This window comes from Acinonyx jubatus, chromosome D1, assembly GCF_027475565.1.
Source record: "Acinonyx jubatus isolate Ajub_Pintada_27869175 chromosome D1, VMU_Ajub_asm_v1.0, whole genome shotgun sequence".
Taxonomy (NCBI): Eukaryota; Metazoa; Chordata; class Mammalia; order Carnivora; family Felidae; genus Acinonyx; species Acinonyx jubatus.
The window spans coordinates 20,377,904-20,449,992 of NC_069390.1; the positions used below are offsets into that span (position 1 = coordinate 20,377,904).

The 72,089-nt window shown below is 37.8% G+C and overlaps 1 long non-coding RNA gene across 1 annotated transcript; it reads right to left on the bottom strand.

Annotated features, from left to right (window-relative positions):
• Window positions 1-5,558: 5,558 nt before the first annotated feature.
• On the bottom strand, window positions 5,559-56,782 carry LOC113603494 (uncharacterized). The gene is made up of 4 exons (XR_008290380.1): window positions 56,718-56,782; window positions 55,561-55,668; window positions 6,853-7,006; window positions 5,559-5,748 (listed from the first exon to the last, which is right to left on the bottom strand). It is a non-coding gene; the product is annotated as an uncharacterized LOC113603494 (long non-coding RNA).
• Window positions 56,783-72,089: the final 15,307 nt, after the last annotated feature.

The following is a 72,089-nucleotide window of genomic DNA, read 5'->3' on the forward strand; positions in this document are numbered from 1 at the left end:
TCCTAGATTCTCCCTCTGAGATTACACCTTCTTTGATTCTGATCTAGTGGCTGTGCACTTCTCTTTGTCTCCACTTTGATTTCTTGGTTTGCGCCACTATTCTAGCCTCTCTAGGCACATAGGTGGACCTTCCTTCTTCCCCCCTTCTACTCATTCCTCATACAGCAGCCAAAATGCTCCTGACACTTCCTAGAAAAGATTCAAGCACTCCTTTGGCCACAGCCTATCAACATGTCCTCTTTATAGGTAGATTAAAACTCAGCTCTTGAATACATGGCCTATCGTCACTTGCTTTTGGTCCTTTAAAAATTTCCCTGCTGCTACTTCCCTGTCTTACATGTCACACTCCAGTCACCATCAAATACAGCAATGTTTTCCAGCATTAAGGCTCTTCTCCATGTCAGTTTACACCACTTAGTTTTTCCTGGCTAAATATCTGCCTGTTCTTTAAATCACAGCCAAAATGTTGCTTTCTAGACACAGCCCAGCCTGAGTGCATAAGTGAATACTTCTCCGAGTTGCAGACTGTGGAGCGCTAACTTGGCATGGGGCTGCAGAGGAGATTCCTCATAGATCTGCAGGAGCAAAATCAGGGGCTGAAACTCACACTTGAAGACTCTCTTGAGTGCCTGCGTGAGCTCACCCAGCTTCCTCTACTGCAACACCAGAGGTTTGGCCCTGATGAGTTCTTGGACTCATTTACCCTACCAGTATAGTTCCAATATGACTCCTCTTGCAGTTAGTAATAATTGAAAGCGCTTAATACACCATAAATCAAATCTGGATGCTCAAGAAAAGTAGAAACTTTGGATACAAAGTATGGGTTATTTTTATAGGGTCCTTATTTTTTTCAAAATTGGGGCAGAGTGTTGTTTAATGGCTCAGCTCCTACATTTAACCATAGGAATAAATATAAATTCTGCCTTAGCACCTGCTAAAATCCAGGCCATGATGTTACCTAATATTTGATTCACCATCATTAGTCGTCCTCATCGAAGAAGCTGCTTTGAGTTATACAACCTGCAGAGACTTATGCAGGCAGTGCTATAGACACAAACATATTTTTATAGTGTGTTTCCCTTCTGTATTATTTCAACTCCTACACTACTTACATATTTATAGAAGCCTCTGGTGATTCTTAATGATGTTGTTCAGTTTAGTTTCTTAATAATTTCCTTGGTTTTATGCTAACATTCCTGCTGTTGATTGTTCTTTTATTTTAATTATGCCGCATTCTAAGCAGTGCTTCTGGGAGTGGGTTGGGGTTTACGCTGCAGTACATTACAGGTGAAAATAACTTTTAAAATCCCATTAGGATGAAATCCCCTCACACTTTGGCAGGGGTAGGTGGGTCGGGCCCTATCAACGCTAAAAAGTTATACTGCTTGACTGTAAGGGGTGACAGGCAGCTCTAGTAAGTTAGCAACTACAAATGATGGTAGTTAACACATATTGGACACGTATTACCTGCGGAGCCTGGGTTAGGTGCTCTATGTTCATTCTATCCTTTAATCCTCACCACAACCCTGTAAGGCATATGTTAATACGCCCATTTGCCTACCATGGAACAGAAGCCTAGAGAATCTCAGCACTTTGTCCAAAGACACACAGAGCCAAGCAGTGGTAAGAAAGGAAGCCTTATCTGACTCCACAGCCCCTGCTTTCAACCACTCTGCTGCCCTACTGTTCAAGTAAAAGTAAACCTTAGCCCATCATAAAAGTTGGAAGGAAAAAACACACCTCTTAATCCAAACTTTTCCTTGCTTACAAGCACCAAGGATTTTAAAAACTGGGACACCTGGCTGACTCAGTCGGTTAAGCATCTGACTTGGTTCAGATGCATGAGATCATGGTTCGTGGGTTCGAACCCCGCATCGGGCTCTGTGCTGACAGCTCAGGGCCTGGAGCCTGCTTCGGATTCTGTATGTCTGTCTGTCTCTCTCTCTCTCTCTGTACCTCCCTGCTTGTCCTCTGTCTCTCTCTCTCTCTCTCAAAAATAAACATTAAAAAAAACATTGTCTTACTGTGAGGGGTTAATCATTTAAGAAGAGGTAGTTGCAGTGTTCAAGGCTGAAGAGAAATCAAGTCCTTTTTATTCAAACTTGGATCAAATATCATGTTCAAAAGACTGTAACGTTGGAATCACAGAGTACTGATTTTGCATGCTGTATTGCTGTATACTCTCAATAACGTTGGGCAGTGACTTAAACTGTCAAGTTCTACCTCTGCAGGTAGAATTAATGATAATAATAATTGCATAGATAACTTTGTAGAAGTGCTAACAGCACTGACCCCATCTTTGGCCCTCCATCTTGTTTATGCCTGTGCCGTGACCTCCCTGAGGCTTTGATTTCTAGGCCCCTTGGAGGTTAATGTACGTCCCGACCAGAATGTAGAAAGGCTTGCTTTGATCTCTAAAGTGGCCTACAGAATGCGCCACTATAGATGACAAGTAGTGCTACCTGATGTACAGGTGGGGTCACTTTAGAGAACTAGTAGCAATGACTGGCACACAGGTGGCACCACTTTAGGTAACTACCCTTTGACGTCACCGCACTGCCTCTCACTCTATAAAAGCTGTGGGTTAAAGTCCCAGGTTGAGTCGGGGTACAGTTGCGTAGTACCTAGATTGTTCATCTGCCTGATCCCCCCCGTCAGTAAGTTACCCTGAATACATCTCTGTAAACAGTATGGAGGGGCTTGATTTGTCTTTGTCTCAATATGCCTTGTCAGTTTGGGGGATCCTTTACCCTCTCTCCTCCACCTTCTGACATAGCTGATGGGTAGATATCTAGAACCAAATGAGGTAATCTATAGAGGATGCCACACATAGTGTCTGTCACGTATTTGCCTAATCAATATGATTCTCCCTTGTCCTCTATTTCATCTATAGAGCAATAAATAATTCCATATTTTTGTCTTATAGATGTCACTTAGGAGGAATAAATGCCCAGGGGGTGGTCTGCCAATCACTTTACTGGCCCTTCAGGGCCCTTACAGCTCTGCTGTCCCCGTTGCCACTTCTTTACCACATCAGGCACATCTCACTGTTGGGCCCCTTGCACTGGCTCTTTCTTCTGCCTGGAATGCTCTTCCCTAGACATCCACCTGAGTTACTGCCTCATTGTCTCCAAGTCATAGCTTAAAGATCACCTTGTCAGTGGAGGCTTTTCTGACCATTTTATTTAAAATTGCACATATATACCTCTCCACCTTATTGCCTTCTGGGCTTGATTCCCTTGAACATATAATTTATGTTTTGTATTTATTATATGTGTCCTCCACCCCCTGTAATGCAAACTACATAAGGATAGAAATGTTTGCCCTTTTCCCCCCTACTGGCTTATTTTTATTATCTAGGACAATATGTGGTTTATAGTAGACGCCTTTTAAATATGTGTTGAATAAATTAATGAATAAATGGATGGTTTTCAAAATGAATGCTTTCAATAGAAAATTCAAAGAAGGTAAATATCACTGTGGAATGTGTTGAACTGAACATTCCATGGGATTGGATGGAAGATTGAAATATTACTATGAGTAGTGGTATCCTATTAGGATAGCTTAGTTTTCTGGACGGCAGTGGGAAAGCAGTGTAGCATGATTTTAAAAAAGCAAAACAAAACAAAAAAACACCAATTATACCCATGATAGATAAATCGAAATGAATTTCAAAAGAAAAGGACTTGGACATCCAGTGATGTATCTACTCGTTGAAATCCCATAGCATTTTCTGTGACTACACTTAAAAAAGTGTAATGACTTATGCCTTGTTTTTTCCCCATTTCTATTTGTGTCGCATACAAACATATGGTATTGATTTAAGAACTTGAGCTCAGAATTCAAATAAAACTCAATTAGACTGAATCCAAATCTTGGCACCTCCACTTTCTTAAGTCCTGAAGCTTGGAAAAGTTAGCAAACTTCATAGGTTCCTCTTTTGTAAATAGGGATAATGTCAGTACCTACCTCATAGAGTCATCGTGATAGATTAAAGTGGTAAACCTGTGTGAAGGGTTTAGAACAGGTACCTGCCCCACAATATGTGCTCAGCTGGTGAGCTATTACAAATTTTATTGTTCTTACTCCCTGGTAGACTATAAGCTGCAGGAAAAAAAATATATATATATATACACACACACACACACACACACACACATATGCATGCGTCTATATGTGTACATATAGTATTAAATACATATATTTGATTTCTCTGTTCACAGATATTTTCCCATTGTGAAACTTGTTTGAGAGGGATTGAAAAGGGGTAGAATCTTCCTAGAGGATTCATCCATTAGTCTTAACACATAACATGAAGTGAAATGGATTTCTTAGATTACAATAATAAGGACTACTTTTCATTTGACAGCCTTGCAGGGCGTGAATGAAAACTGCTCTTTTAAAGTGGTTATGTTCTATGGATGAAACTGGTCTTATTGAATGCACTGATGAATGTTTTATGGTTTTATTACAGATTTAATCATAAATCATTTTTATGAATTAATGAAAAATAGTATTTGTAAAGGTTAATAAATTTCTTGAAAAAAATGTATATATATATATATAATTATTGAATAAATGAATATAGCAGACACTACAATGGGAGGTAAGCCAGAAAAAACAAGGAGATGTTGTCAGTACTCAAGGCAATTAACAATATCACAAGGTAGAGAGGAAGTGATATGAAGAGGTAGGGAACATCTCAGTTTAAGGAAAGCCATTAAAAGTGGCATTCTAAGGGGCACCTGGGTGGCTCAATTGGTTGAGCATCCGCCTCTTGATTTCGGCTCAGGTCATGATCTCACGGTTAGGGAGTTTGAGCTACAAGTTGGGCTATGTGCTGACAGCATGGAGCCTGCTTGAGACTCTCTTTCTCTCTCTCTCTGCCCCTCACTTGCATTCTCTCTCTCTCTCTCTCTCTCTCTCTCTCTCTCTCTCACACACACACACACACACACACACACACACAAATAAATAAATAAGCATTAAGAAAAGTGGTGTCATAAAACAAAGAGTGATGAGATGAAATGGCTTTAGATCTCCAAAAAATCATCTAAGGATCCCTCCCGATCTACTTACCTATAAATTAGCATTTATAGGTATGGTGATTTTAAAATATGTACACAAATTCTTTGATATCTCCATTTGAAGAAGCAGAACATATTCTTTCTTGGATCTAGTGAGTTGCTTTTGATAAATAGAATAAAGTGGAAGTGATGATTTCCAGCTATTGAGACAAGGTCATAAAAGGCATTGGGACAAAAAAAAAAAAAACAAAAACTACTGTTCTCAATCTAATCTTTAAAAACAAAATGATCCCACTTTTCACATATTCATGTTTTTTTCACCTCCTAAACCCTAAATTCCTTGAAATGATAGCCCTTGCCCAGATCTTCTGTGTATGCCTTAGAATCTAGCGCATAGGTTAACCTGGCTGACTAAGCCCTAAGTCAGAGTATATTTGATTGGCTATCATCTCCATATTTTTATGAGGCTCTTCTTGATTAGAAAAATAACTTCATTATTTGAAATAATTATTTTTTTTAATCATTGTGCAGAATTTTACCGGGCTAAAAATAGAGATCCGAAGAAGAATGGCAGAGAACTCCTATGGGATTCTGAAGGCTCCATCTCTAGATGTGACCATGTTCTGATCAGTTCGACATTGAAAGAATCATCCAGCTGGTTCATGGTAAGTCCATGAGCTTGGTGGTACTGATCATATGATCTGAATCTCAGTTTCTTTTCCTGTTATGTGTGAATGATAAAAATAGGGTTATCTCGAGGAAACAGTAAGATAATCTCTGTAGAGTCCTTACTTAATAAGTGTCAACAACTATTTTTATTTTTACCTTTCCCTTTTGTCCCATTTCCTCCACTAAAGGACATGTATTGACTTAGATGTTGCTTTAGACTTTTTTTAGTATTTCTTAACCATGGAAGACCTTTTGATACGTGGAGAGGGCCTTAAATATATGCTATGTAAGGAAGAAAAGAACAGGGATAAAGGTATTCATATCAGCCCTACATAAAATCTGAAACAATGCAACCAGGAAGATGATATTTAATGTATTTCAAAGCCATAGCCAGTGACTGGAACAGACCAAGATGATACCAAGAGAAGACATGATAACACATGGAGAGAAATTTCAGAGGAAAAAAAAAAATCTTGCCCAAGCTTCTTATTCATGCAAAGTTGTAATCCCCTGGTCACCAGCATCTCAGAGGGATACAAGTAAGCGTGCAGCATACTATAGAGATATTTGCATTTTTGTATGAACAATGTTTTGATGATGTCACTGGGAAATGTTAACTAATTGCATTTTTAATTAGTTTTAGGGTATAGAAGAATTAAAAGCGGTTATATTTAGAACTTATTTAATTAAAATGGAGAAACTGTATTTCACGTGCATAATATAGATAATCTCACTGGGTTCTACTCCTGGCTATACTACTGATTTAATTAATTGGAAGAACTGCAGCATATTAATGAGAAGAAAATAGAAACCATCGCCTTCTTCCTTTATTGTGATTGCAAGCCATTCCAGGTTCTGGATAAGTGGATAGTTGATATTGAAGGCAGGAAATGTTTATTATTCAGTGCAGCAGGCTGTGGTGACATTTCTTATCATTTCAGCATAACTGTGCTGGAGGGTCTGTAAATAGTGTTTGCCAAAGGCAATTTTACACATTCATAATATTCTTTGATGTCTGGGCTGGGCCCAACTGACAGAGCCCCCGAGGCTATCTTTCTCCTCCTCCTCCTGCAGGCTGAGAAACCAGTGTGTGGGTTTACAGAGAAACAAAACAAACTCAAGAAATTTCATTTAGTAATTTCTGAAATAAATTCACCTTAAGGAAGCCAACGCCTAGCAGAGAGTGGCCGTTTAATAAGTAGTTATTGAGTGAGGGGTGGTCCACTTGCATCCAGGTTATGGAGAATCATTTCAAGAGGGAAAATTTACCTGCAGGAAACATTCTGGGTAAATTTGATTTTGTGCTGCTTCTGCGTAGGAAAGAGAAGATGAGAAAATGTGAAACCCTCATTCTCAGCAATATGAATAATAGTTAATAATGAATTAACATTTATTGCATTCTTACTCTGTTCACCAGTTGAGGAAACTTTTGTACATTTACTCATTTATCATAGCAGTAGACTTATATAAGATTGATGAGAAAACTGAGTCACAGATTAGCCAAGAGCACACAGCTAGTAAGTAATAGCACATTAAAAAAATAAAACACTAGGGGCACCTGGGTGACTGAGTTGGTCAAGCATCCAACTCTTGGTTTTGGCTTAGGTCATGATCTCTTGGTTCCTGAGTCAAGCCCCACATAGGGCTCTGCCCTGACAGGGTAGAGCCCACTTGGGATTCTCTCTCCCTCTCTCTCTGGCCCTCCCCTGCTCCTGCTCTTTCACTCTCTCTCTCAAAATAAATAAATAAACTTTAAAAAAAAATTAAATAGGGCTCCTAGGTGTGTCAGTTGGTTAAGCTTCTGACTTTGGCTCAGGTCATGATCTTGCAGTTTGTGAGTTCCAGCCCCACGTGGGGCTCTGTGCTGACATCTCAGAGCCTGCTTCAGATTCTGTGCCTCTTTCTCTCTCTCCCCACCCCCTGCTCACATTCTGTCTCTCTCTCTCTCAAAAATAAAGATTTAATAGGGGCGCCTGGGTGGCTCAGTCGGTTGAGCGGCCGACTTCACCTCAGGTCATGATCTCACAGTCCGTGAGTTCGAGCCCCGCGTTGGGCTCTGTACTGACCGCTCAGAGCCTGGAGCCTGTTTCAGATTCTGTGTCTCCCTCTCTCTCTGCCCCTCCCCTGTTCATGCTCTGTCTCTCTCTGTCCCAAAAATAAATAAACGTTAAAAAAAAATAAAAAAAATAAAGATTTAATAAGTAAATAAATAAGACACTAGACATATTTCCTATCATTTACAATACCACTATTTGTTCAGGCTCTAAATAACCCTATCTACCACCTCTGACCCAGGAAGTACCCATAAAATTACCCTGTACATTTTCTTTCTAAAACATACAGTTTTCTGAAATTATTATACTTATATAATTATGTTTTTTGTTGTTTTTCCATTTATGTTTATTATTTGTCTCTATCAATTAGGATATAGGTGATTTGCATTCTCATCTTCTGCACTTATTTATTCCATATCCCTCTGCGAGTTTAATTTTTAAAAGTCTGACATCCATAATGAGATAATAGTTCTGCTTTTTTTTTTTTTTTTGAATGATGTCCAGTCTCTTCAACCTGGCACGCAAGGCAATCTGTCATGTGATACCTTTTTATCTTTTCAAACCTGCCTCCTTCTAGTGCAAAACATCCTTGCTGTCTCCCTGTTGATTAGTATATCCTCTGCCTCCTTCATCCATGGTGTGCACAGTCTTCTCTCTTTTGGCACCAACAGCCCTATTCCCACCTGCATGTTTGAACATAATTCTGCTTTCAAAGATGCAACCGTAGCCAAGCTCTCATTCCTGTTGATTTCATTAATATTCGTCACCATCTTCTCCCTGAGCCTGTGGTTCCAAATTTCTTTCCCTTCAGCCATCACTTTGTAGCTTCATGCCTTGTACTTTGGTAGTGCCACATGAGTAAATTTAAGTCTCAAACAAAATATCCTGTACCAGTTAGGTTTTTGCTCCACTGTATCTCTTGTAGTGTTGGACATAGACTATGTTACAAGTAAATAATAGACTGATAGCTACCTATACTGCTCATGCAGTCCATTGCTAGGTAATGAAAAATGACTATTCCAATTAATATAAAGGATGTTGTGCTGTCCTGTCTGGACTTCGCGTCAGGAATGATGATCTTTTTCTCCCAGCTGCTAAGAATGCAGTGGGAAGACAACTTTGACTACTGGCCCATTTCAGAGATTGCCTCTACTGAAGAGACCCCACCCTGCCTGATCCTCTGTGCCCCTTCCTGGGATGCCAATATCCATGACTGCTTTACATGGGAGTATAAAAGCCTGACACCATCGCTCCACTGAGAACAACTCTGAAGCATCATTCATGCTTCAGAGCTCCCCATAGAGTGACCTACAGCTACCACTGAGGCTGCATGGCAGCCCAAGTTCTTCTGTCAAATTCTGCTTCCTCCCCTTCTGCAGATTTTCCCAAGCCCACTCCTGAAAGAACTTCCTACATTTTAAACCTCTCAGAGTCCAGGGGGGCACATGGGTGGCTCAATTAGTTGAGCATCTGACTTTGGCTCAGGTTATGATCTCATAGTTTGAGTTCAAGCCCTACGCTCACAGAGCCCACTTCAGATCCTCTGTCCCCTGTCTCTGCCCCTCCCCTGTTTTCACTCTCAGAAAAAAAAAATTATATATATATATGCATACATATACATATATATATATATATATATATATATATATATATATATATATATATATATATAATGGCTCTTCAGAGTCTGTTTTGCAGAGAACCCAAGTAGTAATACTCACTAATCATACATTCCATGATGACACATTTTTTTTTTCTAATAAAGATTAGGGGATATAGATGAAAAGTAGTAAGAGAGAGAATCAAAAAAGACAGGGGGAATCAGTGAACTTCTCTTTGCATATCGTGGAGAGTTTCTGTTTCATTTTCCTTACTCATTGGATCGTTTGCCTTAGACAATTTTGCTCTGCTTTTTAAAAATTATTATCCCTATATGTGTATATGATGAACATTGTCTTTAGAAAATGATGCATAGGAATATATGAGAGGAAGAAAATTAAAAGGACAATTTAGGTTGAACTGCACAGTTGTGGTGAATGAAATGGGGACACAGTGCCAGGCCACTCAATCTCTAGCCTCAAGGAGAGCTGATTCTGTCTTTTATTTTGTCCAAGAAAAAGTAGGGAACATACTAGAATCGCCTGAGAATGCTCCCTTTATTTATGTATTTTCAAAAGCCCAAAGTTGAACACTCAGAATGCCCTAAAATAGGAAGAGTATGTCATTCCTTTATCTCAGACCCAAATACCAGCTGTTTAGAAGGCTCCAGCAGCATACATCGTCATGCATTTGCCCCCTCAGTGAAATCAGCTGTGTGCAGTCACTCTCACAGCCCCGACTAATTGGCTCCGTCCTGCCAATAAGGGCCTTTGCCAATGGTGCCACTCTTCAATTTTATAAACATTCAAAAATATTAAGTCAAGTTGGCCAGCTTCTTAGCAACCATCCCTGCAAAAATGAACACCTTTGATGGTGAGAACAAGCATTTCAACCCCTTGAAAATAAGAGTGAGGTGTTTTTTTTTTCCTACTCTCCCTCCCCAATGAATATTAAGCCTCTTTTTCTTGAAAAGAAAGAACAAATCAAGCACAGAATTTTCATTCCTCAACTTCATGTCAGTGACAATGGCGCATTGGTGTGTCTTTGGGGGCTGCCTTGATGCTTATTTTTTCCTTCTGAGCAAAACTGCATTAGACCAAAAAAAATGCCCCTGAGATTTAATTATCTTTCTATATTATTTTTCACTACAAAGACACTCTTTTATTGTGTTGCTATGTTGGAAAAAAAAAAGTCTTTAATAGATGCAATTTTTTTTCTAATGGTAAAGGCAGTATCACTTCAAAGATGGAGAGCTTGCCATTTTTGTGTTTGACAAAAGGAGCTTAGTGCTTTGAATAATTTCAAGGTGACATGAAAGTTGGTGGTCAAGATGGCTATAGAAAATAAAGGAGTCAGGAATTTGGGGTATTGTCCCTTCAGATGCCTCATGATTTTGCCTGTTTTTAGGTCTATAATGATTGCTGGTAACACAAACTGTATGTATTTAAGTTATTCAAAAGAGCTCTTTTCTATAAAAGTAATAAATTGTTTTCATGGACCTACAGGACAGGGATAACAATGGACATCAGAAAGAGATAGAAGCCAAGGACTGTAACATGACAGGGACCCGAGGAAATCCTCTTCTGGATCTTTGATCTCTGCTTCTCTTTGTACATCTGTTGTTGTTTTCATTTCTCTTTCTTACCAGGTTTCCCAGTGCACCTGGTGGGGTATAACTGCCATCAAACATGGCTAGGTTTATGATTTCACCACTCAGCCAGACTGATACTCTCCTATTCCTTCAGTTTTAAATTTTCAGGGAAGACTTTTGCTTGATCCAATCTAGAGTGTCTATTGTCTCCCTGCTGTCCAGAAATTATATCAGAGTCTGTCATGCTGGAAAATCATGGCTGGTCCCTTCTCAATCATGTGGATAAAGAGAAGGGGACATATTCAAACAAGTAACCAGGACAGTTACCTGAAAAGTAGCGGTTGTATTCGTATTACTGTTTGTAGCATGATGGTCAACTATGAATCTGAAAATAGGAAAGACATAGGAAGAAATGTTTGAGGCAAAGGATGATGGCTCAATTTTTTGGTTTGAGCAATATATGTTTGAATGTGGCATTAGCCTATCAGGGGAAGCATCTGGATACTTAATTGTTAATTAATTCACTTTGTGTTCCCCTGTTTATTCATTCGTGTATCTATTCACATGCTGGAAGTCCTTTTGTGTGTTTATTGAAGGGATACAGAATTAGAAGTGTATCGGAGCATTTACATAAGAAATACATCCAGAAAAAAACTCAAGGATAGTGGGTATGTTGGGCAGAGTATGCTGGCTACTAACGCAGACACATACGCACACACAGTCACAATGGCTCAACACAAAAACTCTTTATTAAAGATGGGGAGGCGTTTTCTTTATGCTGATACTTAGAGACTCAGGCTCCTTCTCATGAGTAGGCCATTCCTTAGACTGCCAGAATGTTCTGCTGGTCCTCTGCATCTGATCAGCTGATGAATGAAGACAGACAATGGGAGGATTTCATGAAAATCTTTAAGGACCAGACCTAGAAATGGCATGCTTTACCCCTTGCCGCATTCCTTAAATAGCTGGACCTAAGTCCTAAAGGGTCTTTGATATGGAATCACACAGGAAGAAAAAAGATGAGTTCTGCATTTAGTCCCTGAGCAAGGGAGTCTCCTGCTCTGGGCCAGGCCTTTTATTCTTCTTCTTCTTCTTTTTTAAATATTTGTTTATTTATTTTTGAGGCAGAGAGAATGAGCAAGGGGGGGGGGGGCGGCGTGGAGGGGTGGAGAGAGAGGGAAAGAGAATCCCAAGGAGGCTCTGCTCTGTCAGCACAGAGCCCAACATGGGTCTTGAACTCAAGAATTGTGAGATATGACCTGAGCCAAAACCAAGAGTCAGAGGCTTAACCAACTGAGCCACCCAAGTGCTCCTGGGCCAGGCCTTTTAGACAGATAGTCTCAGGATTTCCTCCAGTTGCACCACCCGCTCTGGGAAATGAGACTAAAGGGCCAAGATCCATGGGTGCCTGGGAAGTTGGCGTTCTCAGGAAACAAATCCTTGTAATTATTTCCAGGTGCAGCTTGGTTGCTCTTCTCTGAGTTCACCTTCCAAAGGTCCCATCTACACATCCTTAGGTGTCAGGCATAGCCAAGTACTGGCCATTTGTGAGGCATTTGGACAAAACTTGCATGAGCAGAAATGGGTGTGCATGATGCCTCTTGTAGTGCAGGATGAAGCTTGGGCCGGCTAGAAAGGGGGAGGCCATGGTAGAGGGATGAGGGCCTGGGCCTAGGTCTTCCCATGTGTTTCTAGCATGAAACTCTGAGGAATTCCAGAAGTCTAAATTCAAACCTACCTTTCCATGTTTTTATGAATGTACTTGATAATGCAGGAAGCTAGAATATATTTTACTTGGCAGGTGGTCAGCTTGGTTTATAACATTTAAACACTGAGATGTGTGGTATGTGGGCCTCCACTATGTTCTCGCCCCCAGCCTGGACAGTATTAAGGATGCTCCTTTGGTGAGCTGTGGCAGCCTCTGACACGGTGCACGACCAGGGTGATTTTATGCTCTGCTTTGTATGTTTCTCAAAGGAAGGAGAAACTTAAAATAGTTCACTTCTATTAGACAAAAATAAAAATTTAATTGCTGTGTTTCACCAAGTCTTATTCAATGGACCATTTCTGCCTGTATTACCCTAAGCACTAATAAACTCTAGAAAGTTACTAATAAACACTCTGGTTTCATTTTTTTTCCCCTCAACTCCTGGTATGTGCTGGACACTGCTATTAATGTGTTATCTCATTTTATTCTAACAGCTTTTTTAGTTATTATCCCTATTTGACAGATCAGGAAACATAAGCTGAGAAAGGACCTCACAGATTTAAAATTCAAATCAGGTTGGCTTTCATGAAAAGTTTGCCTTCTTGGGGTACTTGGGTGGCTCAGTTGGTTGAGCGCCCGACTTTGGCTCTGGTCATGATCTCACAGTCCGTGGGTTTGAGCCCCACGTTGGGCTGTATGCTGACAGCATGGAGTCTGTTTCAGATTCTGTGTCTCCCTCTCTCTCTGCCCCTCCCCTGCTCATTCTCTCTCTCTCTCTCTCTCTCTCTCTCAAAGATAAACATTAAAGAAAATGTTAAAAAAAAAAAAGTTTGCCTTCTTTCCAGCAATGGCACACAAATGTTTCAAATTAGAATGCATCGCAGGTATGAGAAAGGCCAGTCCCCTCCATGCCCATTTTTGATTCTTGGATCGTCTCTGTCACAGTCCAAAAATACTTGACCTGTCTGGATAGAGACACTTCCAGTGACATGTTTCTTTATATATTAATAATTAATTAAATAAACACTAGGACCATTAGCATAGTAAAGCAATTTTTATTTTTATTTTTTTTATTTTAATCTTTTTATTTATTTTTGAGAGAGAGAGAGACAGAGAGACAGAGCATGAGCAGGGGAGGGCCAAAGAGAGAGGGAGACACAGAATCTGAAGGAGGCTCCAGGCTCTAAGCTGTCAGCACAGAGCCAGATGCAGGGCTGGAACTTAGAAACCGTGAGATCATGACCTGAGCTTAAGTGGGCCACTTAACCAACTGAGCCATCCAGGTGTCCCTAAAGCAGTTTTTAACTTACAAGTTGGGATGCATTTATGTGTTTTTTTACAGTAAGAAAAAAAAATGCAGCTAAACCAATGGGACTTCTATGTAAATCACAGTTCATCTTATTTTTATTCCATGTAAAATTTTGAATATTCCAAGGCCAGTGGGTCATGCACATGAATGTCCATTTGGGAAAAATAACTGTGTTCAAAATTTAAAGATTTAAACTTGGTAAATTGTGTTTGTGTTTCTTTTGTTTTCCTGGGTGAGTAGAGAGATTGAGGAGACAGTTGGGTAGAACATGGAGATTTTTTTTTTCCACATGCAGCCTTAAACCAGTCCTCTCTGGAAACGGGTGTGTGTGTATATGTGTGTGTTTGTGTGTGTGTTGTTACTATAAGTAGCAGAATCTTTTAATTTATTATCCAGACTAGGACACTTTTGAGAATGAAATGGGGTGCTATTGATAATTATGCATAAACTGAAATAATCCCGGGAAAATGGAGTCCTGGTCCATCCTAGTCATAAATAAAAATGAATGGGCCAGGTTGCTTATTTACAGGACATTCTCAAGAAGCCCAAATAAAGGGAGACACACAGATGAATAGCTGGCAGAGACAGAAGGTGGAGTGAATGGGCACAAAGGAATGTTTGGAGATGATGGGATTGTTCTATATCTTGATTGTGATCATGTGTTCATAACTGTATGTACTTTTCAGAACTCACAGAACTATGCACCAAAAGGGGGATTTTACTCTCTGTATAATTATACCTCAGTTACAAAAAGATAGCAGAGTGGGGCAGCTGGGTGGCTTATTCGGATGAGCATCCGACTTCAGTTCAGGTCATGATCTCACAGTTTGTGAGTTCAAGCCCCACATTGGGCTGGCTTCTGTAGCCTGTCAGCACAGAGCCTGCTTTGGATCCTCTGTCCCCTCTCTCTGCCCCTTCCCTGCTTGCACTCTCTCATAAATAAACACTAAACAAAAAGTAGAGTTAAGAGATCCTATAAAAAGAATGGCAGAAACCTGAATTTAGAAAGATCCTTTCTTTTTTACTTTTGACTATAAAATGAAAAAGAAAAAGAGCATATGCCCTCTCAAGAAGAAACAAAATAAATGTAATAGTTATAAGCTCTGCTTTATGGCAAAGTTAAAGAATTAGCACCACTCAAATCATTCTACAAGAGTAAAATCTGAAAAAAACAAAAACAAAAAACAAAAGAGGTTTCTTCCTCTATGACCACACACCACCACGTGGTGGCCAGGGGACATCATGGACTAACAGTCACCCTTGCGCTGTTGTACTCTGTGATGGGACAGAAGTGAGGTGGTCCTAGAGAGATAGGACCAAGGCATATCTGAGAAATGTGGCAGGTGGATATGGTGACACTCAAGAATAAATAGTGGGAAGGAGTGCTCAGTGAACTATCTGGACAATTCTGATTTGTCCATGAGACATCCCCTGAGTAAAAGCGTGAATAGTTGGGAGGACTGTTTTTACAGATGACGAAGGAAGCAGGATAAGAGTAGTTCAACACAGGCTCTTTGCATTAACGTGAAGGTATTGATATCCACAGATGGGTGAAGTCAGCAATGCTTGACTTCTGTAACACAGTATGTCAGGGAAGAGCATTTTAATTGTAGGACATCTTTCTAATAGCAGATATCATTTTCATGTTGGCAATAACACCACTACTCAATTTAAATAACAATAAGCTCCCTGATCCTTAAAAGAATGCTGTGTGTAATTAGCATTAGTTCAATTGTGACCCACAATTGCTTTATGCTATATTTTGTCCTATTTTTCTACTTCAAAAGAACCATGTCATGAATTTTCCTGTGGTGCACTGAGATCTCTGAGACCCATTACAGCTCTAAAGTTCGAAGATGCTACAACTGAATTTGTATTTAAAAGTCCAAACCAACTTGGTGCCACCTACTGACATTAATGGAAGGCAACACACGTGGTATTAGAAGAGCTTTAAGTTCTAGCCCTACCTCTTACTATGGGAACTTAAGCCCCATTTCCACGTGTGGAAATCCCTGGTATTTGCTTACTCTCCACATCTATTTTTTTAAAAAGAGGAAATCCCTGGTATTTTCCTACATGCATAGGGGTGTTGTAGAGATAAAATGCAGAGATGAAATACTTATACTAGCCTTGGGTACATGGTGGATATTCAGTTGGTGTTGACTATATGGTGTAAGGCCAGAAATAAAGATTCAGTATTATATGTGGCCTTGATATCTGAAACCACGAGGGTATGTATGACTAATCAACTGCTGTTGATCACATCTTTCCAGCTTTAGGTGTTGGGTGTGTGGTAAAGAAGAGGCAGTCAAATCAAACTTGTTACGGTTAAGTAACTGTACAGACTACAACAGGATACTGATCAATACAACTCCCTCTGGACTTGTGCTTCAAAACTTTACACTTTGATGATTTAGATTTCTACCTAAGAGGTTAGCTAAACATTATGGTTTACACGGAACTGTTTACGCCATAAGAACAAACTTTAACAGATTCACTGTGGGATACATTAGTCATTCCCAAAGATTATTTTGGGGAGCCTAACATACAGCTGCAGCTTCTTCCTAAATTTTGAGGACTTTGGGAATATTTATGAGGATTTTAGTAAGTTTATAGAAACTACTTAGGGATTTTTGCACATCCACTACCCAGACGAAACTGAGTGGAGATTGAAACGATAATCGCTGGAGATCAATAAAGATGGGGGAGACTGCTGTGCCCCCAATGACTTACACAAAATCCAGATATCCCCAAGCCACATCAGCTATGAGTGCTAATAATGTTCTGTACTCACACACATAAATCATTGTACACTGTTGTGGCCCCCACCTGATTAACTCAGGTCCATCACAAAATCCCCAGTGAATTGATGGCTTAAGGATTCTCTGGGATTATGTGACATGATTTTATCCTTCTCTGCTATCATTTCGTAACTTTTCTTGGCCATTTAATATGTGATTGCTGCCACTGCTATTTCTGTCATTTTTTGCCTTGTTAATGCAAATTTCAAGGTTAGTAACTTCCAGTGTTTCAAACCCTTATTGTATGGATTTGAAACAGCCCTCCTTTCCCTTCTTTCTCTGGTGAAGTCCTACTAACTTGTGCAGGAAGACAATTTTGTTTTTTCCTCCCCCTCACTTTTTGCTTGTGTCCATCAGGCAAAAAGCACCTCAGCAGCTCTCTGAGGCCCTTCCGACCACAGGTCTGGGCACCATCATGCTCTGCCCTTCGTTGTTTCTCCTTTCTTGGCAAGAATTGATAGTCATTTTCTTGTCACACTGACAAAAGTGTCCTAAGAAAACCAAATCCTCGATGTCAATCTATGCATTTTACCAAATACACACAGACATGTCTAAAATTTCAATTAGTCTCAGGCCAGGATCTTTAATTTATAAGATTGGGGTGGGGAAGAGAGAGAGAGCTCTGCAGCCTATGTGTTCATTCCAATATTCATTTCATTCATTCATTCATTCATTCCATCAGTAAATACATATTGAGACCCTTCTTTGTAAGTTCTTTGTTAGGCACTAGAACATATTGGTAAACACAAATAGATCCCTATGTAATTTATGGTCCAGGGCAGTGGTTCTGGAATGAACCAGTGAATGGCTGCAACAGGGTCAAGTAAAGCATTGGCCAAAAATGTGTATTTCTGGACCAATCCCTGACATACTGAATAAAAATCTCTCTCGTATGGGCAGGACAGGATCTGGGAAGTAGGGTTTCCTTATTGAAAACAGAAGACTAATTAGAAAAATATCACAATTAGAATAGTTATGGAGCTCTTGGACAGAAAAGCTAAGAAGATTAGAATAAATAGCAGAAGTGAGGAGTTAGTTAAAGAGGAGATTTGAATCAGCCAAGCATGTTAACCACAGGAGGCTAATGAATAAATGGGGTCCTTCAGAAATTTCCCAGCAGAATCTGAGATATTCACTGATCTCAAGGTGGAGCAGGCCTTGCTGAGGCTTGGCAGTTTTAGTCCAATAATCTGGTGCCTGCATCCTAAGAAGTGGGCTTTGGGAAGAGGTCTTGAGATCAGGCTTGTTAAAGCACAGAGCATCGCCTGCCATAGTGACTCTATCAGATCTATGACCTTCCTGTTTAGGCCAAAGGAAGGAATAGAAGTTCTAGGGAATGTATTCTGAGAGCCATCACTGATGCTTCTCCCCTCACCAGCTTGCAGCCCTGGCTGCCTCTCAGGCAGGACACCTGACTGATTTTTCTATCACTTTTTAATAGTTAATCCCCACCTTGTCAGTTAAAATATTTCAGTAACTCCCTTAGGCCAGATAAATCCAACTAAGTTTAAATTAGATGCCTCAGCAACATCAGTCATTGAAAAAGCTTCCAGATAGAGTAAGCCACACCATCTCCCTCATTATAGACAGTGGGTCTTGAATGAAACCCCTTAATGGGCCTTCATCATGGCTCTGGGGCAGAATGGGATACATTTGTATTACACTTCAGTCAGGATTTTTTTGATAACCCTTGGGAAGGATACATTTTACATTAACATGAAGCCTCAACATTTCTCAACACAGCTGTAAAATTCTGCTTTTAGCAGAATGCTGTTAGCAATGCAGAAATCTGATCATGTCACGCCTCTGCTAAAACACTTTCAAGGACTCTCACCACCTACTGAATTGTGTCCTACCTCCTCTGGCTAGAATAGAAAACCTACTGTAATTTAGTAAGACACTACTTTGCCAGTGTCACCTCCCCTTCACACTCCAAGCACTTTTACACCTGCAGCCAAACAGCTCCGTGTACTACTTTCGAGGACCTGCTTTCCTGAATCCTCTTCCCTGCTGGGCTTCAGTCTGCCTTCTGTTCTTCCAATTCTGTTTACCCACCCTTCCGAATCTTTTTCAAGTACCAGCTTCTCCATTTTGCCTTTCCATACCTGAATGTCTCCAACCTACAAATTCTCATAATATCCTTTACTTCCATTATCTGATCGTAAGTACACAAATTGCAATTCAACAAAGCCTTCCTTCTTGATCCTGATCATATTCATCTTTGTATCGATCAGCTGTGTCTAGATCAATGCCTTTCATTTACTGTCTTCTCAATAATACACTCTCATTTCATTGGATATAATTTGCCTTGTTCTTGCCTTTTTTGTCTCTTTCATATAGTGACTATTAAGTCCACTTGAGGTCCAATGAGAAAAGTGATCTTCAAACAAACGCCAAACCCTACTGTAAACTTTAGGGGAATAAAGTTTGCTTTTGGCTAGGAGGATTAGAGAATATTTGTAAAGCACTTGGGAAGGGAAAATCTCTATGCTCCTGTTAATTGCTGTTATTATTAGTGATTTCCAAGTTGCAGGAAGTCTTAGAGGCTTAACTAACACTCACAAGGGAGTCTGCATGGTGCACTCACAAATTTAGCTCGTGGGAACTGGTGAGGAAGTTTTAAATGGCAGAGTCTCCTTGAGTTTTGAGCTTAACCCTAAGGATAATGAATTTCCATTGTGGAAACCTGGTCAATGGCAGTGGCATCTGCTTTGAGGAAGAGGAAAACTTGTTATTACTAGTTCCTATCTGGGCTCAATTTTTGCTTGCTTTCACAAAAATTAAAGCATTTAACTATGCTTTATGTTAGTGGATTTTTCTGTTTCCAAGTTTAACCACCTTTTGGTGCTTAATAGACACTTTATGTTTGCTAAAGCCAGCTTTCAAAATGCATGATGATAAATGCATGATGCGAAAATTTTACCTCTACCTTGAGACCTATTTGTAAGTGGCATCGGGGGGCCATTTTCTGAAATTGTGCAGTGAGTGTTGATTTGCAAACTGCATAGCCTCCCTTCCAAGAGAGTCAGTGCTAAAAAAGGGTTGAAGGCCCTTATTTATCTTCTACAAAGATAGTTAAACAGTAGGCATCAAGATGTAGAAAATGAGACTGGAGTGAACCATGAAAACGTACTTTCAATTCCTTTAGTCTAACTCAGGAGATTTCAACAGTTGAAAACATAGTAATAATTTTTCTCAAAATATAATTTCTGTCAGCATCTATTTTGCAGAAACTTAAGAGTGTACACAAGTAAAATCATAACACTTTGGGGACAACGGGAATCCAAACAGTGGAAAAAGTTATAAAGAAATTCATATGTACACTTGTATGAGTGCCTGCATCCAAAATATTTTTGTAATTATTTTTAATTTTGTTTAAGGGTGGAGAATTTTAAGTAGGCTCTATGTGCAGCGTAGAGACCAATGTGGGGTTCAGTCCCACAACCCTGGAATCACGACCTGAGTCAAAACCAAGTGTCGGACACTCAACTGAGCCACACAGGTGCCCCTAAAATACTTTGGTTTGTGATTAAACAGGGCCCAAAAATATATTTTTTATAATTAGGACTTTTTTTTATAGTAAATGTGTCTAGAATATTAGGTAATTATGAATCTCTTTAAGCAGAAATTTCCCCTTCCCAATTTCTAAAACTGTATCAATTTTTATAGAGTACATTGTACTTAAAGTACAAAAATACATTTCAGATGAGAGCAAATTTAATAAGCTGCATTTTACATTTAAAGAGCTCAACCTAAATTAGTTTGTATATTAACTTATGTATTTAATTATGTTAATTCATTAACTTATTTAACAAACACACTGTAAACAATGTGCTGGGTACTCAGATTGCCAAAAGAAAGAAAAAACGTACTATATCTTGACCTCAAAGGATTCATCCTATCTCTAATCTTAAATCCAACCCTTACTCTACACATACCCTATCACACACAAACTGTTAAGTCACATGTCACCACAATAATGTTCATGGTAGAAGGAAAAATGCGATATAAAATGACACAAAGGAATGAATGCCTTATGGGAGTTTGTATATTATCTACTAAAACAGTGGAGGAGTCCAAAGTGGAGTGAGCCAGCCACAGAGGTGCTGAAGACAATTCATTGAGATAATAACTAAAGCAGAATAAAGAATATCTATTTACATTTATTTTTATCTTGTATTTATTTTATGTATGTGATTTCTGATGTGCACATTTTATGTGATACAGAAATATATAATTTATAAGTAAATAGACATAGTCTGAGAGTGTTTGTTCTTTTTGTCTTTGACTTACAGTATGCACAATATAAAAATTCCAGGCTACTTGGAATTGTCAAGCCACTGGATGATTTTAAGATGGCAAGAATATAGACTGGCTTATACTTGGTGACCATGAGGAGAGTAAATGCAGGGAACTGAAAAACGGACAAAGATGTAGCTGAAAGATGATACATTTCTGAGCTGAAGTAGAAGATTGACATGAAATGCGTTGGGGAGAATGAATGAGTAGGAATTACCCTAATATGAGGCATGAGGGAAGAAGATGTCTGGAGAGACTCTGCCTCCCAGTTTCAAAGTTGGGTGCTAGCATAAATGATACATCATTAATGGAGATACTTAATACAAGAAAGGATTGGAGCTGACTTAAAATAAGAAGAAGCAGGAGTTCAGATTAGCATTTGAGTTGGAGATGTGTGGGGGACATCTTTCTAAGTAGAAATGTTCAGGTAGCAGCTGAATAATTAGGTATTTTACTGAAGAGGGACCAGATGGTGACCAGATTTATGAATGCTTTTAAACATAGATGCTAGTAGAGTTGTTTATCTTTTATAGGAGGAGGCCAATTTTAGATTTCTTGGAAGTACTTAAAACCTTTTGCATGGATAGAATAAATAGTTCCATAGTATCATTTCTTCGTGCCAGAAGTTAGTTTTTTTTTTTTTTTCTGAAACAAATTATTTGTTGTATAGGCCTATATGCTGTTTTAAAATCTTAAAGGTAGGAATCTTGGGGTATACACATTTGAAAGAATGAACAAGATGGCCTAGCCATTAGGATGGCTGCAGCAATCCAAACAGAGCCAAATATAATTGTAAGATTACAGCCAGGCCCAGGGATAGAATAGCATTATGAAGGGTCTGCATTGAACTCGGATCATGATAAAGATTTAAGGCCAAGAAAAATCTGAGAGATATATCTAAACAAGGAGAGAAAAGGGACAGGCTTTCAACTTACGTGTCCTGTCCTCTCTGTACTGCCCACAGTTTGCTATGGCATGGGTTTTGATTACTGTTGATGTAATGAAAGCTGAAAGAATTACACACAGGAGAAAATGACATAATACCAAACGAGAAGCCAGTTTGTTGTGAACATTATTAATTGATGATCATTGGATTTTGAATCACAGAGTCATGTCTGTTACATCCTTCCCCTCTTGTAACTAAATGTTACATTGAGGGAGTGCTATAGCAGATTCCAGTAGCTATTAAAAAGTTTTTCAAACAATTAATCTCCCAGGGCTGATGAGTATCAGTGTATTTGTATGGCACATCCTGGGCCTGTGTGTATGCATGTATGTGTCTGTACTGGTAAACATTTTGAGAATGCGTAAATATGTGTGTGTTTGTGTGTGTGTGTGTATACATATGTGTGTACACATATTTTAATGGGATCACACAAATTTAAACTAACAAGTAGAATTTAAACTAACAAGTAGTCGTAATGTATCGTTCGCCAATTTTTTCAATATATTTCTCATTTTTATTTTTATTTATTTTTTTAACGTTTATTTATTTTTGAGACAGAGAGACAGAGCATGAACAGGGGAGGGGCAGAGAGAGAGGGAGACACAGAATCTGAAACAGGCTCCAGGCTCTGAGCAGTCAGCACAGAGCCCGACGCGGGGCTCCAACTCACGGACCATGAGATCATGACCTGAGCCGAAGTCAGATGCTTAACCGACCAAGCCACCCAGGCGCCCCTATATTTCTCATTTTTAAAAGGTGCATAGTATTCTACACTAAGGGTATTATAATTTGCAAAACAGAGGCCCTTTATGTATGTCTCCAGTTCATTCACTATGATAAACAATGTTTTAGTGACCCAAGGGGTAGTGTTAAAATTATAACTTCCCAAGAGGTAAAGTCTATTATATGAAAATACTTATTTAAATTTATAACCATCAACATAAAACACTTCTAGTATGAGAGGAATACACATACTAAAATCATCTGGGGGAAGAGAATATTATAACTGCCATCTCATGTTCATTCTGAGCAGGCAGAATCACCTGAAAATTTTATATTTTATTTACAAAATGTGTATGTGCATAAGCATGTGTCTATGGGTGTATGTATGTCTATGTGCCAATAATTGGATTTGTAGAAGTCAAATACATGGATGCATGTCTGATATGACTACTAAGCCTTAATTACCCAGAACTATGAGTTGGGGTAAGATACAATCATGTTGTCTGAACAACACCTAAGCTCAAGAAACTTAAGTTTGGAAAACACTTGATATTTTTCAGATGTTTTCTTTGCTGCCATTAACAACTAAACAAACTATCTTAAGCTATAAATATAGACTATAGACTTTAGAAATGACTTTTAGTGAGAGCCAGATTCTGATATTTAAGTAATGTTATCAGGCTTTGATTTTCTTTTAGTTTTCATCTCAGGGAGACTTTCCTTGTGAGGGATGCAGGCTTGGTTGCAAGTATTCTTTGGAAAAGTGAGTGGTGGTGAACTGTATTATATTCAGAAATAAAGAAGAACATTCTTTTTGCCAACATTGTAGAAAAATCCCATAATTGAGCCCCATAGCTTGAGTGTGGGTCACTGATCTATCATTGCACCAACTTTGTGGCCACAGACGGGCCAGGTATCAGTCTCTGAGATATACAGAGAAGGATACAATTTGGCCAAACACATCTGTATTGTAAAGCACAGATTTATGACTGGTAGTCTACTAGATGTTCTAAAAGATCTCAAGATGTGTATTATATCTTCTCTGTCTTAGAAGAATTCAACACCTAGTAAAGAAAGTAACAACTCAGACATGTACTGGTAAATTTGATATTATCTATCCCTTCTATTTCAAGAAACTTCTAACTAGTACACATCATATAATCTGCAAATTAAACCATATAACTCTGTCAAAATACTTTATCAAATTATTATTATAAAAAATAAAATGGCATTCAACAGTAAAGTGTTTTTATAATAAGTTCATGCATTTTGTTTTCTAGATTAAAAAAATTATGTTTATTTTTTGAGAGAGAGAGCGGGACAGAGTGTGAGTAGGGGAGGGGCAGAGAAAGAGGGAGACACAGAATCTGAAGCAGCCTCCAGGCTCTGAGTTGTCAGCGCAGAGCCCGACACGGGGCTCGAACTCATGAACCATGAGCCAAAGTCGGCTGCTTAACCAACTGAGCCAACCAGGCACCCCTGTTTTCTAGATTAATCATTACTACATTTCTGTAAACTTCTCCAAAGGAAATTTATCCCAAATATCTAATATTGTTTATTTATCCAGAAGAAAATACAAACTTTAAAAAGTCTATTTTTTTTTTGGAGGATGTAAAAATAACACTGCAATGAGATACTTGAGTCAAAGCTGTGATCATGCACAGAGAACCATGTTATAGTTTATTCTTCATGGTGAGGCCATATGTTCTGACTTTACTAAGAGTTACAAGTTATAACTCATTCTTGAGGCCAAATGCACGCAGTTACTTGGAAAGCCAAATGGAACTTGGTTGCTTATCCTATCAACTTTTCCATCAGTTAAGGTCTTGGCTTAGGACGTTTTACTGATGATGCAAGAAGAATGTAGCATGGTTTGTCAGCAACTGGAATGAATGGAAATGATGTTTTGTCTATCATCAGAGTTTTTGTACTGAGAGGATTAAAGCTTCTAAATTGACCCATATGAAATTTCCCTTTTTTAAGCTCAAAACTGCCAAATATTGGGGCACCTGGGTGGCTCAGTCAGTTAAGCATCTGACTTCAGCTCAGGTCATGATCTCATAGTTTGTGGGTTCAAGCCCTGCGTCGGGATCTGTGCTGACAGCTCAGAGCCTGGAGCCTGCTTCAGATTTGCCTCTCTCTGACCCTCCCCCTCTCAAAAATAAACATTAAAAAAAATTTTGAATGCCAAATATCAACATATGATTCCATCTAATATGTACATGAATAGAGAGGACATGGTAAAAAATAGATTCAACTCATTTCCCCTTTGTTGTTTATATTTCTGTGTAGGTTAGCCAACCCTTCACTGATAGTTCAAGCACAGCTATAGTATCACAAATATTTAATTAGTGTGGCCTAAATTAATGAGATTGAGGTTCTGCTGTATTGCCTTGTTAAACTCACATACATTGACTTCTTACGGGAGGGGAGCCTCACACAAGTATTTCTCCACCTCCACCCAGTACTCCAAATTCAAATAATACTGGCTTTAGCATCTCATCATGGGAAATTGACATAATTAAGCACTCTTCAAAGAAAAATAGACTCTGCTGCCTCTAATGCTATTAAATATTTACTATGCACATCATTGCAGTAAATTTCCTGACAGAAAGTGATTCTACCAAAGTAGATCAAATGAGAACATCACATCGCCTTGTAGCAACTGTATCCAGCTTTATAAATTATTAAACAATATATATCTATATGCATAAAATATAAATGTGGTAGCCGCATAGCGTGAGGCTGAAGAGTCTATAAAAGTATGTCTGGAATATGTTTCCCGGTACACCCAATTCTTAGTTCAGTCATGAGGCTTACTATGCTTATGTCTGTAGGCAGGGATTCCCTCATACTGAATGTTGGCCCCACGCTGCAATTAGAATCAAAGAGAAAATAGTAACAATTGTAATAGTGCAGTTCCTTGTGAAAAAAAATAGGAACAAAGGAATGAAAAAAAGCTTACTGAATTAGAAAACCCACCCAAGTTATGTCGGGTCCAAAATTGGCCTTTTCTGATGTGAAAATCAAATAGGCACAGAAGAGAAAAATATCTGGCTGATGTGTGTTAATATGTTTTCACACTGTCCAGAAAGACTGGGGTCATCAGGAAGACAGACCTAATGAAAATGGCAAAGCTATCTTTTGTTACAGTGCCATTAAATTGTAACCTTTGAGTGTCTCTGGCTTCCAGATGGGAGAACAGAGGTGCTAGACATTTTTCACAGTGACTTGATTAAAACAATAATTTGAAAAACCTAAGACATTTGGTAAAGACTAAAAGGAGAATTTGTAGTTAGTTTGAACACCTATAAACTATATTCTAATTACTTAACTGGATAAATATTACCCCAGCCATTCTCAAAGAAAACATACTGGTTATAAAGTTAATTAGTCACTGGCATCACATTTCAAAAAGAATCTCTTCAAAGCACCAGATAAATACAAACAGACGTGGAAGGGAGAATTGAAATATGATTATTGACCAAACATGAACTGGATACAATCATAGTGCTTGCCTGCCTTACAATTTTTCATCAGCAAGAGGAATTTGAAGTAAGTAATAATACAATCACTTTCTAAATGAGCAACTGAGGTTTATACAGGGAGAATATTTCAGGCCTTGAATTCAAATTCAGATCTGATTCAAAGATTCATGCTCTCATTCATACATAACGTTGCTTCTCTAAAAATAAATTGAGACAGAATATAATTAAGTGACAAAATGGTGTATTGCAGAGTTCAGATAGAGAGATACAAAAATAAAATAATAAAAGCAGGAGTTTGTAGGATTTTTTTCCAAGAGATCTCTTACTAGGATATACCATACCTTTCTTTTCCATACTATCAGCTCTATTATGTGAAGCAGGCAGAATTAGAGGTAAAACCGAGTCAATAAAGTCAAGATACTCTGTTTCATTTGTTTATTGTTTCATTTTGTTTGTTTTTTTTTACTTCTTGAACTCTAATTTCAAAATAGACCAAGCATTTTCTACTGATTATGGTAGATCGGCTCTGTTGTATTTTTTTCAATATAATCATGATATGACTGGTTCTATAAATTTCACTCTTAATAAATAGAAAGCACTTAATAATAATGATTCTTAAACATTCTAAGAAATCTCCAGGGATCTGAAAGCTTTATGAAATTCTTTATGAGATAGCTATATTTTTCTTTAGCTTACTCTAACTTTTATGATAAATTTTTTTTTAATTTCAAAAAGAAAAATTCCAAAAAATTTCAAAAAAATATTTAAAAAATGGTTTACAGACAGAAGATAATTCCCTAAACCAGTTAAAAATCATTTGCTTAGATAATTGTTTACTCCTTTACTAGTTATCAAATAAATGAATGTAAGCATGTATACATATCAGATAGAACAAGAAAATCACCCATAAAATAATTGTTAGCATTTTGGTATGCTTATTTCTTATTCTTTCTATATTTACCTTTGTAAACTTAATTTTATATATATCCATATATAGATAGATAGATACACACACAAATTGTTTATCTAGCATTTTAATTAAATGTTTTAAGAATTTTTCTCACATCACTATAAATTCTTCATAAGCATAATAATTCAAGTTTCATTAATATTTAAATTCTCAAGCTGCAAATTATTACCCAACAGTCAGGTGGGTTTTGTTTGTTTGTTTCTTTGTTTACCTACTAAATAATACTTTGATCAATATCTTTTGACAAAATTATTTGTCCACACTTTTAATGATTCTATACCGTTGCTTCCCAGAAGGGAGCTAGTGAAATTAAAGGATGTGAAATTTATTTTATTTTATTTAACTTTTAAAGTTAAACTAACTTGGGGCGCCTGGGTGGCGCAATTGGTTAAGCGTCCGACTTCAGCCAGGTCACGATCTCGCGGTCCATGAGTTCGAGCCCCGCGTCGGGCTCTGGGCTGATGGCTCAGAGCCTGGAGCCTGTTTCCGATTCTGTGTCTCCCTCTTTCTCTGCCCCTCCCCCGTTCATGCTCTGTCTCTCTGTGTCCCAAAAGTAAAAATAAAAAAAATGTTGGAAAAAAAATAAAGTTAAACTAACTTAACAGCAGTTTAATTTTTTTAAATTTTATGTATTTATTTTCAAGAGTGAGAGAGAGCAAGGAGGGGCAGAGAGAGAGGGAGAGAGAGAGAATCCCAGGCAAGCCCCCCCCCCACCAACCTCCCTGTCAGCAAAGAGCCTGACCTGGGGCTTGATCTTACAAACTGTGAGATCATAACCTGAGTCAAAATCAAGAGTTGGTCATTTGACTGAGTCACCCATGTGCCCCAGATTGTGAAATTTAAAAAGAAATCAGACTTTCATTCTGAAATTTTTCAAAAAGATGTAAGGGTAAAGAGCATAACGTAATTAACCATCAACCATCCCCTCATCCGTACACCACAGTTAACAATATTTTTTCCCCTTAGGTTTGATCTATTTCTTTTCTCTCTCTCTCTCTCTCTTTTTTTTTTTATCTTTTAATCAGTTTTGCAGAAGCATTTTAAATCCCAAACTATCATTATATTTCACCACCAAGTTTTTCATTATGCATTTCTAAAACATAAAAAAGAAAAGAACACTTTACATAATGGCTGAATCATTATTGTACCTAAAAATTCATAGCTAGTTTTTGAAAATTAACCATGATTGCTTTATGTCATCAAGTACTTAATCCATATTCAAGTTAAAAAAGAAAAAAAAAAGAGGCCTGTTATCCAGTTGGTCAGTTGAAACCATGATCCATCAAGTCTCGTCGATTGCACTTGTCATCCTCTATTGTTTCTTACATCTCATAATTTACCAGTGTCTGCTTTTCCATTTTACTTTCTGTGCCAGTAATTGTTTTAAGGAAACAAGTTGGTTTCTGAGTAGAGCTTCCCACATTTAGGATTCATTTGATTGCTTATTCGTGGGTCCTTCAACTTACCTTTGTATCTTTTGTTCTTGTAAACTGGAGGTTGGACGCCCAAATCTTGGCAAGGTTAGTCTCTAAATGCTGTTTTGTCCTTCATATTACATCACATCAGAAACCATACAAGGCCCTGCTTTTAGTGATGGTAAGATGATCGATTTCCTAGTGTCATCCTGACTACTGTAAAGTTGCAAGTTTCCCTATACCATCAGTAAGTCATTCATGGATTCATATTTTATTTTCTGTAATAAGCTCTTTGTTTTTTTTAAATATGTGAAATTTATTGTCAAATTGGTTTCCATAGAACACCCAGTGCTCATCCCAAAAGATGCCCTCCTCAATACCCATCACCCATCCTCCCCTCCCTCCTACCCCCCGTCAGCCCTCAGTTTGTTCTCATTTTTTAAGAGTCTCTTATGCTTTGGCTCTCTCCCACTCTAACCTCTCTTTTATTTTTTTTCCCTTCCCTTCCCCCATGGGTTCCTGTTAAGTTTCTCAGGATCCACATAAGAGTGAAAACATATGGTATCTGTCTTTCGCTGTATGGCTTATTTCACTTAGCATCACACTCTCCAGTTCCGTCCACGTTGCTACAAAGGGCCATATTTCATTCTTTCTCATTACCACATAGTACTCCATTGTGTATATAAACCACAATTTCTTTATCCATTCATCAGTTGATGGACATTTAGGCTTTTTCCATAATTTGGCTATTGTTGAGAGTGCTTGTAATAAGCTCTTTGTTTACTTTTCCTCTAGAGGCATTAGCAACCGTAGATGAACTTTACTTAAATCAATTATTTGGTTAGGGATTGCAAAATGAAAATACAAGCTTTTAATTTATGTTGCTTAATTGTTTTCCTGAAAGATTTTTATCAAATTAAACACTCATATCAATGTATAATTATATCTTTACCAACATGCCTTTGCTGCAGTATTGTTTTAAGGAAAGTATTTATTTACTTGATAAATAAATATATATATACATATATAAATATATATGTATATATATATGTAGTTATATGGACTTTTTATCACAATTTAATAAATTTAAACTGTACTAATAGACACACCTTATGAGAGACTTTTATTTGTTCGTTATCTATCAAACATCTTTCTTGATTTGTGTTTGTTTTTGCATTCAATCTTCTAACTATAGTTAGACTATTTATACCAAACTGCATATTGATTACTGTGTTCCATTCTCTTAAAAGATTTTTATGTAATTTATAACCATAAAAATTGAGATGTTTTTATTATTCTTTGCCCTCTTAATAATAGCTAATATGCTGAGAATATACTTTGTGCCACAGAGTTCCAAGAACCTTATATTAATTACATCGTTTAATACTCAAGGCATCTTCACTCTCAGCCACATTTTGAACATGAAGACATCAAGGTACCATAAAACCAATGGTGTAATCTTCACCTCAAAGCCAGACTGTCTCTAGAACCTGTATATGTAATCAAGATACAGCACTGTTCCTTAGCTATGACACACCTTCGAGTTGTTTTCCTTAAGGGCTATTTAAATAATCAGAAACACTGGGGCACCTGGGTGGCTCAGTTGGTTAAGAGTCTGACTTGGGCTCAGACCATGATCTCACAGTTCGTGAGTTTGAGCTCCACATAGGGTCCGTGCTGACAGTGGGCTCTCTGCTGACAGCTCGGATCCTGGAGCCTGCTTCAGATTCTCTGTCTCTCTCCCTCTCTGCCCCTTTCCCACTTGCATTCTGTGTCTCTGTCTCTATCAAAATAAATAAACGTTTAAAATTTTTAAAAAATAATCAGAGACATAAAATACCAAGTGATGACTTATTGTCACCTTTACATATAAATGAAAACTTATCTGGGTATAAATTTCTTAAATCACAACATTTTCCCCCTCAAAACTCTGGAGAAAAGTACTTTTAAGTAATTTGCTTCTTGGAATAACATGTGTTAACATAAAATAATATATTTTATGATCAAACAAGGCAGGGAGTTAATAAATAAGTTATTTGATTTTGTTTCATTCAAGAATCAGTGAAATTTTCCTGAAAAGGGCCAGATTAAATATTCATTGCTATGTAGTCTCTGTTGAAACTACTTTATTATAGTGCAAAAGCATCCATAGGCAACCCATTACCTAATGAGTGTGACTGTGTTCCAATAAAGTTGTATTTACAAAACAGGCAGTGAGCCATATTTGGCTTATACGTCATAGTTTGCAGATTCCTGATTTTATTCTTAGCTCTTGGGTATTCAGAGTATTTAGTCTGTTACCATACGTTACTACTTTATTTATTTACTTTATTTTTAAATATTTCTTTATTTCTTTCTTTATTCATTTATTTATTTATTTATTGAGAGACAGAGAGAGAGTGGGCACACATGGGCTCACACACAGAAGGGGGAGAGAGACAAGGAGAGAGGGAATCCCAAACAGACTCCTTGCTGCTGTCAGCATGGAGCCTGATGCAGGGCTCATCACCAACCACGAGATCATGACCTGAGCCAAAATCAAGAGTTGGACGCTCAACTGACTGAGCCACCTAGACACCCCACATCATTATTTTTGAGATAGCTCTGAGAGGCCACTTTTACACATTGTATAACATTTAATTGAAAGGAGAAAGGAATACAGGTCAACAGAAGTCATTTTCCCAATTTTCATTATCAGTTCTCTACTCAATACCTAATCTTGAAGCCACTGTCACATATTTTGGGTGTTACTATTATTTTTTTGTATCTATCTATGTGGGGTTTATACCCCATATCTAGGTACAAACTTCTATCTAGTCACTTGTGCCTTATTGGCAAATAAGGCAAATCTAAGGGGCATAGAAAGAAAAAGACTGTGTAATCCTCACATTATAAAATGTCAGTTGAGAGTCAGTACTGAATTCATTCCTACTCAATTCTTGCGCTTTTCCGTTGCCAAAATAATATCATTCTCCATATTGTAGCTGCTTCTTCAGCATAATCCTAGTATAAAGAAAATCTTTGGAACACAGCTGAATTAAAAAGAGCTGTATCTGAGCCATCATCAACTTGCAACTGGCATGTAATATATGTGAGAAATAAATCTTTGTTTGTTATAAACCACTGGGATTATGTGGTTATTTGTTCCTATAGCAAAGCTTACGAATACCCAGTCTTTTAATAAATGTACCTAGTGAGAAAGGAGCCTATGGGAAATGAGAAAGGTAGTCTGGGGCAAATGGCAGAAGGGCATACATTTGGCTGTTGAGTTAATTTCCATGTAGTAGAACAATAAATATATATGGGTTTATGTGTGTTTGCTTGCATATATGCATTTGTGTGTACATGTGTGTATAGAGAGAGAAGGAAGGAAGGAATGGTGGGAGGGAGAGAAGAAAAAAAGAAAGAATTATTTTAGGGAAGCTCCCTTACCTCAGATTTAGGAACAGAATTATGGGAGGAGGTCAATGCACCAAACACTTTTTAGCTTCCTGTGGCCATGTGGGCTATTCTGGTTCAGAAAAAAAAATTACATGTGTAGTATAAAAATATTCTTCTCAATCCATCTTTAGTGGTTGTATTGTTATTAGAGATTTCCCCTCACGCCTTGCTTTATGGTCTTATTTTTCATTTGTAATCTGGTCGTTAGCTTTTGCCTTTTTATATCTTTGTAAGTATTTTTAAGGAAATTTATTGAAGAACATATTGAGAATTATTAGTGTTCTTCAATATTAAACTAGGTTTATTTTTCTAATAGTTTTGAGCTGGTGTTTTCTCTCTCTGTTTTTTTAACAATATAAATAGGACGTTGCATATTTTTCCTAATGTGATTTGCTTACTTAGAAATAGAATTAACCTCTTGGAAGTAAGGAGATAGTAGTTTGGTTAGATTTCTTTGTGGCCATGATCATCTCAATTGTTGGCATGTTTCGGAACTGTAACAGGAAAGACTAATTTTGGGGTTGGGGACAGATCAGAGCCTTGGTATTATAACTTTCCCTTTCTATCCTCAACACATGTTCCATTCATGGTAGAGAAGTGATGTTTCCTTAGCCTTCTCTTCTATCAGAAGACAGTATCATACTGTATGTCAGGGAAGATTTATAGCCTGTTGAATTCACTTTTTTTTTCTTCTCTAAGAGCTAATATAAGCAATAAAGAACACAAGCCCATGAAAAGACATAACTCTTTTTGTCAGTTGTGTCACTACGATTCAATACATCTACGTACTAGAAGACAGTAGTGGTACAGCTTTACACACTCTTACCCTTCCCCCAGCCCACCTTCCCAGAGAAATAACAGGAAAAATAGTACTTTGTCATATTAAAATTTTACCACAGCAGAAGACCTATTTGCTGAGAAGCTAAATCTCCCACAAAATCCAACGCTGTCATTAGTTGATTTATAGTCTTATTTCAGTATCAAGCTCTTTTTTTCCTGCAGGGTGGGGAGAAAAGTTGGACTAGTCTTTTAAATTATTATTCTTTATTTTTTATTTTTTAATGTGGTTTTTTTGGAGTGGTTTTTTTGAGCGTCCAACTCTTGATTTTGGCTCAGGTCATGATCTCGTGGTTGGTGATGAGCCCTGCATCAGGCTCCATGCTGACAGCAGCAAGGAGTCTGTTTGGGATTCCCTCTCTCCTTGTCTCTCTCCCCCTTCTGTGTGTGAGCCCATGTGTGCCCACTCTCTCTCTGTCTCTCAATAAATAAATAAATAAATGAATAAAGAAAGAAATAAAGAAATATTTAAAAATAAAGTAAATAAATAAAGTAGTAACGTACGGTAACAGACTAAATACTCTGAATACCCAAGAGCTAAGAATAAAATCAGGAATCTGCAAACTATGACGTATAAGCCAAATATGGCTCACTGCCTGTTTTGTAAATACAACTTTATTGGAACACAGCCACACTCATTAGGTAATGGGTTGCCTATGGATGCTTTTGCACTATAATAAAGTAGTTTCAACAGAGACTACATAGCAATGAATATTTAATCTGGCCCTTTTCAGGAAAATTTCACTGATTTCCCTGGGTTTAAGCTGTGAACCAAGAGCCAATTTGGTGCTTGATAAAGTTTTTTAAAAGTCAGGGTACACGCTTACAGTCAAAGAAACTAACTTGATCTCTATAAGTAGAAACTGGCCAACAATGAGTACCTGGTTGGATAACAAAAACCATAGAGAAAGACATGTGCAGTTTTACCAGAGTAGAATGGACAGTCAAGATACTGGCATGTAATTATGTCTCTTACCAGTTACTAAATACAACAGGCCTTTTCAAAATTTGAGACCATTGCACAAAAGAATAAGTACCCTGGATGGTTGTTAATCTGTCATTTTAGAGTTTCCATTCAGTGCCTCCAATGCTCAGTTAATGCTGAAATATCCTTGTTCTAACATAGTAAAGGTGAAAAATGTGCATTGCTAATGTCTGAAAATGTACCCAGGCCCTTATTCCACACAGTTGTTTTTGGATACCTAGAAAATGTTTCTAACATGCATGGACCTTCAGCCATTACATGTGTATGAGATATGATGAATAGCTTTAATTGGGATTAGTCTGGGACACAGACTGACAGAGTTACAGATTAGCTCAGGGAGTGAGTATTGCAAGGACATGTGCAGCAAATGTGGCATATGATCTTGGCAAGATATAATGTTATTTAGTATTTACATCTTCGTTTTGTCACTTTTAATTACATGGCTTTAGCCTGCTGCTTACCCTCTCTGAGAGTAACACGGGTACAATAACATGTCTTTAACATGGGTACAATAAGAAAAAGATGATGATAAATGAATTGCCAACTGTGAAGTAGTGGATATACAATTGTTAGTCTTTATGATGCACTAATTTAATCATCATGTTTTAAATCAGTATAAAGCATCAAGTTTTGTAATAAGAGCTGGAAATGCAAAGCTCACTAAGACTCAATGTCTGACCTCAAGGATAAATACATAATTATTAGTACAATACTCCAAATTCAAAGGTAGTCTTAGAAACTTCACTTCCTAGTTTCATAAACAGTAAGAAGGATGAAAGCATGTTTAATACTTTGAGAGACAGGCCTATTTCAGAGATCTTGCAGGTTTGGTTCCAGACCACTGCGATAAAGTGAATATTTCAATAAAGTGAGTCAAATGAATCCTTTGGTTTTCCAGTGCATATAAAAGTTATGTTTACACTATACTGTGGTTTATTAAGTGTGCAACCTGTGGTTTATTAAGTGTGCGATGGCATTAAGTCTAAAAAAAATGTGGATATCTTAATTAAAAGTGCTTCATTGCTATAAAATATGAACCATCATCTGAGCTGTCCATGAGTTATAATCACTGATCGCAGATCACCATGGCACATTAATAATAATGAAAAAGTTTGGGATATTGTGAGAATTACCAAAACGTGCCCCGGAGACACAAAGTGAGCAAATGTTGTTGGAAAGATGGTGCCGATAGACTTGCTTAATGAAAGGTTGCCACAAACCTTCAATCTGCAAAAATGCAGTATCTGCCGATGGCCATCAAGCAAGCACAATAAGGCGAGGTATGCCTGTATTTATATTTCTGATAGAGTAAGTGCTCAAAAGGAGTGGCTACTACTTCCTAAGGTATTAATTTCCCCATCCGTTTCATTTCTATGTGCAGACCCCGCCAGTGTAGACAGCATTCCCACCATTGCTGTAAAGTGGGCAGAGACCAAAAGACACTGTTCACCCTCCTCTTGTAAAACAACAAACACGAAGAACTCTTAGAGTTTCAGACCACATCTCTCCGCTTCTCAAAGCCTCCACTGACTGCCGATTGTACTTAGAACAAACCCACCATATTTGCTGTGACAATGCCTTAGGGCTCATCTCCAGTCCTTCACCATGTCCACCTTGTCTCAGTCACACTGCCCCTTTCTGTTTGTGACACAAGCCTTCCCCGAGTGGACCTCTCCTCCCTCTGTCAGCGATGAAATCCCGGAGATATCCATCTGCACAAGACTCTCTTTTCCACTTTCCTAGGTCTCTTCAGAGGCCCCATCCACACAGAGGCCTTCCCTATCACAATACTTTCTCCCTTTTTATAGTTACACTCACTGGGGTACATGGGTGGCTCAGTCAGTTAAGCATCTGACTTCAGCTCAGGTCATGATCTCACAGTCCATGAGTTTGAGCCCCACGTTGGGCTTTGTGCTGACAGTTCAGAGCCTGGACCCTGTTTTGGATTCTGTGTCTCCCTCTCCCTCAGCCCCTCCCCCACTTGTACTCTGTCTCTGTCTCTCTCTCTCAAAAATAAATAAACATTAAAAAAAATTATCGTTACATTCACTTATCAATTCTTGATATCTTATTTTTGCATTTTCCTTCTTCCATGCAGTTCCCTCTACCTATAACTTGCTATTGCCACTTAGGCTGCATCTGGCATCTGAGGCTGGTGGAAGTGAGTTAATTACCCATCACCTCTGCACAAGTACCACTGGAAAGTTATCTCTGGAAAAATAATCTAACCTCATTATATGGTTAGCTGTGATTTTGTAAAGGGTAGAAAAAGGAAAGTGGATTTGAATGGCCTCTGTTGTTTTCTAGATTGTTTAAGGACTAAGTATATGTGCCATGGAGCTGAAGCAGACTTGATTTCAATGTTATCTTCCCCTTTGTGGTCCATAGAAAGTTTTTCCTCCTACAGCCAGTAGCCCTCCACCTAAAGATCAGATGCTTAATTTACATATGCCTTTCAACTGTGTGCCAGTCCCAGGCTATTCGTAGGAGGATCTCAATTGTACTGATGAGGAATCTGAGTTTCGGGAATGTCCCGTAACTTGTATAAGACAAATGGAGGTGGGGGGCAGGGAATCAAGGTTTGGAATCCACCTCTCTATGATCTCAAAACTGCTACTCTCTAAATTATGTAATACTTTTTCTCCCTTCTTCATACTTCAAAATCATCACATTGTTCTGGCGACTCTCAAGCAAAGTACTAAAAACCACCACCAAGATAATGTACTGTCTTTTTATTGTCGTTAAATTGCTAGACCTTTTATAAAAATTAACCAGTTATACCCAGCCCTTCTACAGTATTTAATGTATTTAGTAAGTTGGTAAACTGAGGCAACTTGGAAAATGACAAGATATACCCATGCACGTATATCCCCCCAAAGGAAAATCAATGCTTCTCAGTAAATGCTGACATTGCCCATATAGCACTAAGCAGATCTGCTCCAGCAGGAAAGCACTTTTCTCCCCTCTACAATCATGACTGTAGAGGCAATAAACATGAAGAAAGATTATAGGACTGTAAGCATGTACTTTAATTAGCCGTTATCTGCTATCCCAACAGAAAACAAACTTCGACTACAACAGTCACAACAGAAGGCTGAACATGGAGCTCCCTTGATGAACGCAAACCAGAATTGTTATTCTATTTAAGACAAGTGGAGGTCAGCACAAGTGATTAGTAAGATGATTAGAACTGCTTTCTCCAGTGAGTCTGAGTTAGAATATATAGGCTTTGGGAATGTGCAATAGATGGGGTCCCTCACACTGTGTGCTGTGCAGGAGTGATTCACCACCCACTCCTGTTAGTTGCTATACTTCCCAGTTTAGGAAGGTGTATCATCAATGGAATGAGAGAAGATAAAATAAAAAGGCAGAGAAATAATAACTCAATAAGTAAAAATATCAACCATCAAGTGCAGTTTGGGAAATGATTTTTTAAAAATCTTTGCACCCTAAAATCAAGGAAATTCTGTATCAGTGACTACTTAAAACTTCTTACAAAGATCCTTAGTAAAAATTCTTAGAGAACTGATAATTGTCTTTAATTATTCCTCAATTGTAATACCTCTATGAGGAGTCATTTTACTTTTGATATACATATTAGTCTGCAACATTTATTGAGCATTTAGTAAATGCCTGATATCATACAAACACCATTTAATTTAACCCCTATACCAACTCTATTTTTTAAATTCTTTTATCTCCATTTTGTGGGTGCAGAAATTGGAGCTTAAGTAGAGCGAAGAATGTACTAAATATCTTGTGATCAGTAAATGATAGAAAAATATATGAATTTAGATATAGAGATTCTAAAGTCCTCACCTGAGCTCTGCATCAGTTAAAATCTCTTGGTTGTAGGCAATAGAAACTGGCTATGACTAATATAAGTAGAAAATGAATTCCTGGAAAGATATGGGGATTAATATAAAGGAAGACTTGAGAACCAGTGAAGCTCTGGGTATCCAAGTTGCAGAAATTATTGGACAGCATCTATGGTTTCTATCATTATTATGAATCCACTCCAAACATTTTACATCTTTTGGTCACCGTTGACAAATTTCAGAGAAAGAGCACACAGTTGTTTAATCTTGGGCCACCTTCCCACATTTTAACTATTGATGGGCAGTGTGCCATACTTAATAGTACAGAAATAGAGCATGCAGTTGTCCAATCTTGGGCCACCTTCCTACATTTTAACTATTGATGAACAGTGTCCCATACTTACTAGTCCTCCCAAATTGAATTTAATGGTGGGTTGCAAGTGATACCCAAAGCAAACAGTATGTTGTTACTATAAGAGAGAATAGGTGGTAGACATTAAAGATCAAATGACCATTAAAAAAGGTTTTGTTGATGGGGCGTCTGGGTGGCTCAATCCTTCAGCGTCCGACTTTGGCTCAAGTCATGATTTCACAGTTCATGAGTACCAGCCCCGTTTTGGGCTCTGTGCTAACAGCTCAGAACTCGGAGCCGGCTTCAGATCCCGTGTCTCCCTCTCTCCCTGCCCCTCCCCCACTTGCACTCTGTCTTTCTCTCACTCTCTGTGTCTCAAAAACAAAATAAATGTAAAAAAAAAATTTTGAAATGGTTTTGTTGGAAGGGATCTCTTTTATGACAACAGAATTATATTTTTTCATAATAGGAGGATATGGATTTAAATTTGAATAAACAAAGATGAGGCACATTTTAATCCTAACTCTTTATTTACATAATGTCAATTTACAACACAGCAGGAAGCCAGCCCTCCTGCCACAGTCCTGACATTCTTCCTCTTCACCTAATGCTCTAGTTCTGCCATCTTGTTTGTGCTTGGACCTCACGGCAGGAATGAGTACCTTCATAAAATATCCAATCTGTCCTTTACTTTCTCCCCTGGAATTCATTTTTATCTGTTAATTATTGATGCTCTCATAGGTGGTAAGCAATGTACTCGGTTGTGAACGCATTCAATCCCTATGTTTATGGAGTTTGTATTCTAATGGCCTTGGATAAGAAAACCCCAAGTAAACATGTAATTTTGAATTAAAATATTACAATGACTGATAGCTAAATTAATATCATCAGAATATATAATTCTATCCTTAAGTAGTTTGAATATTAATTTTTTTTCTTGAATCATATATTTCCATTTTTTAAATTGTTTTTAACATTTGTTTTTGAGAGAGAGTATGCAAGTGGAGGAGGGGCAGAGAGAGAGGGAGACACAGAATCCAAAACAGGCTCCAGGCTCTGAGCTGTCAGCACAAACCCTGATGCGGGCTCGAACCCATGAACTGCGAGATCATGACCTGAGCCAAAGTCGGCTGCTTAACCAACTGAGCCACCCAGGAGACCCTTTTCCATTTCTTTACTAGCCTATTGACCTTAATTTTAACCTCTGGAGCATGTTATGTGTATGTTTATGTGTATATGTAATGTATCCTTTATCCAGATAAAGACCTGCAGATGGTAAAGAAAATTAGCAAGCTGCAGGTACTTCCAGAGTCATACTTTATAAATACACATATTTTTAAAGCAAGCTGTATGTAGCACCAAACTGTTCCCTGAACCAAACCATTGGCATTTAATTCAGTTCCAGTGCATAAAATGTATTACCATCTTTCATGAAGTGTTTTGTCAGACTTTTGACTGGATGACCTGCTGAGGGCCCCTGAAATGCTAAAATCATACTACAAATTGGAAAATCAGGATATTGAATCAGTTGACCTTTAAGATCCCTTCAAGTTTCAGAATTTCATGTTTCATTATCATTATTTATGCAATAGAGTGACTTAGCAAACTAAGTTCCAGTGAGACCACATATACAAGCAGATTCCTTAATCTCACAAGTCAAGGCAATAGAATGGAAAAACACTGTAAGTAAATGAATTAATCCATCTATCCATTCAGAAGCTGTTTATTGAGTCCTGTTTGCACAGTTTCCAGGACACACAGCGTGAGTGGACTCACACATAATTCCAAGAGAGGACAATTCTGAAGGAGTGAAGGCAATTCATTAGCTAATTTCCAAATACAAGGTATCAGGAGAGATTTATATTCACTGCGGTGTGTGTACAAAGTCTGGAAGTGCGTGCTCTCTCTATTTGTTAAAGTGATTTTGGTTAATGTTGCTAATTGTTTTTTGGCTCCTATCTGATAGAGGCTGTTCAGGAGGTCATAAACACCTTAGGGATGAAAGTCCCCTCCCTTTCTTTAAAGGGACACTAAAAATGGAAAGATTAGATTGTATTTTTTTTTTTTAATGTTCCTGACTTAAGTCTGATAACCAGTGAGGGAAAAACAAGTGCTATCAATTATTACATAGGAGAAGAATGGGAATTTCTAGTAAAGATGTCTTCAGAAAAAAAATAAAGAATGACTTTTCTTCTACCTGAGTGAGACGTTCAGCCATAGTATCCAACACTTTGTGGTTTCTCTAATAACAATTTAAAGGAAGGTAGTTTACCTTCTCCTAGAGTTTAAAACAAAAACTGGCCCCCGTGTGCAGTATTATTTCTCCTTGAAAAAATTATTACATATTTCATTGAAAACTTCTTAGCCTTAATTACATATTAGCTAGGGTGGTAATAAACAGGCTGACCATTAATAAAAACCTTTATTTAGCACTAGATATTGACTGCGCTTATGCTAGTATCAGGGCCAGAGATGGAATCCTGGGGTCCTGGAGTCTAGCCATTCTCTCTCTTCTTGTTAAATCATACTTGGCTCTGATGTGAGTGTAAGATGTTGGGCAGATGTTATCAAATATGCTTCAATGAGAGGGGATCATAAAGCTCTTAAGTCATTTATCCTTCTAAATGTCAAGTAACTAAATTGATATTCCCATCTGCTTAAAACCTTACTGGGAAGAAAGGAAAATGAGGAATGGAAATTCTAATTTTCTTTCAAAATGACTTCAGTGTGTTATCATGCCAGGGACATCTATTTTTGATGTTTCAAGTTTAGAAAAGAGGGATAGATAACTTTAGCGACTCTTTCAAATTTTATTTCTTTGAAATGCCAAATAATTATGTGCATTCTCTATGCCCATGATTGAGAGCAACAGCATTGTCCTTTAAAGAAAAAAGTGATAAAATGTTAGGTTAAAAATGGCAACCGGTCTGCCATTGTTGTGAGTTCTTTACATAGTTGCCTTTCTTTCTTTTTCATTATCACAGCTGAGAGACCCTCTTTTTTCTTGCCTCTGCCTTCCCTACCAGCATGACCTCAATTTTCATAGCTGGGTGTGAATTCTAAAGTCTGTCAACCATCCTCCAAGTTTATGCAACAAATAATTAAGAAATGTAGATGTGCCCAGCATTTTACGTTTACATATTTATATATTGCATCTTTTGTAAATAAGATGTAATATGTAAATACGTGTTTATCTATGTATATACTGCATTTAATTACAAATTATATATTGCGTATTTTCAGTGTTAAAAGGATAGAGACCAAATCACTGAGATAATTATTGCTGGCATCCAAGAAAGTGCTTAGAGCTAATGCATATTAAGAAATTGCCATAAACTAAACACTACTCTAAGTGATTAAGCTTTGCGTTAACTCTTTTAGTACCCTAATACTATGAGGTTGTTAGTATCATTATTCCCATTTCACAGATGATGAAAAATGAGACATGGGGTGTTTAAGAGAGCTCTCTAAGATAACAGACCTAGCCAGTGGCAGAATAGGAATTAGAACTCAGGTCTACTGGCTCTTAGGTTTTATGTTGCCGTTGCTATATATAACAAATTAGTACAACTTCAGTGGATTAAACAATACAATTATATTACAGTTTGGAAGTCAGAATTCCATGGGTTGGGGAGTATGGGTGGCTCCATGGGTTGTGTGTCTGACTCTTGATTTTGACTCAGGTCATGATCTCACGGTTCATGGGATTGAGCCCCACATTGGGCTCTGTGCTGGCAGCACAATGTCTGCTTGGGGTTCTCTCTTTCCTTTGCACTCTGCCCCTCTCACTCACATGCTCTCTCTCTCAAAATAATAAACTTCAAAAATTTTTTTTTTTAATCTGAAGTGGGTCTTCCTGGGCTAAGATCACAGTGGTAACAAAGCTGTGTTCCTTCTCAAGGCTTTAATGGATAATTCATTCCCGTTCCAGCTTCCAGAGGCCATTGCTTTCCTTGGTTCATGTTCTTTTCCTCTCTTTACAGCCAGCAACAGCAATGTCAAGTTGAGTTGTTCTTATGTTACCAGCTTTCTGGTTTTCTCTGCGTATTCCTTCTTCCACTTTATAGGATCCATGTGATTATATTGGGTCCACACAAACAACCTAGGATAACCTGACTATGTTAAAGTCAGCTCATTAGAACCTTCATTCCATCTTCAATTTTAATTCTCTTTTGTCATGTAATATAATATTCACAGGTCCCAGAGATGAGGATGTGAACCCATTTGGGGTGCCATTATTCTACCTACCATAGTGCTATGGAGTGAAGATGTGTGTGCCCTCAAAATTCATGAGGTTGAAACTTAATCCTCAGTGTGAGGGTATTTTGGAGTTGGGGACTTTTAGAGGTGGTAAGGGCTCTACATTAGTGCCCATAGAAAAGAGACCCCAGAGTGCTCTGTTGTTCCTTCTGCTGTATGATGACACAATGAAAAGATAGCTGTCTATAAGCCAGGAAAAGAGTCACACCAGACCTTGAACTCCCCATCCTCCAGAACTGACAAATGCTTGTTGTCCATAAGCTACCAGTCTATAGCATTCTATTATAGCAGCCAAAATGGACTAAGACGTATAGCTTTTGCCATTATACTACATTACCTTCCTAAAGATTGCCTTAATAATATTAGCTACCTTTTATAGACCAGATTAGGTTTTATTACATACATTTACACTTGGTCCTCCCTGAAAGTAGGCAGGCTTCTCTCCTATTAACAGGTGACAAAATGGTTTCAGAGAATTGAGTCCCTTATGTATAATAAATATGAGATGTGAGCTGGGGTTTGAATCTATATCTATCTACTATTAAGTTCTTGTTCTTTGCTATACTGCGCAATTTCAGCTAACTTGTCTGTTCTTGTGTTAGGATTTTTAGATAATAAAGTTATTATGACCCTTTTAAAAAGTATAGTTTTAGCCAGTCTTTCTAAAATTCAAGACCCTATTCCTTGCTTTGGTAAGAATACTTGGCTGAAATTGCTATGAAATATTCTAGTGCAATGTCTAGTATATTAAAAGTGATAAGTGGCACTAGGTGGAGCAGATGGTTGAGTTTCCAACTCTTGATTTCAGCTTAGCTCATGATCCCAGGGTCATGGAATCTGTCCTTGTGTTGAGCTGTGTTCTGAGCATGGAGCCTGCTTGGGATACCCACCCCCCCTTCTCTCTCCCTCCCTCTGCACCTCTATTCCTCTCTCTCTCTCTCTCAAATAAAAATAATTAGGGGTGCTTGGATGGCTCAGATGGTTGAGCATATGACTTTGGCTCAGGTTGTGATCTCATAGTTCGTGAGTTTGAGCCCCTCATAGGGCTTGCTGCTGTTAGCACAGAGCCTGATTCAGATCTTCTGTCCCACTCTCTCTCTGCCCCTCTCCCACTTTCACTTTCTTAAATTAAATAAACATTTTTTTTAATGAAAAAAAATTTTTGGAGGCGCCTGGGTGGCTCAGTCAGTTAAGCGTCTGACTTCACCTCAGGTCATGATCTCACACTCCGTGAGTTCGAGCCCCGTGTCAGGCTGTGCTGACAGCTCAGAGCCTGGAGACTGTTTTGGATTCTCTGTCTCCCTCTCTCTCTGCCCCTCCCCTGCTCATGCTCTGTCTCTCTCTTTCTCAAAAATAAATAAAACATTAAAAATTTTTTTTTAAGTCATAGATAAAATTGGCCTTTTCCTTGATGATGGAGAAAACAACACCATGTTAGGACTGCTGTCATGGTCCTTAATGATTATTGTACAGTAATGTAGAAATAGCTCTGAAGGCTTGAATACATTAGGCCATCCTTGTGCATCTTGCATATTTTGTGTTTCCTTATCTGTAAAATGGGTATGATAACATCTACCTTGAAGGTCTGTAAGAATTATAAATGATAGGTTTAAAGGAAACTGCCTGTTGAAAGTTTGACTCTTAATAAATGGTAGCAATTAGTGGAATTTCAAAAGATATGTCTCTGGTTGTCTTGGCTTTTTGTGATTACATATACCTCCTAATAGTATAATAATAAACACCAAAATGTTTGAAAAGATGGAATTTATCAAGTTTGGGTTAAACTTGGGTTTTGTTTTGTTTTGTTTTGTTTTGTTTTTAGAGAATGAGAAAGAGAGCACAAATGTGAGTGAGGGGGAGAGGGAGAGAGAGAGAGAGAGAGAGACAGGGCTCACCTGAAGCAAGGATCCTGCTTACCTGAAGCAGGGTTTGAGTTTACCTGATGCAGGACTCAAACTCACAAAACATGAGATCATGACCTGAACTCAAGTCAGATGCTTAACCGACTGAGTCACCCAGGCGTGTGTGGGTTAAATTCTTTATGAATAATTAACCATCCAGAAGGCTCAGAGGAGGGATCCAGGAAAACCATGGCAGAGACTGTCTTACTCAAGGGTTTGTGGGAATGGCAGAGAACAGTATTCCAGAAGACCTGTGGCTCAAAACTTCTGTTTGAAGTTAAAACCCTCAGAATTATGACACCTGTAAGACATTCCCTACTAACGTCTAAATAGCTCCTTTGATCACTGTCATTAAGCATGCAAATACCATATTGTACCAACTAAATCTTTTACCAAATCAATTCAACTCTATCATTTCTTACCCTGGAAAGGAGTCTTTTAGGTATTAAAGCATATCTGTAGGTGTGGTATATTCACTCATACCAAACACTTTACCATTATCTTTGACCAACTGCCGATGTCAACCTCATCCCTTCTGTCCCCTGACTCTATAGGCAAATCTTAAAAAATTCCACCTTAAAGGACCTGAATGTGAGACAGGAAACCATCAAAACCCTAGAGGAGAAAGCGAGAAAAGACCTCTCTGACCTCAGCCACAGCAATCTCTTACTCGACACATCCCCAAAGGCAAGGGAATTAAAAGCAAAAATGAATTACTGGCACCTTATGAAGATAAAAAGCTTCTGCACAGCAAAGGAAACAAGCAACAAAACTAAAAGGCAACCAACGGAATGGGAAAAGATATTTGCAAATGACATATCGGACAAAGGGCTAGTATCCAAAATCTATAAAGAGCTCACCAAACTCCACACCCGAAAAACAAATAACCCAGTGAAGAAATGGGCAGAAAACATGAATAGACACTTCTCTAAAGAAGACATCCGGATGGCCAACAGGCACATGAAAAGATGCTCAACGTCGCTCCACATCAGGGAAACACAAATCAAAACCACACTCAGATATCACCTCATGCCAGTCAGAGTGGCCAAAATGAACAAATCAGAAGACTATAGATGCTGGAGAGGATGTGGAGAAACGGGAACCCTCTTGCACGGTTGGTGGGAATGCAAATTGGTGCAGCCACTCTGGAAAACAGTGTGGAGGTTCCTCAGAAAATTAAAAATAGACCTACCCTATGACCCAGCAATAACACTGCTAGGAATTTACCCAAGGGATACAGGAGTACTGATGCATAGGGGCAATTGTACCCCAATGTTTATAGCAACACTCTCAACAATAACCAAATTGTGGAAAGAGCCTAAATGTCCATCAACTGATGAATGGATAAAGAAATTGTGGTTTATATACACAATGGAGTACTACGTGGCAATGAGAAAGAATGAAATATGGCCCTTTGTAGCAACGTGGACGGAACTGGAGAGTGTGATGCTAAGTGAAATAAGCCATACAGAGAAAGACAGATACCATATGTTTTCACTCTTATGTGGATCCTGAGAAACTTAACGGAGACCCATGAGGGAGGGGAAGGGAAAAAAAAAAGAGGTTAGAGTGGGAGAGAGCCAAAGCATAAGAGACTCTTAAAAACTGAGAACAAGCTGAGGATTGATGGGGGGTGGGAGGGAGGGGAGGGCGGGTGATGGGTATTGAGGAAGGCACCTTTTGGGATGAGCACTGGGTGTTGTATGGAAACCAATTTGACAATAAATTTCATATATTGAAAAAAAAATTCCACCTTTAAAATACACCAAAATTCAACCCCTTCTACCACCACAGCACTCCTTGGATCTACACCCTTTGTTTGTTTTTTGTTTATTTATTGATGTCGAGAGAAAGAGAGCACAAATGGGTAAGGGACAGAGAGAGAGCAGGAGAGAGAATCCCAAGGAGCTCTGCATTGTCAGCACAGAGCCTGACACAGGGCCCGATCTCGAACCTCGAGATCATGACCTGATACTAAGAGTCAGACCCATTACCGACTGAGCCATCCAGGGGCTCCTATACCCTTTGATAGAGTCAGTTTCATTCATAAGACCAACTGAAGTCCCTATGGTCATTTACAAGTCTACACAGGATGTGGTCCCAGGTCACTGCTCTGGGACCTCAGGTCATATTCTTTCCACTTTCTCACTGTGCCCCAGCCACACTTATCTCCTTGCTGCTTCTCAAATATACAGGCCACAGCTGCCTCAGGGCCTTTACACTTGCTAGTCCATATATCTATAATGATCTTCTTTGTATATTTGCATGGTCGGGTCCTTCACATCCTTCTGGTTTTTGCACAAGCACCACATTTCCAAAAAGCCTTCACCTTATTTAAATTTATCCTTTCCAGAATTATAACTCTTTCCTGTATTTTGCCCCATGGTGCACTGTATTTTATCAAGTCTTAGACACCAATATTTTGAGATACAGCATTTGTATATATACTGCAATAAAATAAAAAAAATTAAGTTCACATGTACTTGAATGTAAGATGTACCCTGATTTCAGAGGTATTAGAAATATACATAACAATGTGCATTTTAGGATTAACAAAATACAACTGTATGCATTTTCTTTTCTAGGATGCATATTTGTTTATTTTATTTTTTTGAGTCAAATTCTATAATTTATTTATTTTTTATAATTTACATCCAACTTAGTTAGCACATGGTGCAACAATGATTTCAGGAGTAGATTCCTTAAGCCCCTTACCTATTTAGCCCATCCCCCCTCCCACACCCCTCTAGCAACCCTCTGTCTGCTCTCTATATTTAAAAGTCTCTTATGTTTTGTCCCCTTCTCTGTTTTTATATTATTTTAGCTTCCCTTCTCTTATGTTCATCTGTTTTGTTTCTTAAAGTCCTCATATGAGTGAAGTCATATAATATTTGTCTTTCTCTGACTAATTGCACTTAGCATAATACCCTCCAGTTCCATCCACGTAGTTACAAATGGCAAGATTTCATTCTTTTTGATTGATGAGTAATACTCCATTGTCTATATATACTACATCTTCTTTATCCATTCATCCACTGATGGACATTTGGGGTCTTTCCATACTTTGGCTATGGTTGATACTGCTGCTATAAACATGGGGGTGCATGTGTCCCTTTGAAACAGCACACCTGTATCCCTTGGATAAATACCTAGTAGTGCAATTGGTGGGTCGTAGGTTAGTTCTATTTTTAATTTTTTGAGGAAACCCCAAACTGTTTTCCAGAGTGGCTGCACCAGCTTGCATTGCCACTAACAATGAAAAAGGATCCTGTTTCTCCGCATCCTCGCCAACATCTGTTGTTGCCTGAGTTGTTAATGTTAGCCATTCTGACAGGTGTAAAGTGGTATCTCATTGTGGTTTTGATTTGTATTTACCTGATGATGAATGATGTTGAGCATTTTTTTCATGTGTTGGTTGGCCATCTGGATGTCTTCTTTGGAGAAGTGTCTATTCATGTCTTTTGCCCATTTCTTCACTGGATTATTTGTTTTTTTGGGTGTTGAGTTTGAGAAGTTCTCTGTAGAGTTTGGATACTAACCCTTTATCTGCTATGTCTTTTGCAATTATCTTCTCCTATTCTGTTGGTTGCCTTTTAGTTTTGCTGGTTGTTTCCTTTGCTGTGTAGAAGCTTTTTATTTTCATGAGGTCCTAATAGTTCATTTTTCTTTGGTTTCCCTTGCCTCTGGAGATGTGTTGAGTAAGAAGTTGCTGCGGCCAAGGTCAAAGAGATTTTTGCCTGCTTTCTTCTCTAGGATTTTGATGGCTTCCTGTCTTACATTTAAATCTTTCATCCACTTTGTGTTTATTTTTGTGTATGGTGTAAGAAAGTGGTCCAGGTTCATTTTTCTGCATGTTGCTGTCCAGTTTTCCCAGCACCATTTGCTGAAGAGACTGACTTTATTCCATTGGATATTCTTTCCTGCTTTGTCAAAGATTAGTTGGCCTTACATTTCTGGGTCCATTTCTGGGATCTCTATTCTGTTCCATTGATCTCAGTGTCTGTTTTTATGCCGGTACCATGCTGTCTTGATGATTACAGCTTTGTAATACATCTTGAAGTCCCAGATTGTGATGCCTCCAGCTTTGGTTTTCTTTTTCAAGATTGCTTTGGCTATTCGGGGTCTTTTCTGGTTCCATACAAATTTAAGGATTGATTGTTACAACTGTACATATTTTAATTATTTATTTTGCTTGTGGTGTGTCTCCTTCCACTAGGAGATAAACTTCATTAGGGAAGGATGTCTTATTTATTTATTTATTTATTTATTTATTTATTTATAGAAAAAGAGAGTGAGAGCGGAGGGGGGGGCAGCGGGGGTAGAGAGAGAGGGAGAGAGTGTCCTAAGCAGACTCCACACTGTCAGCACAGAGTTCAACATGGGGCTTGAACTCACAAACTGTAAGATCACAACCTGAGCCAAAATTAAGAGTCAGATGTTCTACTGATTGTGCTACCCAGGAGCCCCTTCTTTATGACTGTATACTGTTATTTCCCCCAGCATCTAAATCATTGCCTGAAACACAGTTAATGCTTAATAAATATTTGTTGAATCAATGAATGAGGGTGATTTCTAAGGGCATTAATCCTAATCTTGCCCTATGAGAATTCCCTGTATAGTATCAAGTGACAAAATAGGGTACATATAATAATAAAAATTTCCTTGCATATAACTTGTCATTTTCTCAAAGTAGCTCAACATACATTTTTTTTTCCTTTGCATATTACCTCCATGTGTAACATGGTGTAGAAAAGAAAAGTACCTTGCCCAGGCATGGCCATGGTCAGACAAGGACTCTTAGTTTGACTCAGAGACTATCTTTTTTTCCCCCCTATATTATACATTATTGAAAGTTCCTATGGAAAAGAAGTAAACTGAATGAATTATATTTATGAATTGATTGCTGTATTGATTTACCTGGGTCAGTCTGCCAAAGTGGGCTGATACTGGTGGATTCAAGATCATGATTTACTGTGGTTGGTTGCTATAAAGTTTAACCTTTGGGCCTATCACATAAAATTGGCCAGAGAATTGATGAGATATGGTAATCATGAAGATCATCACAGGGCCAAGAAAAACTAAAGCCAGGACAGGCCTATAGGAAATGTTGGAAGCAGATTAGAAAGCAAAAGACTTATAAGAAAAATTAGATAATAGATAGATAGATAGATAGATAGATAGATAACATATGTCTATGGGTGTATATAAAACAAAAATACATATAAATATATGTTATGGTGTAACATTATGTATAAGGAAATAATATTTTCTGTACTTGAACATTTTTTAAAAGGATTTTGTAAAAAATAAAAATAAAAAAATTTAGATAGCTAAGTTTCCTACAACTTTTCCCATGCCCCTATACCTCCAGCAATAACAATGATCATTAACAATTGGTTATTACATTTTTAGACACATGTTCTAAATGAACTCACATATGTATATACACAGTATGTAACAAAAATGGTACCCTACCATGCATACATTTTCATAAATTGTCTTAATCACTGAACTGGATCTTCTTCAAGAACATAACTTATACTTCTTTTTAAAAGCTGTTGCTTATTAAATAGTATGGTTGTATTATGATTAGTTTAGCTAGCCTGCATTATTTCATATGTGTGTTTCTCTCACTGCGTATAATACACAACTGTGCATAAATATTCTTTAAATGTATATTGTTTCCCTCTTTTCAGTGTTTTCTTATGAAGTTCTCTTTCATATGTGTTTTTAGTTGTGCACTGTATATTCATTCATGTCCTGAGATGAAGGACAGAATGTACAAAAGGGAACATAGTCAGCAGCAGTAAATGTATGTTGAACTGAGAGCAAGCTTTTTAGTTTTTTTTAACTATCATTTATATATTTGTTGGTTTTTACATCGATAAAACCTGTTTCAAAAAATTGAACGGTAAAAACTTAGATTTGGGAAACTCTGACATGTTATCCAGCTTGACCACCCCACTTTATGAAGAACCCTTCCCAGTAGACCTTTGAATCTTATCATAAGCTTCTCTCACTGTGTGACAACCTTTGGCTCCTTCATCTAAATATCTGTACCCTTTAAAAGTCAGCTTCTGACACTGCCTCCAAGAATCATCCTCTAATTGTCCCAAGGAATTAAGATGTCCCTCTAGTACTCAAAAAGCACCCTGTGTTTGTATTTATCAGTACATTTTCCAATCACTGTTGTAATTGTAGATATGTTTACCTGTTTTTTCTGCTAGATTATAAGTGGCCTCATTGGCGGTAAATCTGTCTTCTTTACTCACTTCTCTGTTTCTAAAGGCACAAAATGATGTCTAAAGGCACAACACTTCACTTCTTTTTTTTTTTTTTAGTAGAATAACCAAATGAGTGAGTACATATATGATCATTTTTTCCCTTTTCTTGGCTAATATGTGTGTTTGATATTTTAATAAATGTATATCGTGCATCAGTTTGAGGAACAGAATGCTGGTTGGAAAGATGGTACTTAACTTTATTTTTTTTTTAATTTTTATTTATTTTGAGAGAGGCAGAGACAGTGGGAGTAGAGGAGGGGCAGAGAGAGAGAGAAAAAGAGAGAGAGGGAGAGAGAGAGAGAATCCCAAGCAGGCTCCACACAATCAGTGCAGAGCCTGCCATGGGGCAGGAACTCACAAACTTTGAGATCATGACCTGAGCTGAAACCAAGAGTCGGAGGCTTAACCAGCTGAGCCACCCAGATGTCCCTTGGTACTTAACTTTAGATAACCCTATCCAATAAGTAACTGTGTTGTGAAAGAAGGAAGAAAGGTGGTTACTTTTGCAAGGAGAGCTCATTTGCATCAGCTTATTGATGGAGAAGGGTAACCTAGGTTTCATTCTGTTTGCTATTTCTATGTGAAACCATGCAGCTCTTCTTTGCAGTATCTGTCTCTCATTGAAGAGTTGTCTTAAGGAAACAACTCAGCAGCTGTCAGGGGAGTGTCAAAATGACTCATTGATTTGAAGTCAGGATGACCAATGCTAATGGATTCACCAGTTTTTCAGGGCCTCTCAGAGTTCACCTTCTTGTCACATCACGGTGGCTAACTTTGAAGTGAGGAATGTCCTGTCACTGGGACCCAAGCTGTCTACCCCTCTGTCAACAGGTTTTAGCTTCTAGGATAAGTTTGTACTTTTCACGCCAATGTGTGTTACTAGAGCTAAGGTTTGAGAAATTCTTCTTGATGTTTTCTCCAGATAAACCGTGATGGTAAAGACACTCTCATGTAAGCAGTTGAGGCTCCATTTATGTGGGAGAATGAACCCATTCAACCAAATTCCCGGTAGTTCAACATAATCTGCAATGTTAATTATTTCTTGATTATGAAATAGCCAAGGGACCTGAAAAACCAACTAATCTTACTTCAGTGGAAATTAAAGCCCAAAGGGCTAAGAGTTTCTGTGGTCTCTCATCCAAAATTGGGTGAATCAAGGTTCAGGTCTGAGACTGATACCCTTCTCACTTTGCTAGAAGCAAATCCTTTCTTCTTCTTCTTCTTCTTCTTCTTCTTCTTCTTCTTCTTCTTCTTAATCAATAAGAAGTCCCGGAGATTAATATGAGTGGTTGGTGAACAATTAGAATATTCAGTGGCTGGTGCAGTTCTTAAGAAAGCCATCCTAGATCCTTTTTCCCTCTTCTCCCATTTTCAGAAGCAACATAGTACAGCCTTTAAGTGTAGCAGCTCTGAAGCTAGACTATACAGGTTAGAATCAAGGATTCATCTCTTACTAACTAGAGGAATTGAGCATGTCGCTTAATATCTCTGTGCTCCAGTGTCCTCAAAAAAAAAAATAGTATAGTCATAGCACCTACCTCATATGGTCATTGAGAAATTTAAAAGAGTTAGTCAGGGACACCTGGGTGGCTCAGTTGGTTGAGCATCCAACTCTTGGTCTTGGCTCAGGTCATGATCTCATGGTTTGTGGGTTCAAGCCCCACACTGGGTTCTGTACTGACACTATGGAGACTGCTTGGAATTCTCTCTCTCCCTCTCTTTCTCACCTTCTCTCCCTTTCTCTTTGAAAATAAATAAACTTTAAAAAAAGTTAGTCAAAGTTATGTACATAGAATAGTGGCTGACACATGTTAAGCTTTCACTAAATATTTGCCTGTGCTTATCATAGGAGTGTGTGGAAATGGGAACTTCAGGTTTTTTATGTCTCCCTTCATATTTAGAGTGGGAGTGAACTCTCATTTTACTGTATATTTCTCACATTTTCATCTCCATCTCCTTTGTTCCAGGAAAATCTTAGGTCCTTTGCTAATATATGAGTTATAAAGGGATTAAAAACAATTTTAATTTTTTGAGAGAGAGAGAGAGAGAGGCAGAGAGAGAGGGAGATACAGAATTCAAAGCAGGCTTCAGGCTCTGAGCTGTCAGCACAGCTCTAAGGGCTTAACAGAATGTTTTCTGTATCAACATATTCATCGTGATGTCACAGAGGACTAAGGGACCCACTTTATAGCAAAGGTGGTGTGAAAGTGTATAAAATGTGTATGAATTCACTTGTACTTTCATATATCACACCACCCAGAAACTGCTGGCCTAATAGAGCAACAGACTGAGCTGTTGAAGAGACAAATGAGGAACCAAGGTGAAGATAATACCCTGTGAAGATGGAGTGTGGTCCTCTAAAACATCACATAAAACTTATACCAACATCCATTATACTATGCTGTGTCTCAAGTAGGTAGAATGGATGGATCCAAGAAACAATAGGTGGGGGCCAGAAGGACTGTACTTTCCATTATTTCCAGTGATCCATTTCAGAAATTTGTGATTGACACTCTGTGGACTCTGTGCTCTTCAGGACTAGAAGTTATGCTTCCCAAAGAGGGAAATGCTTCCCCAGCAAAAGATCCATTGAACTTTGAGCTAAGACTGCCACTCAAGTATTGTGTTCCCTTCTTGCCAAGAGACCAACAGGGAAGAGTAAATTTCACAATCCTGGTAGGGACACTTGACCTGGATCATGAAGAGGAACACTGTCACACAATTGAAGCAGGCAGAAATATGTTACACATCCACTTGGATATCTCTAAGTTCTCCCTAGCCCAATATTGATGTTACATGGATAAGTTTAGTGGCCAGCTTGGGAAGTGGAAATACAGACTACTCAAGAGTGAGGGCCTTTATTCACCCCACATAGTGAGCCACCAAGACCAGCTATGAGTGAGGGAATCTATAATGGGTAGTAATGGATGAAGATAATTATCATCATTTGCGGCTTCAGGACCAGTTATAACAATGGGAACTGCAGTTCACTGTTTTTTTTCCCAGCAGAAGAGGCCCACGAAAGCTTTGCATTGATATGGTCCAAGTGGATTTAAGAGACAAAAAAGCAAAACTGTCATAAATTCTGTGTCATGTTGCATTGATATCTCTTTTAGGACTGATAGAGTCACCCAACTGTAATTAAGTTGCTGGCTGAAAACTTTCAGTTCAGTTGAAGAAGGTTGACTAACTCAAAAATCATACCCCTTTGCAGGGTAATCTCATAACCAATTACTGATTGTTGCTGTGGTATGAAGCCTGGACCTCTCAACCTATTTTGTGATAACTCTAAAGGACTATCCTAGCTCCAGAGCTTCTGGTAGGATTGGCCAAGGCCTTAGTTAATACTGTAATGTAGTCTGATTTCTCCTATTCAGTCATGCCTATTTTTTTTTCCTTCCAGGGTTTCAGACTAAGTGCTTTTCCAATAAACCTCCTGCATGCTAATCTTTGTCTCAGAGTTCCTGGGGACTTGTACCAATAATAATTCCTGTATAAGTGTGTATACACCTATATAAGCAGGAAACAAGATAGGCATAAGTCATCCATTTCAGTAGTAATCATAAGAATAACATTTCATTACAAAGCTGATCTGCTCATTGAATATCCACCTATGGCACCCTCACAGTGCAGTACCATGTAACTATCAAAAAGAATAAAGATGTCTGTAAAGTATATGGAGATACTTCATATTTGTTTAATGTTTATTTTTGAGAGAGACAGACTACAAGTAGGGGTGGGGCAGACAGAGAGGGAGACACAGAATCCAAAGCAGGCTCCATGCTCCAAGTTGTCAGCACAGAGCCCAACACAGGCCTCAAACCCACAAACCATGAGATCATGACCTGAGCCGAAGTTGGATGCTCAAGTGATTTAGGCACCCAGGCGCCCCTGAGATATTTCATATTTTAAATAGAGAAAGAAAATAAAGCTGAAGAACAATGTATATAATATACAATCATTTCATATGGAAGAAAAGGAAATTAAAATATGAAAATAATTTTCCAATTTTGACATAATAGACAATAAATAATAAGTGAAAATGGCTACATATAGCAGATTGGTATGAATAAAAAGGAAAGGAAAGAGTTAACGAGACTAAAATTTTCCGAATTTTAAAATATCACCCTTAAATACATGTAAACATTTCACAATGAAACAACAAAGATAAATTTGTAAAGAAAATACGATGAATCTTAAAATTGAATTCAAATACCAAGATATAAAGCATTTTAAATTGACGACATAAACTCATAAGGACAGTAATTGTTTCAAGGAACTGTGGAACACAGTACTGTATGCCTAATAGAATGCATTCTCAGGGGAAAAGAAAAGAAAACAATTTAGATTTTACTTAGTAGAATTATTAATCATAATTTTGATATTGAAACTGTTATGTGTGGGGCACCTGAGTGGCTCAGTTGGTTAAGCATCTAACTCTTGGTTTCAACTCAGGTCATGATCTCAAGGTTCATGGGACTGCACCCCGCATTGGGCTCTGTGCTGACAGTGTGGACCCTGCTTGGGATTTTCTCTCTCTCTCTCTCTCTCTCCTCTCTCTCTCTCCCCCTCCCCATCTTGTGCTGTCTCTGTCTCTCTCTTAAAAAAAGAAACTGTTATGTTTATATCGGAAAATAGAGCAAATAGTTAACTGTTTTGATATCATTAGTAACAGTGGGAAAGAATATCCAAAAATAAAATAATAAAAGATATTTTGAAAAGCTCTGTAATGTTAACTTTGAATTAGAGATATCTATGAGTTTATTTGAATATATTTGAATGTATATAAATATCAAATAAATATATATATGAGATATATTTTAAGTCTGTATATTTAAATAATACATAGTCTAAATATATTTTAGAGACATTAATTAGTATAAATATGTAAATAATATATATTAAACAATGTCTATAGAATTCAAATATTCCCAATTTAAAATTAACATTAATTTAATAATAATGACTATTTTAAAATTAATATGTTAAATTATTCAAATGGTGTCAAGGTATCACCCCACAGAGTGTTTATTCATTACTAATTGGAAAGTATACCTTTACAATGGAAAGATGTGGCCGTTACCTTGTCGGGGAAGATTCTAAGGTGACCCCCATGATCCTTGCTTCTGGGTGTTCATGACCTTATGTAATTCTCTCTCCTTGAGTGTGGGCAGGATTTGTGACTTGCTTCCTAATAAGCAGAATATGGCAAAGGTGAAAGAATGTGCGTGATTAGGTACCTGTTCTACTGAGAACTTCTTTTCTTTGCCATGGTTTGAACTGGCCTATGGAGAAAGCCACATGGCGAGTAACTGAAGGCTACCTCTAGCCAAAAGCATCCAAGACACTAAAGGCCTTCAGTCTGGCAGCCTGAAAGAAGCTTAATGTTTACTACAATCATATGAGCTTGGAAGTAGATCCTGTCCCAGGTGAGCATCAGGTGTGACCATGTCCATGGACTTTGTCTTGATTGCCCCATGTGAGACTCTGAGGAAGACCAAGCTAAGCCATGCCCAGACTCCTGATCCAGAGAAAATATGAGATGATAAATATGAATTGTTTTCTTTCTTAACATTTATTTATTATTGAGAAACAGAGAGAGACAGAGCATGAGCATGGGAGGGGCAGAGAGAGAGGAGGAGACACAGAATCTGAAGCAGTTTCCAGACTCTGAGCTGTCAGCACAGAGCCCGACGCGGGGCTGGAACTCACAACCTGCGAGGTCATGACCTGAGCCAAAGTCAGACATTTAACTGACTGAACCACCCAGGCACCCCAATATGCATTGTTTTAATCTATATTTGTGGTAATATTGTTAAGCAGTACTACTATGTAACCAGTCAATATATCTCTCAACAAAGTGATAAAAATTAACATCACTAATATTAGCACATTTTAACAATATTTATACCCTGTCTTGATTTCATGTGACATTTCCAACATCACCTATAAAGTGAATATTCTCACCAAAAATATTTAACTCAAAACTCATCAAGTCCTGAGGTGCCTGGGTGACTCAGTCAGTTGAGTGTCCAACTTCAGCTCAGGTCATGATTTCACGATTCGTGGGTTTGAGACCCATGTTGGGCTCTGTGCTAACAGTTCAGAGCCTGAAGCTTGCTTCAGATTCTGTGTCTCCTTCTCTCTCTCTCTCTCTGCCCCTCCCCCACTTGTTCACACTTTCTCTCTCTCTCTCTCTCTCTGTCTCTCTCTCCCTCAAAAATAAATAAGTAAACTTACAAAAAAACTCAAGTTCTTAGATCTAATTTCTGGATTGTAGAAAATACGGATGACAGAATGAGAAGGTTAAGTGAAACTGTAAGGAAACAGAAGAGTCTAGAATGTTGTACATTCTTTATGTCAGCAGACCTGGAAATGGAGGTGGGGAGGTGGCAGAAAGGTAATCTACATTATAGAAGCTGTTAGAGGCAAAGGGGTCAAAATAGAATGTGTAAACTTTCTTTTGCTCCTGGATCAATACAATAGAAATAAAAAATAAACTGTAGAAAACACTTGTTGACAATTGGAGAAATATAGACAGTAACTAGAGGTCAGGTGATACTAGGAGATGCTTGGAAATCATCTTAGTTGTGACAACATTGTTGTAATTACATGATAAAATGTTCTTATGTGAAGGAAAAAATCCTCCTGTGGGTCTCCTCCTATCATCAGTACTTCACTTTGGTCACCAAATATGGGGGTTTTCCCCACACACCAGGCAATTCTGCTACACGAGATGGGTGTCCCACAATTTAACTCGATTGTTACACTGTCTACTGGGAACAAAGTCAACTCCCACAGGTTAAGGACTGAATCCTACAAAACTGTTTCCCTGCCCTCCACTTCAGATGCCAATTACAGATTCAGGTTGTTACCTGTTCTTCCGATTGGCTGGCTATAAATTACAGTTTCCTACAACCTCCCCCCGCCCCAAGTTTTGTTTAATTTGCTAGAGCAGCTCACAGAACTCAGGAAAATACCCTGTAACTTAGGAACAGCCATCTGGAAGGGATGCATGTGGCAAGGTATATGGGAAGGGGCATGGAGTTTCTGTGCCCTCTCTGGGCATTCAACCTTTTCAACATTTCTTTATGTTTACCAACACCACAGACTTTTGTTTAGGGCTTTTTGGAGTCTCCATTATATAGGCATGGTTGATTAAATCCCTGGCAGCTGGTGGTTAATCCTAGCTCCAATCCCTGTCCTCATGCTGGAGACTGGAGGGGGCCACTGAAAATCCCAACCCTCTAATCACCTGGGTGGCTTCCCTGGCAACCAGTCCACACCCTTAGGGGCTTCCTAGAAGTAACCTCATTAACATAAATTCAAGTGTTTTTGAAAGATCATTATGAAAAACTGGAACTATTTGAATGCAAAAGACCAAATAACAAAAGATTCTCACATTGTTCCTATCATTTAGGGAACTACAAAGGTTTTAGGAGCTGTGGGCCTGGAATAGTAGGGACAAAGACTCAATAATATTTCTTATATGTCGTAATATTACACCTTGTTATTAGAAATTGGAAGTTGGGGGGTGCCTGGGTGGCGCAGTCGGTTAAGCGTCTTGACTTTGGCTCAGGTCATGGTCTCACTGTCCATGAGTTTGAGTCCACATAGGGCTCTGTGGTGACAGTTCAGAGCCTGGAGCTGCTTCAGATTCTGTGTCTCCGTCTCTGCCCTTCCTCTGTTTGCACTCTGTCTCCTTCTCTCAAAAATAAATAAACATTAGAAATTGGAAGTTAGTAGGCTTGAAGTGTCATGATGATTGAACTTTTTTTTAAAGGTTCATCAAAGTATATGTGTGCATGTGTACGGAAAGATACACACACAGAATGTTAGCCATTGTTGAATATAGATGAGTACATGTTTTGCTATACTTTCAACTTTTCAGTAATTTGCTAGAGCAGCTCCCAGAACTCAGGAAAATAGAATGTAACTCAAGAACAGCTAAATGGAAGGGATGCATATGTATTAGAAATGCTTGAAACAAAAGTTTGGGAAAAACATAAACTGTTGGTGTTTAAGCATGATGTCAGAAGACCAGTTTGGCACAGCATGCTGTTAACAAGAGGCACTCAGTGAAACTGTAAAAAAAAAAAAAAAAAAAAGTCCAGTACAGCCAGAGGTTTGGACCTACTTCCTTCTTCTATGTAACTTATTACCATGGATCAGTTCACAGACTTTGTAAAGTTATTTTATCTATCTCACTCTTCCAGAATAGTTTTTGTTTTTAATGTTTACCAATCATTTTGACATATTGATTGTATGTAATTATCAGGGTCCCTCTTGTCTTGAAGGGTGAACTACTTAACTCTGCTTTGTTAAAGTTCCCAAACTGCCATCAAATCTAGCAATAGCATTTATTTTACTTTGGGCATTTGTGTACAAGGAAACACAAATGGGGGGGCTAATACCACTTGTTTACAGCATTTGTTTTGTGTAGGTAGGATCTTCTTATAACACACCTGGGGAGAATACCTGCCAATCTCTTCTGATAAGTAGATTTATGGAAATTTGCAGAAAGCAAATGACTGTATTAATAAAATGTAAGAAATTCAGGTATGTTTGAAAATGGGGGTCTGGTGATCTAATGACACAGATGTGAGCATATAAAAAATTTAAAAGGTACTATGTGGTACTAACACATGGAGTTTATCATTCGCACCCATGAAATAAAAGTACATTTTCTTTTGTTTTCTGTCTGTACATCTTTCTCTTTCTGTCTCTCCTTTCCCTCCCTTCCTTTTCTCTTCTCTCCCTCCTTTCCTCCACAGATTGGCCTCAGGTTAACATTCTTATCTCAACTGTTGATGCCTTTTCAGAGAAAGTGAAGAAAAGGGATATTTCTTTTGTTCTATTTTGTTTGGGAGAGGAAACCTGACCTTCTCAATTTATTAGTTGGGCTTTGCAGATTGAGAACTGATTATAAAAATCGTTTAAAACTGGGCCAATGTAAGTTTTATAAACAAAAAGAATATTTGTTAATGATAATAAATAACGATCAGATAGTTAAATGTAATGATTTTCTCAAAATTGGATTTTTTAAAGTGGACGTTCAAAAGTTAAGTGGCCCAGAAGGAGAATGTAAGTAATTATAAATTTTTGATTTTGGAACGGAAATTATTGAAGTAGGATTGTGCGACACGTCTTGGGATGGTGATACATCTATTTGGGAGAAAGGAAATAGGAATGGACTTCCTTTAATGGCTCTAAAAGAGAATTAATGTAGTATTAACTTGGCCGGATTCTAGCCCCAGAGTAGTAATAGTTTAGTTCTGTCACTACTTATTCTTCATTCCCCCCGCTGTGATACCCTCTGACTCTTACAAATGTAGGTGTTTCTGCTTTAAAGAGGTGCATGCCCGGGCAGGCAGGCAAGGCTGAGACACATTGATTAAAGTGCTTGGCATCTGTTAATAGAATTGTAGATGGGGACAGAAGTGTTTTGACTCAATTATGCCTCAACACCTAAGGAAGTGGCTTGTATTGATTCTCCCACCTGACACTTAAGGCTTCAGCAAATGGAAAAAAAAAAGCAAAGGAAAAGCAAAACAAATAGGACAATAACAATAACAAAAACAACAACAACAAAAACACACCTTTTTTCTCCACTGCTGGATTCTTTCATGATTATTGTTTATTGAAAGATTGCCTGCTATGTGTCAAACACTTTGTGTTTATTTTCATAATGGGCAATATTATTGTATATTACATATATAACATAATAGTAGTATCATAGGTAATAGATTGCTAATAATATAGATACTATATTTCCCATTTGACAAATCGGAGAAATGGAAGAGATTAGCAATGAATTAACTCAGTCCTTCAGCATAGCAAATTGTAGAGTATATATAAGAACACGCCCTAACCCAAAGCTACCTGGCTACCTCAGGAGAATGCTTTTAACTCTATCTACCTCAGCTATGACACAGGGTTGGTTGTATAAACACTTCACAGGTGACAGATGACATGATTGCTCTGAAGTGTAATAATCATGACAAGAAGCAAATAAATACTGCGAATGAAACTTGGAGTAGAGTAGATAAATTAAGGGATTAGAGTAATCTCTTTGGAATTTGGTATTTTTCTTTGCAAGGCTCTCAAAGAATTCAAGTAAGTAACTAAATTTGTGAAATTATAGCATTTTAGAATTAAAAGGACATTGAGGAGACTAGTTTAGTGGCTCAAAACCTGGTAGAGTATGATGATTCTTTGTTACAGTCAACCCACCAACTCAATAGAAATTGCACTCTTGCTGTATAGTCCTGTGAAAGTGTAAAATAGGGGGAACTGACCTAATCTAAGAGGTCATGGAAGACTAGAAAGGGAAATGTCATTGAGCTGACATCTCTAAGAATGTTGAGAGGCAACCAGTCAAAGCGAGAGTAGAGATTGGGAAGAGAATTCCAGGCAGACGAAGAGAAGGTCCCCATGATAAGAGTGAGTAAGGAACAGCCAAAACACAGAAAGTACCAAACAGCTAATGTACAGAGCTACCAATGTAAAACTGAAAAGCAATTGGAGCCTGAACACCCAGAGCCTGTGGACCAGGTAAAGAATTCAATGCTTAATCCTAAATGCAATGACAACCCTTCAAAATGTTGTAAGTATGGATGGGACAGGTCTAATTTGCATTTCAAAGTCATCACTCTAGTTAAGGTTAATAATGAGTGGATGGCAGGTGCACCTATGGGAACTGCAAAGAGGTAAAAATATACCAATCATACTGAGGAAAATAACTGAAAATTTCAACAATTTTGAGATGTAATTTATACAAACTAAAACTCACCTATCTCGAATGCTGTGACAATGTAGCCACTACTATAATCAATTAATATACAATTTCCATCACTCCAGAATTTTCCTTATGATCTTTGTCAATCCATTTTTGTCACATTGGCTTTGTCACCTTCCTTTTATCAATGTTTTGTAGTTTTCAATGTTCAGATCTTTTACCTCTTTGGTTAAATTTATTCCTAAATGATTTATTATTTTTCATGCTGTCATAAATGGGATTGTTTTCTTGATTTCCTTTTTGGATAGATCATTGTTTATGTAAAGAAATGCAACCGATGTTCAAACATTTATTTTGTATCCTGCAACTTTACTGAATTTGTTTATTGCTTCTAACAGTTTGTGTGTGTGTGTGTGTGTGTGTGTGTGTGTGTGTGTGTAATCTTGAGAGTTTTCTGCATACAAGATTGTATCATGTGCAAACACAGATAATTTTACTTCTTCCTTTCCAATTTAGATGCCTTATATTTCTCTTCTTGTCTACTTGCTCTTTCTTATACTTCAGTACTACGTTGAATATTGAATAGAAGTCATGAAAGTGGGCATCCTTGCCTTTTAGCAGATCTTAGAAGTTTTCAATTTTTTCCCCATTGATTATGATGTTGACCCTGGGCTTTTCATAAGTGGCCTTTATGTGTTATCTGATTTATTTCCATATAATTGTTTATAATAGTTCCTTTTAATGTCTTTTTTTTCCTTTTAATTTCTGAGGCATCTATAACAATGCCTCATCATTCATTTCTGATTTTATTTATTTGAAGTTGTCTTTCTCTTTTTTTCATTTTTCAGCTAAAGGTTTCTTGATTTTATGTTTTTTCAAAAAAACAACTCTTAGTTTTTTTAAGAAAAAAGTTTTCTCCATTTTTCTATTTTCTTTTTGATTATTTCTGTTCTGAACTTTTATCATTTCTTTTTTTTTCTGCTAATTTTGGATCTAGTTTATTCTTTTTTTTTCTAGTTCCTTGAGGTTAACTCAAGATCTCTTTTCTCTTATAACATAGGTGTTTATTGTTATAAACTTCCCGTTTAATACTGCTTTTGCAGCATCTCATAAATTTGGGCAGGTTATGTTTTGCTTTTATTTGTCTTGATATATTTTTTACTTATTTGTAAAAAAAAAATTAAGTTTATTTCTTTTGAAAGAGAGATCCGGTGGGGGAGGGGCACAGAGAGAGGGACAGAGGACCCAGAGTGAGGTCTGTGCTGAGAGCAGAGAGCGGATGCAGGGCTCAAACTCATGAATCACGAGATCATGACCTGAGCTGAAGTTGGCACTTAACAAACTGAGCCACCCAGGCTCCCCTGTCTTGACATATTTTTTAATTCCCTTTTAATATTCTATTTGACACAGTAGTTGTTAAAGACTATGTTATTCAGTTTCCAGGTATTTGCCCAACTCCATTTGTTGAAGAGACTGTGCTTCCCCTGTTGAGTATTTGTGGTACTTTGTTGATTATCAGTTGACAATATATGCTTGGATTTATTTCTGGGTTTTTTGTTCCATTTGTCTATATGTCTGTCTTTATGCCAGTACAATACTGTTTTGACTGCAGCTTTGTCATATATTTTGAAGTCAGAAAATGTGATACCTGCAGCTTTACTCTTTCTCAGGAATCATTTGGCTATTCATTAATGGTATGTGTGGGTGTGTGGGTAGGTGTGTGGGTGTGTGGTTCCCTATGAATTTTAGAATTGGTTTTTCCATTTCTGTAAAAAAAATAATAATAACATGCCATTGGGATTTTGAAAGGCACTGCACTGAGTCTGTAAATGGTTTGGGGTAATATGGGTATTTTAACAATATTGTCTTCCAATCCATGAACACAGTATATCTTTCCATTTGTTTGTGTCTTGTTTAATTTTTTCATCAGTGTTGTATAATTTTCAATATAGTAGTCTTTATCACCTCCTTAATTAAGTTTATTCCTAAATATTTTATTCTTTTTGGTGCTATTGTTGATAGGAAGGTTTTCCTAATTTCCTTTTAGAATCATTTGTTGGTAATATATACAAATGCAACTCATTTTTGAACATAGATTTTATATCCTGCAACTTTAATGAATTTATTAGTTCTAATAATTTTTAATGGAGTCTTTAAAGCTTTCTATATATAACATCATATCATCTGCAAACAGCGAGGTTTTACTTCTTTCTTTCCAATGTGGATGGCTTTTAGTGCTGTTTCTAGTCTAATTGTATTTTTATAGTCTAACTGGAATTTCAAGTACTATGTTGAATAGATGTCAAGAGTGGGTGTCTTTGTCTTGCTCATGAACTTAGAGGAAAAGTGGTAGTTTTCCACCATTGAGTATAATGTTTGCTGTGGGCTTGTCATATGTGGGCTTTATTATGTTTATTTTACATAGAAGGAGATATACTCCTTCTATACCTAGATTATTGCTTGTTGAGAGTTTTTATCATTAAAGGATATTCAGTCTTGCCACATGATTTTTTTTGCATCTATTGAGGTAATCGTATAATTTTTATCCTTCTTTCTGTTAATGCACTGTAGCACAATAATTGATTTTTGTATGTTGAGCCATCCTTGTATCCCAGGGGGTAAATCTGGCTTGATCATGATGTATGATCCTGCTAATTGCTGTTGGATTCAGTTTGTCAGTATTTTCTTGAGGATTTTGCATCTATGTGCATCAGGGATTTTGATCTGTAGTTTTCTTTATCTGGCTTAGTATCATAGTAATGCTTCCCTTATAAAATGAATTTGGAAGTGTTTCCTCTGCTTAAATTTTCTCAAAGATTGAAAGAGATTAATGTTGTTATTTTTTCTTTGAATATTTGGTAGAATTAACCAGTGAAGTCATTTGGTCCTGGGCTTCTCTAAGTTGAGAGGGTTTGATTACTGATTCAATCTCCATACTACTTATAGGTCTGTTCAGACTTTCTATTTCTTACTAGTTTAGTCTTGGTAGGTTGTATATTTCTAGGAGTTTATAAATTGGCATTATCTAGTAAGCTTTAAATTATGTATAGCCTGGAGTTCCACACCAATACGTATAACTTACAAAAATGTTTGCCTGTTGGCAACAGGGGTTAAGTTCCAAAGTACTTAATTATCATCCTTTACAGTAGCCCCCAAATGGAAACAATCCAAATGTCCATCAGAAATAGTATGGACAAATTCATGTTTATACAACTGAATCCCAAGTAGCAACCAAAATGAATTAAACATAGCTCACATGGCAATGTGGATGAATTTCCCAAGCAATGCTCATCAAAAATTCAGACATGCAACAATTCCCACTGGCCATTTTTTAATATAAAGTCCAATGAGGAAGAACTAATCTATAGTCTTTAAGGATACATATACAGGTGGTTTAACAATAAAAAAAAGCAAGACATCAATTACTTTAGATGTCTAGATAGTAGTTATAGCTGAATGGGTGGCAAGGAGCTCTGACTGGATTGAGCTGAGAGAGAAGCTGCTGATGGAATGCTTGTGTTGGTTTCCTGACCTGAGTATTGGCTCTAAGTGCATTCCATGTATAAGAATATGGTTTGATGTAGATTTTCATGTTTTTCTGTGTGTATGTGATGTTTTATAGTTGCCATTTTAATTTCATATTAAAAAGCAAATTAAAGGTAGGAAGGGCAGTTAGGAGGCTACTGCCCAATTGTCCAAGGGAGAGAAGATGGTACATTGAAGAAGAAAAGACGTAAAAAAAGTTTAAGGGATCTCAAGAGGCATTTAGAGGGGGTTAGAGCTAGGGGAAGTAAGTTAAATTCTTGTGTTTCACAGTCCAAGTAGCTAACACTACTGGGTCAGTTTTCATTCTTTTCTATATGGATACCAATTAGCCTAGCATCATTTATTAAAAACAGTTTAAACTTCACATCAGTCCCATGTAGTAGGATTTATTACAGTCCTGATTTTATGGGTGAACAAACTGAGACAAAGAGTAGTTAAACACCTTTCAAAAGAGCAGCATAACATAATATAGCAACTTCTACTTTCATTTGAAACTAAGGACTATTCATTTATTGAATAGCAATGTTTTGAGGCATGAGGTAAGTGCCTTAAATACGTATTCACATTTATTTATTTTAAATGTTTATTGAGAGAGAGAGAGAGAGAGAGAGAGAATGTGAGAAGGAGGAGAGAAAGAGAGAGGGGAGAGAGAGGGACAGGGAGAGGGAGAGGGAGAGAGAGAGAGAGAGAGAGAGAGAGAGAGAGTATTCCAAGTAGGCTCCATGCTGACAATTCAGAGTCCGACATGGGGCTCAATTTCACAATTTGTAAGATCATGACCTGAGCCGAAATCAAAAGTCAAATGCTTAACAGACTGAGCCACCCAGGTGCCCTTATATTCTCTGAGAAACCTGTGAAGCTAGTCCTACACTATGTCCATTTACACCAAAAGAAACTGTCCTAAAGAGATGAAAAGCAAAATATTTGTAAGGGTGGAACCAGGTCTCAAGCAGAGATCTATTACTCTTTAAAATTTAGGCTCCAAATTATTAATGTGTACTGCTTTGGAAATAAGCTAAAAATGATTCTAGATTTGAAATTATAATTTCTACTTTTCTATTATAAAGCATTCACAGGTTTTATTTGAGGATTTCAACATAAATAATCCTTGCTCCATATTTCTTCTAAATCACAGAGGAAAGAGGTTGAAAACAATCAAAAAGCCCCAAATTTGTACTATTTCTTTTTAGACATCACCTGTTCATACACTATCTGTAAATATAACAGTTAACACCATACTGTGGATAGTTAATATTAAATTTATCTAAATTCTTTTGATTCTGATTTTTCTCTTTGCTGAAAAATTTTCTTATCATGGCTCAAGATGCAAATTCAGATTTAGCAGTTACTGAGAGTTCACTGTATGCTTCAGCTACAAAATGTTAATATGCACAATTAGACTTTACTGTTTCCTATCTCCTATTTCATTGGTTTTATTCTATAACTCTGCTTCTCTGCCTGTTTTTCTCACAAAGTAAATACCTGGCATTCTGATAACTCACCTATCGTAATTCTTTACCATTAAATACATTTTATTTCCCAAGTGATGTTTCTCCTTCTGGAACTTTGTGACCTTTGAGACCCTGCTGAGCTCATTATTATTGCCAGTAGCAGATACCCAGCCCTCATCAGAATGCTCTGATAGACACTTCCTTTTTTGCTTGACATCAGACATTTCACTTCCTGACATCTACAATTTTGTAAGAATTTCAGTGGCTGCTGCCAGCTGGCATTTCATCCCCACTGATAGCATCAATGCTAAACATGCAAGAACCCCTCTCTCTGTATCATTAATGCATTACTGTGTCTGTTAAATACATCTTTGTTGGCAATGTTTGATGAGCCAACTTAATTTCACATAATTACTTAGGCTACAATATTAGATTATTTTTCTGGCAATATTAAATTATTTTTCCAAGGTGTCCATTTATATACAATATTTGCATTGCATATGTCCCTTTAATTTATGTCTATTTTTTGCTTCTGCAAATGCTTATTGAGCACTATTGTGATATAGCATGAAAATTACAAAAATGTAATTATCAACAAGAATAACATAGTAGGTGCTATGAAAACATTTGTTGAATGAATAAATTCATGAACAAACACAATAATGACATAGATATTGAGTAATTGCATACCTTGTCAAGAGTTTGTTTGATCTTCTCATGGGAGAAATCCAGAAATCCATCAGTTTAGGGACATTGGTTACTGGCACTGATAAGGGAATGGGTATCACTTAGCTCTGGTTCTGGGCTAAGGAGCAAAGGGAATTATTTTCTGAACCCCTGTTGAGAGTGAATTTCAATATCTAAGACTGAAGAAGTGGAAAGAGAATAAGACAATGAGTTACTTGAAAAATCACCAAAATAGAACAGAAAGAAAAAAAAAGAGGAAAAGAAAAAGTTCGGGAATTATCTCATGATGGCAAGGTGTGCAGAGAAGGTGTTAGTAGCTGAGCTGGTAGAAGAATAATAACTGCTAATGTTGAAACTAGTTTAGAAGAAGCAAATTCCACAGGCCTTGTAGTTTCTCAGTATCCTTTATATGATGTATAGCTCTCTTTTTTTTTTGTTTTGTGTTATTACAGAGAGAATGAGCCATTACCAAAATGGCTGAAGCTTTAAAGTTTAAAATGGGATTAGGATCAAATAAAGGCACACAAAGCATAGTTGATTAGTTCACAATAAGGTGGTAGACATTACTCATAGTTAAAACACTAGATGTCCATTCCCATCAATGATTCTTTCCAAAGAGAGCATGTGCATAGCAATCACTTCTGGGCAATAGGGCCAACTGTGTGTGGGTTAATGAAAATGAAATATGGTATCCTCCCATTCTAGAATTTAATCAATAGTCATGGAGAATATATATTCATGATTTATGATACTTCCTCCGATTGCATTCACTTCTAAACCTGCACCCTCCCAACACTGTTGAATCAGTTCTCATAATGGTTTTCAATAACTCCCTATTTGCAAAATTCAAAAACATCATTTCAGTTGTCATTTGCTTTGGCCTCTCCACAGTCGTCGACACAACTGACCATTTCATTTTTCTTAAAACATTTGCTGTGTTTGGCTTCCAAGGCACCAGTGATATTCATCATTCTTTTTGGCTTCTTAGTATCTGAATCCCCTTCTTCTGTCTGGAGAAGTCTCACTTTTTTGAGGTTGTGCCTTTCTTCCATTTTGGAAGCTGAAAATGCCAGTCAGCTCCCATGGCAGCAAGGAAGCAAAAGCATGCCCAATTCCTAAATTCTCACATATATCAGCTCTAGATTTTGAATCAGAATCAGTGATGCAAACCAGCGAAGAATACACAGAGTCAGTCTAGGTGACCAAGGACAGTAGGAGCAGCCTCTATGTGAAGGTTCCAGATGCAGTAATTGTAGATTTTCTAGTGGTGGAATCCAATGTCCTGTGCTGAGATTGTGTTGGTGCAAGCTGAGATGCCTGTGAAGGATTTCAATTAGGTCATCACTATAAGTGTGGTATAATTTCAACCGTTGTTCATTTTTTTCTCCCAAGGTATGCGCCGCCATGTCACACAAGTTATCTTAATGGACTCCAGGTAAAAGAATGCCAAAGTATTATGGAACATTAAAATGGCTGCTTCTGAAAATCTATACAAAGAGAGTGACATTTATCCTCTTTTCTGTATTCTTCTACCCTCCTCTCTCTTTCATTACACATTTTAACAATTTTTTTGTTAAGAATTAGATGATAAATGAGAAATGGTCAAGTATGCCTTAGTAACTCATTAAAGAAAGGGTTAAGAATCTAGTTTGGGTTAAGTGCATTGAATCCTACAGTTAGAAAAAAATCTCCAAGTAAATTTAATTCCACCTCACATTTGGTGGTTAAGTCTCTTGTAATACCTCCAACACTCAGCAGTCCACCTTCTGTGCAAACACCTCAATTGTTATAATTAAAATCTTAGATCATGGAGTAAGCCTAAAAAACTATACCAACACCACACTTTTTCAGGAGAAGAAAACCAAGGCCAGGGGAGAATAAATGAGGACCCAATGGCTGCATATTCATTAGTGGTTGATCCCTGTCTTTGGGTTCACTGGTTTCTTCTCTGTACCTCTGTCCTTACTCTTGAGGCATCTATAGCTGACCCTGACTATTAGAACATTTTTCCTTATAATGAGCCCAAATTTATCTCTCTGAAACCTTCTTGGTCCATTGATTCCTAAACATGTAGAGACATAAAGAATGAGGTTAATCCCTCTTTGAGAAGACTGCTATTTACTTTGCTCAGAGTTTCTGATAAGTGTTCTCCAGGGTAAAGATTTCCCTAATTCCTACAACTTGGTCCTCACATATTGGCACCCTCTGAGTCACCCTCACCATTCCTGGCAGACTTCTGGGCATACTCCAGTTTAACTTATAGGGTAGTAGCTAGAACTATGCGTGCTATTTCTGTTGTACTTTCACCAGCTTACTATTTGTCTTATTCGTGCTCATGAGTAGTAAAACATTTGAGTCTGAAGTGACTCATAAAGTCTTGGAAGGAATCTTGATATGTTGGAGGTGGTTTGGTAAACATGGTGTTTGGAGAACTGTCTCAGATGGAGGATAGTGGAAGCAGACCTGTAAAATACCAGCTGCCTGAGGCATGCCAGAAATCCTCTTCTAACAACTTACAGACTTTAGGGGAAGTCATTTAAACCCTTTGGGTCTGTGTTTGAACATGTGTAAAATAAGCCCTATGACTTCAGTGATCGCTAAGGAGTCAGCAAACTTGGTGGAGTGGAAAGAGCAAGAAGGTTTGGTTCTGAGGGTCACACCATTCATGTCTGAGCTCTATTATTCCCTAGCTGTGTGAACTTGGGCCAGGAGCTCATGTATCTGGCCTCAGTTTCTTCCTCTTTAAAATGAATGTGTGAATAGGGGAAACTGAAGAGAGGAAAGTTATTGGAATTTTATGGTGCTGAAGAATATATCTCAACCAGCAGACAAACAGAAAACATCTTCCTGTTACTATGCAATCCACATCCCTTACTCAGCTATGGTGCTTTCAAAGTCAGAGCCACCACCTTGTGTAGAATAACTGAGGTCCTGATTTTATGAAAATGTATCATTTATTTCACAGGTATTCTGCTCTTCCTTGGCTTAATTAGTCTTTCACTGGAACTGATGGAATTGTATATTATGTAGTATTTCAACAAGCTTAGGAAGAGATTCCCTTGAGCTGCTGTCATAAAGAGCCGGAAACCAAGACTTCTCAACATGACCTCTTCCAGTAATGAGCTGTTTCTAACTTTATCCACTTCACAGGCACTCAGACCATTAGCTGGTTTTGAAGAGCAGGTTGGGATACCAAAGACCATTATATGTGATTATTGATTTTTCTAAAAGCTGCATCTGGGGATTATCAACCAAGCAAGTAGGAAGCAGACAACACTGGATGTCTTTCTTTAGTTGAACATCAAGATGACCCAGCTTGTAGCAGATTCAGTCAGCTGAAAGAGGGTGTTTTTGTATTTTTTTTAACAAGTCAAAGCAACCTCCTCCCAACCAGCTCAAATTAGCTGTAGCACAGGGGAATGGTCCATGTATTATTTACAAAAAAAAGCACATGCAACCCACTCATCTTTTTCTTCAGCTGTGACTTGTCATGCTCCTTCCTAGAAGAAGCAGAGGAGGAGCAGTTTCAATAATATTGTGTAGTAATATCCTCCAGGGATGGCCTTTGTTTTTTTTATTTTTTATTTTTTATTTTTTGCTTTGAGAAAATTGACCAGAGAGCTGAATCTTGAGCAAATATTGCCTTACTAACCTGTAGCTCCAAGAAGATCTTTCACAAGGCATTTGTTGGATGGCTGGTACAATTAAGTTTCTTTGAGCCAAAAATTAAAATTAAAAAAGAAATCTCTCATGGAGATTAAGGTATGGGACACATTCTAAAACACTGATTCTTCAGTAATCACAATTAATTCAAAATGAGAACTGATATTAATTCAGCGAAGACCATGTGCCTGTCACCATGCTGGATGCTAGGTATGTTACATGTTACAATACATCCAATCTCCATAACCCTGACCTCACAACCGAGCACTTTTTATTCCCACCTTAAAGATGATGGAATTAGATCAGAGAGGTTTGCTAGCATTTCAATAGGGCCTGGTGTTTTACAAATTACTTTAATACAAATGATTATCTACAATTCTTTTGCATAGTCTATAATGCAGGCTTAAATGGCCTCATTTTATAAATAAGCAAACAAACTAGGAGAAATTTGGCCTTGGATAGCAAGACTGTGCCTAGGCATCTGTGATGCAACAACTTCAATGGCCATTTGTTGAGAAAGTTATCTCCCAAAACTTTTCTAAGGACCTTACCTATCTGACTCTATTGACCTTTCAACCAGTTGTGCCAAAGAGATACTTTCATTTTATAGATGAGGCAAGATGAAATATTTTGTGTAATGTTATCCAACTAATATGTGGCAGAACTAGGATTCCAGTTCAGTTTAGCTGGACTCACTGTCTGTGGTCTTCCTCTAAAAATACCCTGTGCCCCATTGTAGGTAATGATGTACTCCTTGGCTCCAACCATGACTTAATCTTGGAATTAATGACACATTCATGGTGGTGGTATAACACATTCTCATTCTTCTGAAGTATAAGAGCAGATAATAATATTATCTACTGCATAGGGCTGTTGTGAGGATCAAATGAAATAATATACCTAAAACGCTTAGAACAGAGGCTAGCAGATAGAATTATAGAATGCAGCCTAGCTATTGTTTTTGCCAGTGCTATTGTTGTTCTTTGCGCCTAAAGGAACATAGACTACGCTAAAAGTCTCATTTTCTAAAACCCTCCTTGAATCAGGTAAGGACTTCTTTGGGATCAAAACTCATTACATTCCTGTGGACAAATGCTAGAAATACAACCCACATCCTCCAACTTTCCTTCCTGGTATTCCCAGGTGGTCCAAACAGAGAAGTTCTCAAGGTGGCCTTGTTATCTGCAGCTCTTCTTTTTCACAGCTCCTTCCTGAGTGTCCAGTTGTCACAGTGACACTGACAAGCACTGACAGGCTTGTAGGCTTCCCTCAGGAGTCTCTCTGTAGCCAGCCTGGCCCCACCATTAGCAATCACCGTGTGAGTGCTGTATGTTGGCTCTTGCCTGCTGGTTACAAGTCAGACAGGCCCTTGCCTCACAGCCAGCATTCCCTGCAGTCTGCAAATTGACACAACAGAATAGAATACCTCTCTCTTGCCACAGCCTAATCAAGCCAAAGGCCCTAACTATCAAATTAGGATTCTTCACGCCTTCAGCGGAAGAACTTATTTTTCTCCGCTCACTCTAG